General features: G+C 42.5%; 3 protein-coding genes and 1 long non-coding RNA gene across 4 annotated transcripts; 2 read left to right on the top strand and 2 right to left on the bottom strand.

Annotated features, from left to right (window-relative positions):
• Window positions 1-10,373: 10,373 nt before the first annotated feature.
• On the bottom strand, window positions 10,374-11,328 carry LOC137758779 (olfactory receptor 7G1-like). The gene is given in 2 exon segments (XM_068534781.1): window positions 10,374-10,748; window positions 10,750-11,328. Coding segments are annotated over 2 exon segments (954 nt in total).
• A 9,841-nt stretch (window positions 11,329-21,169) lies between these two features.
• On the bottom strand, window positions 21,170-22,111 carry LOC137758778 (olfactory receptor 7G1-like). Its single transcript, XM_068534780.1, has one exon. It carries the CDS (start codon window positions 22,106-22,108, stop codon window positions 21,170-21,172), a length of 939 nt encoding a protein of 312 aa, XP_068390881.1. The 5' UTR covers window positions 22,109-22,111.
• A 3,329-nt stretch (window positions 22,112-25,440) lies between these two features.
• Window positions 25,441-26,373, top strand: LOC137758777 (protein SET-like). The gene has a single exon (XM_068534779.1). The coding sequence runs from the start codon at window positions 25,441-25,443 to the stop codon at window positions 26,317-26,319; it is 879 nt and encodes a 292-aa protein (XP_068390880.1). The 3' UTR covers window positions 26,320-26,373.
• Window positions 26,374-44,928: 18,555 nt separating this feature from the next.
• LOC137758776 (uncharacterized) lies at window positions 44,929-67,279 on the top strand. Its single transcript, XR_011073033.1, has 3 exons — window positions 44,929-45,022; window positions 56,973-57,141; window positions 67,238-67,279. It is a non-coding gene; the product is annotated as an uncharacterized lncRNA (long non-coding RNA).
• Window positions 67,280-72,089: the final 4,810 nt, after the last annotated feature.

Here is a 72,089-nt window from a genome sequence, read left to right as displayed (position 1 = left end):
TACTGAGCCTGTGTGCCACAGCTACTGAAGCCCATGCGCCTAGAGCCCGTGCTCCACAACAACAGAAGCCACCGCAAAAAGTAGCTCCCGCTCGCCACAACTAGAGAAAGCCCATGCGTAGCAGCAAAGACCCAATGCAGCCAAAAATAAATTATAAATAAATAAATAAATTTATTTAAAAAATGCTATCTATAGTATGAGAAAATTTAAATGAGTTATTTTAATTTTTGTCACAATTTTTAAAGGTTATACTCCACTTACAGTTATTACAAAATATTGGCTATATTCCTCATGTTGTGCAATACCTCCCTGTAGCCTGTCTTACACCCAATAGTTTGTACCTCCCACTCCCCCACCCTTGTGTTGTCCCTCCAACACTGGTAACCACTAGTTTGTTCTCTATATCTGAGAGCCTGCTTCTTTTTTGTTATATTCACTTGTTTGTTGTACTTTTTGTATTCCACATATAAGTGATATCATATGGTATTTGTCTTTCTCTGACATATTTCACTAAGTATAATGCCCTCCAAGTCCATGGTGAAATGTTTAAATTTATCAAAAATTGCAGAGCAAACAGGGACTTCCCTGGCTTTCCAGTGGTTAAGACTCCGTGCTTCCACTGCAGGGGGCGTGGGTTCGATCCCTGTTCAGGGAACTAAGAACCCACATGCCACACAGTGTGGCAAAAAAAAAAAAAATGCTGAGAAAACAGTAAAGGTCTGAGTGCCCACCACTCAGCACCATCAAATTAAAATATGTTGTCATCTTACATTAAGTTTTTGTAAAGAAATAAAATAATACCTGTAGTTTTGAAGTCCCTCCTTCCTCCCCACTCTATTTTCTACATTCTTGATCATTTTTTCCCCACCCCAGAGGGAACCACTACACTTAACTTGATATACATCATTCCTCTGTGTTTTCAGTACATTTAGTGTGGTATTGATGGTGTTCAGGACACGCCACCCCAAAATATGGCACCTTGGCATATTGAAAATTTCAAGCTAAAAGAGTTTGAGAAAACAGCAGAAGCAAGAAGGTCACTCTTACCTTCTCTTGCCCTTTTCCCCTGAAACAAGTCATAAAACACTCATGTAAGCCCTCCCTAAATACAGAGGAAAGGAGCATCCTTATTTCTGAAGACAAAGAGACACTGAAAACAATTCTAACAAATAAGCCTTGCTAAGTTTCCCCCAGTTTACTACCTCATACTCTCTAACTATCACATTTCTACACGACTACCCACTCTTCATCAAACCTAGCATAAAAATACTCAGGTCTAACTGTTTTTTGGGGGGTCTTCATTTCCTTATGAAGGTTCCTGTGTCACATGAAACTTAAATAACTGTGTACGCTTTTCTCCTGTTAATCTGTCTTTGTCAGTTTAATTTTCAGACCCAGTCAGGGGCCCTAAGGGTCAAGGAAAACTTTTTCTTCCCCTGGAATAGTATCCACAAACAATATTATTATTCTGTGTTTTAGTTCTTTATACACTGTAAATGTCATTTTGAAACTGGTGTTTAAAAATAATACATTCCATTATGTACCACTCTTGGCACATTTTGTTAAATTTAACTATGTTATACATATTTCACTACCTTATAATTAATTTTCTCTTCACAAGTTGGGCATTTTGATTGTGGCATTATATATATATGTATGTATATGCATATGTACATGTATATAATATATACATATACACACACATACACACATATATTTATGTGTGTGTAAAAACTTTAAAATAACACCTGGAAACTGATCAAATTTAAGACTGGTTGCCTGGGAAACAAAGAAAGGGAACAGGATAGAATACAGTGTATAACATCTTTGTGTATACTATTTTTCTTTAAAAAATTCTAATGGATGTGGTACATATACAATATATATACAATGGAATACTACTCAGTCATAAAAAAGAATGTAATTTTGCCATTTGCAGCAACATGGACGGACTTGGTAGGCATTACTCTAAGTGAAATAAGTCAGACAGAGAAAGAAAAATACAGCATGATATAACATATGTGTAATCTAAAAAAATACAACAAACTAGTGAATATTACAAAAAAGAAGCAGACTCACAGATATAGAGAGCAAACTAGTGGTTACCAGTGGGGAGAGGGAAGGGGGAAGGGGTAGTATCGGGATAGGGGAGTAAGAAGTACAAACTATTAGGTATAAAATAAGCTACAAAGATATATTGTACAACAGGGGGAATATAGACAAAAATGGTCAAATGATTTGAACAGAAATTTCTCCAAAGAAGTCATACAAATGGCCAAAATGTATATAAAAAGATGCACGACATCACTAATCATAAGGAAATGCAATCAAAACCACAATGTGAAATCACCACACATGTTAAGATTGCTGTTTAAAACAAAACCAAAAAATAACAGTGTTAGCAAGGATGTGTAGAAAAGAGAAGCCTGGTTTGCAGTTGGTGGGAATGTAAATTGGTAGAGCCATTGTGGAAAACATTATTGAGGTTCTGCAAAAAATTAAAAATAGAACTACCATATGATCCTGTAACACTGCTTCTGGGTATATATCCAAGTGAATTGAAATCAAGATCTCAGAGAGATACCTGTACTCCCATGTTTATTGCAGCATTATTCACAATAGCCAATCTAAATGTTCAATAATGGACAAATGGATAAAGAAAATGTGGTGTATACGTACAATGGAGTATTGTTCAGCCTCAAAAAAAGAAGAAAATTTTGTCATTTGCAACAACATGGATGGACCTGTAGGACACTATGCTAAGCGAAATAAGCCCAGCAGAGAAAGATTAATACTGTCTGGTATCATTTATATGTGAAATCTAAGATAGTCAAACTCATAGAAGCATAGAATCAAATGGTGTTTTCCAGGGCTTAGGAAGAGGGGTGAATAGGAAGGTGATGATCAAAGGGTACAAAAGTTTCATTTATGTAAGATAAATAAGTTCTGGAAATCTAGTATACAACATAATGCTGACAGCTAACAATACTGTATTGTACACTGAAATTTTACTAAGAGGTTAGATCTTATATTAAGTGTTCCTAATAATAATATATAATAATAAAATTATAAAGGGGAAACTTTGGGGAGTAATAGATATATCTATGGTCTTTATGGTTGTGATGGTTTCATGGGTGTACACTTATCCCCAAACTTGTTGAGTTGTATACATTACTATGTACAGCTTTTTTGCCTGTCAATCATACCTAAATACAATGGTTTAATAAATAAATAAATAAATCACAAATGCACTGTAAAAATCAATCATGTAGGTTCAGATCCTCCCGCTCTCATTTTCTTGTTGGGCCCCACTAAAGCCTGAGTCAGCCCACCTTGGGCTTCTCCTAAGGATATTCAGAAGATATTCAACAGCATCAACTCCAGGACATTCCTATTTCCTGGGTTAAGATGAGATCCTTAAGAATGTTGATATTCAATCCTCCCAAACAGGGAAGACTTAATTGGCTCAGTTCTGGGTGCATTAATATATTGCTCATTATTCTTATGAACCAACGATTTAGAAAAATTCTCTAATGATATTTTAAAGGTGAACAACTCATTAAGACATCTAATGTTTAAAGATGATGTTAACGATGTTTAAAGTATAAAAACTCTGCTTCACCAGTGAGAAAATTTGATTCAAGCAAAGAGTCGTGAAACCAAGCAACTATATCAGAATTGATCACTTGGTATAAATTTGAATTCAGACGCACATGAGTTTATTCCAGTTTCCAGCACATGTTTTGGAACAAGGAGAGTCTTAAACTATGTGAGAGGGACTTCCCCGGTAGTCCAGTGGTAAAGAATCCACCTTCCAATGAAGGGGACCTGGGTTCGATCCCTGGTCGGGGAACTAAGATCGCACATGACGCAGGGCAACTATGCCCGTGCACTGCAACTGCTAAGGCTGGTGTGCCTCAACAAGAGAGCCCGCATGCCACAAACTACAGATCCCATGCGCTCTGGAGCCCACATGTCACAACTAGAGAGAGAAAACCCGCACGCCACAACTAGAAAGAAGCCCTCACAATGCAACGAAGAGCCTCTGCACTGCAGTGAAAGATTCCGCATGCCGCAGCGAAGATCCCGCATGACACAACTAAGACCAAACACAGGCAAAAAAATAAATATAAATAAATAAATAAATAAACTATGTGAGAAGTTGTCATCTTTTGCATCATGGGAACCATCGTGAAACTTTTGCATGGATGAGAAATAAATAGACAATTTCACCAAGCACAATGCTTGATGTATGAGAACTTCTTAATCTTGCTTATAGTGGTTTGTTTATGGCATAAACATGACTGAACAAACTAACATGGTTTATTATAGGGAGGGTAGTGAGGGATGGAACAAGATGAAGGAAGAGGAGAGAGATAAGGAACAATCCTAGGATGATAACTGCAAATTTCAGGGAAGAATTTATGTTCTGAAATGACCACGAAATCTTGTTTATGTATAGAAACAGAAAGAGGAGACAAATTTTAGTACATTTCATTCTGATTCATTAATTTCACTTCTTTATTCCCCTGTCTCACAACATCACAGTTTATTTATTTCTTCTTGACAGAAGGGGCATTTGCACTGTGGCACACATACACACTCACATATGTACACATGCACACACACATACTCATATGTGTGTGTAAATACAGTTTGACACAATACTAAGTGTACCAACAAATTCAAGACTGTAGTTGCCTCTGGGAATGGAAGGACAGGAATGGCAGAAAATAAAAATGGAATATTGTCTCTATGCAAACTATCTTGTTACTTTAAGAAGAGAACTGTTATAACAGATGTCAAAATTTATTAATTCTGGACACAGATACATGAGTGCCTGTCCTGATATTCTCCTTTATTTTAAAATATTTGATAGGTTACTAAAGAGATGCCAATACTGTTGATGTAGCTTTATGTAATTCTCCATCTCCTGTGCCAGAGTTCTCCAAGACAGGTGCCAGGGTCAAGACCAATGATCATCCCTACAAAGGGATATGAAGACCCAAACATGGAAGGATAAATGTAAGCTGATCATCCACCCCAACCCCCTGCCAAGAAATTAAGAAACATTTTAGAGAATTCTAGAATATTCCACAAAATTTTGCAAAGGAAAGTTTTCTCCTGAGGATGGAAGAGCCTCTAGAACTTTAGAGTCAGAGTAGATTAGAAGATTAACTAGTGTTGCAAAGGTACAAGGAAGTTTCCAAATGATGGACAGCTAGGCAGGCACTTACTAGACTAATAAGATCAGGTCATCTTTGGCATGTTCCCACTCACAGGTCCAGAGACATACATGTCTCGCTATTTGAAAAACATAGACTAGGGAATTTCAGATTACCTGGGTGCCAACCTAAGAATGACATTCAGTTCTCCCTTTGCTATGAAGGAAATAAATAGAAGCCCCGTTCTCTGGGAGCACAGAAACATAGAGTGAAGGACTGGGCTGTTGTATAAAAGTGATGGTCCCTGGGAATATGTTCAGGTGTGCTGCCTAGTGACCTAAGCAGGGCTACTGAGTAAGGTGTCTATAGGCAGAAAACTGGCAGTCTCTGTGGCCCTTGGGGGTTCAGTATCCAAGGTCTCTCATTAGTCAAATTCTTTTGCTATTAATCTCATCCCATGTCAGTGAAAATCCTTAAGAAACAAGGCCCAGAGAAGAAAGAAATTAAAACCAGTGAAGCCTCTCATCCTGGGAAGTCAAAAGTACACAATTCTCTTCCATCCCCCTATTTCTTTTCGTATCCATTTCAAGAGCCTTTCACACATGGATATAGTTCTCTTCTATAATTGGATTCTATAATAGTTTTCTTTCCTAAAGCACATTCAAAGGCATCCTTTATAGCAACAATCTAAGGAAGACAGGACATTTAGTTTCAAAACTATAGTTTATTATATGTATATATATATACATATTATATATATAATAATATATATCACCTAGAAAATGAAAGTGATAATGTATCAAATATACTCTAAAAAACAAATTCTAAGGACTAATTCTATGTATGGCTCATTACATTCTGTTTTGACATTTTATATTAAGCAAATTCTAATATGTTCCCTGTAATCAAAAGAAACTGTGCATGGAAGAATAACCTCAGCAAAATGGAAAAAATGGCAGATTAGGCAACTCAAAACTCTTGTCTCTCAAAGAAACATTGAAAAATAACAGAAACTGTCAGAACTAACTTTGTCAGATCTCCTGAAAACAGTCAAAATTTATAGCAACCAAGTGAGTGATGAAGCAAGAAAACAGCAACTTCACAATGGTAGGAACATTCTGAGACATTTTACTTGTCCTTTCCCCACCCTGCAGTATGACAGTAGTCTTAGTCTTAAGATGGTCACTGCCTGGGGTCTCAGAATGAGACTCTGGTCCATGTATTCAGAGGAGGCAGAGTTAACATTTTCTCAAATAATTCTGTATGTCTGTTCTAACTTGTCTGGGAGCTACCTGAAGGACTGACACAAGGCATTCATCGCTGGTTAACTCAGAACTCAGGCTGGAAAAGCAGTGGATATGGTTTTGAAACACCACAAACCAAAGCTCACATATGCATCTGGTAAAAGATTAAAGTCACAACATAAAATAGACTAGCTTAGACCCCAAGCAAAACAGGAGAATTTTTTCTAGGAAATTAGGACATTTAAAAGCAGCCAAGGGCTTCCCTGGTGGTGCCGTGGTTAAGAATCCACCTGCTAATGCAGGGGACATGGGTTCGAGCCCTGCTCTGGGAAGATTCCACATGCAGTGGAGCAACTAAGCCCGTGTGCCACAACTACTGAGCCTGTGCTCTAGAGCCCGTGAGCCACAACTACTGAGCCCAAGTGCCACAACTACTGAAGCCCACACACCTAGAGCCCGTGCTCTGCAACAAGAGAAGCCACCCAATGAGAAGCCCGTGCACCACAATGAAGAGTAGCCCCCACTCGCTACAACTAGAGAAAAGCCCGCTCGCAGCAACAAAGACCCAAGACAGTCAAAAATAAAATAAATAAATAAATTTATAAAAATAAATAAATAAAAGCAGCCAAGTTATGGGAGAATTCAGAAAGCCACTTACATGCCCATAGCAATACATATACTCAGAAAAGTCCAGAGAAGATCCTAAACTTTCTCATTGATCTCTAGACTCAGTGCAAACCTGAATAAGTGTTAAAAGAGTACTGCAGCACAGATCCAATCTATAAAGACTGAAAGAGGTGTGTTATCTCTTTGTTTGTATCACTCCTGGCACTCAAGGAAATCTGTCAAACCATAAGCTGAAAGAATGTAAGGAACATAGATTTCAATGACCACATACAGTAAGAATTACAGTCTTTGCAAATGTATTTTGGGAAAGTCACTAAACACATAAGACTACTACCACTTTCAACAATTATAAAGAAAAGCAAACTCTGAGGGAGATTATAATATCCAGATTATAATATTGAGTCTGAGGAGCAGAAAGAAAAAAGAATAAAGAAAAGTGAACAGACAACATTGCTAATTATTAGATGAATGCAAATCAAAACTACAATGAGGTACCACCTCACACCAGTCAGAATGGCCATGATTTAAAAGTCTACAAATAACTAACGCTGGAGAGGGTGTGCAAAAAAGGGAACCCTCCTACACTGTTGGTGGGAATGTAAGTTGGTGCAGCCACTATGGAAAACAGCATGGAGGTTCTTCAGAAAATTAAAAATAGAATTACCATACGACCCAGCAATCCCACTACTGGGCATATACCCTGAGAAAAACATGGTTTGAAAGGATGCATGTACCCCTATGTTTATAGCAGTACTAGTCACAATAGCCAACACATGGAAACAACTTAAATGTCCATTGACAGATAAATGGATAAAGAAGATGTGGTACCTATTATATATACAATGGAATACTACTCAGCCATAGAAAAAGATGAAATAATGCCATTTGCAGCAACATGAATGCAACTAGAGATTATCATACTAAGTGAAGTAAGTCAGAAAGAGAAAGACAAATACCATATGATATCACTTATATGTGGAATCTAAAATATGACACAAATGAACCTATCTATGAAGCAGACTCACAGACATAGAGAACAGACTTGTGGTTGCCAAGGTTGGGGTGGGGGAGGGATGGACTGGGAGTTTGGGGTTAGTAGATGCAAACTATTACATATAGAATAGATGGACAACAAGGTCTTACTGTATAGCCCAGGGAACTATTGATATATTTGATGTCCTGGGATAAACCGTAATGAAAAAGAATATAAAAAGAACATATATATATGTATAACTGAGTCACTTTGCTGTACAGCAGAAATTAACACAACACTGTAAATCAACTATACTTCAATAAAGAAAAATATGAAGACAGAGACATTATTTCCTTGAAAAAATTTTTCTTTTCTTACTCTTCTCTAGATGAGAATTTTGATGCTTCAAATATGCATATGTATTCTATGTTACCAGAGAGACTGTATAAATCAGAACATGTTTATCTTTAAAAACAAAAAATAAAAGCAACCCTTAAAGGACACATCAAAAAAAAAAAAAAGAAAAGAAAAAAAAGAAAAGAAAAAGAAAAGAAAATTGAGCAGACCCTTAAGGGATCAATGGGATACCATCAAGTGAAAAAAAAAAAAAAGCATTATATGAGTCCAAAAGGAAAAGAAAAAGAAAAAAAAAGGGGATGGAAAAAAATTTGAAGAAATAATGGTCAAAAACAACCCAAATATGATGAAAGATTTGAAACCACAAATCTAAGAAGCTCAAAGAACTCCAAGAATATCTATAATAAAAGATATTAACGCTAAGACATTAACATTATCATCAAACTGACAAAGCCAAAAGGAAAGAGAGAATCTTGAAAGGAGCTCATCACATATAAGAAGTAAAGAGAAAATCACTCATTACTTACAGGAGATCTTCAATAAGATTAACAGCCAATTTCTCATCAGAACCATGGAGGCCAGAGAATTGTGGGATAACATATTTAAAGTGTTGAAGGAAAAAACTGTCCACCAATAATGTTATTTCTGACAAAATTTTCCTTCCAAAAATAAGTGAGAAATAAAACACTCCCAGATGAACAAAGCCAAAAGAGTACATTACCACTACACCTGCTTTATGAAAATATCTAAAGGATTGCTTCAGGTTGAAATGAAAAGGCACTAGATAGTTCAATGTTATATGAAAAAAATAAAGATTTTTGGTAAAGTCAAGTGAATGGGAAAACATTTTTAATGTATTTTTGATTTACAACTCTTCTTACTTTAGGAAAAGTAGGAAATGATTCCTACTGGATTTAGAAAGAAAATGTAAAAAAATTTAAATCTATGCTATTGGCAATAATGTACAAACATTTAATTTGTGACACTAACATAATGGAGAAAGGACAGAGCCATATAAGAGCAGGGGCTTTGCATGCTATTGAGGTAAAAATGGCATGAATTCAAACTACATTGTTATAAATTTAGCATATTAAGTGCAATGTCCATAGTAACCACACAAAAATTATCTGGATATATTCCAAAAAGGCAATGAGAACAAAATTCAAAATGTTCACTATGAAAAATCAACTAGACAGAAAATAAAGCAGTAATGGACAAAATGAAGGACAAAAAAGTATTAGACTTACAGAAAATAAATTTTAAGTGGGAGAATTATGTATCTCCTTGTCAGTAGATACTTTAAATAAGTGAAATAAATTGTCCAATCAAAAGGTCAGAGATTGGAAGAAAGATAAAGGAAACATGATGTGAATATATGCAATTTATAAGAGACTCACTATAGATTCACAGACACAAATAGATTTAAAGGAAAGAATAGAAAAATTCTAGGCAAATAGTTACCAAAAGAGTTAATATCAGAAAAAAATAGACTTTAATTCAAAACTGTTAAAATAGACAAAAAAGGATAGATAGAAAATAGGTAGATAGATAAATAAAGATAGAGATAAAATGGTCAATAATCAAGATTATAGAACAAGTATAAACATATATACGCCAAACAACAGGACCTCAAAATATGTGAATCAAACTTGACAGAAGTGAAGTGAAAAATCCATATTTCTACAATAATGCTTACAGATTTTAATGCAAATTTTCAGCAATGGATAGTAACTCTGGTTAGACAAAGAAGACACAGAGGACCTAAAAAACAGTGTAAACTAACAAAATCTAAGAGACATATATAAACACTACACCTAACAAAAGGAGAAGAAACGTTCTTCTCCAGAGCACACAGAACTCTTTAGATAGTTCACATGTTAGACCACAAAGCAAGTGTCAATAAATTTTAAGATATTGAAATCATACAGTGTCTTTTCTGACTACAGTGGTATGAATCTAGAAATCAATAAAAGAATAACAACTAGAAAATACACAAATACATGGAAATTAAATAACATACTCTTGAAAAGCCAGTGGTATCTTACTGATGAGTTTTCTCAAGGCACCTTTCATGTCCCTGTTCCTCAGACTATAGATGAAGGGGTTCATCATTTGAGGGACAACAGTGTAAATCACCGAAGCCACTGCAGTCTTTCTGGAAGAATTAGTAAGAGCAGAACTAATATATACCCCCAAGCCTGCCCCATAGAATAAGGACACGACTGAGAGGTGAGACCCACAGGTGGAAAAAGCTTTATACTTTCCAGCCGCTGATGGCATTCTCAAAACAGAGGACACTATTTGAGTATAAGAGAAAATGACTCCACACACAGGAATACCACCAAATATGCTAGTTGCCAAATATATCAAGATATTGTTGATAAAGGGTATCAGAACATGCAAGCTTGATAACCTGAACAACTTCACAGAAAAAGAGGGGGATTTCCAGGTTTGTGCAAAAGGTCAGCTGCAACACCATCAGACTCTGGAGCAGGGCATCCACAATGCTAATAAACGGGGAAAGAAGAATCAAAAACAAACAGAGACGGGAGTTCATGATAACCGTGTACCTCAGTGGATGACAAATGGCCACATAGCGGTCATAGGCCATTACTGCAAGGAGAAAACTTTCCAAACTAGCAAACACCAGGACAAAGTAGATCTGTGTAAGGCAGCCTGTATAAGTGATGCTCTGATTCTGTGCTTGGATGTTGACCAGCATCTTTGGGATTGTGGTGGTGCTGAAACCGATGTCAGTCAAGGACAGATTGTAGAGAAAGAAATACATGGGGGTGTGGAGGTGGGGGTCAGAGATGATGGCCAGGACGATGAGCAGGTTTCCCAGGATGGTAACGAGGTATATGGACAGGAACAGAATGAAGAAGAGGGGCTGCAGTTCTGGATCCTCTGTCATTTCCATAAGAAGGAATTCTGAAACTCCTGTTTTGTTTCTGGGTCCCATGTTGTTGACAAACCTGGTGGGAAAGATGGACTGACAACACAATCAAATGTGGTTTTCTACACCAGCAGGAGGAGAATCACCAGAGGCATACACTCTCTTGGGATGGATAGACACTAACAGAGAGGAATAAGAAATGTGTCTTCTGTATACATATTATTCTGTTACTTTTTTAAAAAAACTGAAGCTGATACAGCAGAAAGTCATCGATTTTGTTAATTCCCACAAGGGTTAAGGGGTAGTCATTTCTTATATTACACTACCTATACTATTTAGATTATTTAAAACAATTGGTAATTTTATAAAGAGAAACAGACTAGAGAGGCAGCTGAATATACTGTCTGGATCCCCAGAGACCTCAGAGCCAGGCAACTGATATAAAAGTATAACAAGGACCAGGAATGGGAAGATAAGGTGAAATTTACCAAACTTCCTGCCCAACCCCACCCCCAACCACAGGTTTGCAAGTGAATATCAGATAATTGTATAACAGTCATCCTTTTTTAAGAGAAGCAGATTTCAACTCAGGAGGAAATGGTCTTTGTTATAGTAGAGAGTGAGTACGATATTAGTAAATGAGACATGTTTGAGTATTGGTGCAAAGTACAAGGAAACATGAGAAGAAGATGACAGACAGCTAGGCAGGAGGCCCAGGGGTAACTTAGTTCTAATCATCTGATGTATGTACTCTCCTCACAACCTCCCCTGGATGAATCTACAGTGAGACAACTGTCCTCTTTTCCAAACATTCACTAATGGACATTAGGTTACCTGGCTGGCATCACAGTGGAATGGTGCTTGATATCTCTGCTGAATGCTGTATCCAAATCCATACTCAGGAAGGGCAGAGGAATTGAGTGAGCCACCAGGCTCCTGGGCAAGAGGGATCATCTATGGAAGGAGGCTCAGGTGTGCTACTTCTTTTCAGGGAAAGGACCGTTGAATGAGATGGTCATAGGCAGATCACACTCTCTGTATCCCTAGAGGTTCAATTTCCAAAGATCCTCATTAGCCAAGCACTTTTATTGTCACTGTGATCCCAGGGCTCTGCAAATCCTTAAAGACCAAGGATATAATATTATAATGCTACAGTATATTATACTATCCTGTACTATACATATAATCCTATAGTATAATATACTATAAGACTTTATGTTTTATATATTATAACTAATTATAAAATATATGCTATATATTATATAAATAACATATTTTAAAATATAGCTAAGTTATTATAAAAAGCAAACATTCCAGGGTTTATCTCTCCAGGGGTCATTAAATGTTTCCTGAATCTTAATCTTCACTGTGTATATTTTATACAATTGATTGTAATATATTCTCTGTGACAATCCTGTCTCTGATCAATTCATATAGATCCCTTATTCCCTTTTTAGGTTTTCAAAACCATCTTTTCTAATTTTATCAAAATAGCTTCAATATATAGTTTTCTTCACTTTAGGGCACTATGAACTGAAGCATTAACATAAACATAAAACTTATTATTTTCTTCTACCAACATAGTGGAATACAAACCTGAAAATAATCATACAAGAAGAGAAGAAAGACAGCTTCATTTTGTCTGCATCATCCTATCACTTAAGCTGGCATTGTTCAGTACCAGGAGGGAATTTCCCAGCTAGAAAGAGTTCCTTTCACCAGGAAAGGATGAGTGGGGTGAGTAACCAGCTTCTCCAGCATTTGGGGGCACTATACACTTCCATTTCACACCAACTCAGTCTGGCAAAGCCATGACATATAGAGACAGCTAGCAATGAGAAAGAAAAGCAGGGGATACTAATAGCAGCCATGTAGCAGAACAGACTGCAGATCGCAGTGACCTGCTGTGTAGAAAAAAACAGCAGATTTTTTTCACAGAAGAAACTAATGGCCAGCACAGCTGCTGTGGGCTCCCTGCATATTTCACCAGCTTTCACCCCACAAGTATTAGCATTTGTTAATGCCAGCCACGTGAGTCCCTCATCACTCCTTCCCCTACATCCTGAGACCATAAGCCACAATAGCAGCCAGCTCAGGCCTCTGAACTACTTGAGTGCAAGACACCTCTGGCTGCCCCCCAGCACCATGTGCTCACTTGGGGCTAACTCCTCCAGATGTGAACTTATAAGTCACTGGCCTGACACCTGTCACTGACCTCCACTGCTGTGTGCATGCCCAGGGGGAGATGGTGAGCAATGGGAGAGCTTACCAACAGACAGAGCTCCATGGCTGCTTGTGGGCACAGATCAGGCCATGTCTTCTGTCACTGGCCTGCACCACTGTACTTACGTGTAGCCAGCCCCTCCAGTAAAGCACCTGAATACCACCAGACTGTCCAGCATCAGTGGGCCCCACTACCAAGATATAAAAATCAGAAATATATATGAACCGAACATCAGAACATCTAAATATATTAAGCAAATACTAACAGACTGAAGGGAGAAATAGACAATACAATAGTAGTAGGGAACTTCAATACCTCACTTTCAACAGTGAATAAATCATCCAGACAGAAATTCAATAAAAAAATTGGACTTCAACTATATGTTAGATGAAAAAGACCTAACAGACATATATAGAACATTCATCAAACAGCAGCAGAATACACAGTCTTCTCAAGTGCACATGGAACTTTCTCCAGGATAGATCACATGACAGGTCACAGAAGACTCTTAGCAAATTTAAAAAGATTGAGATCATACCAAGTATCTTTTCCAGCCACAATGCTATGAAACTAGAAACCAATAACAAGAGGAAAGCTGGAAAGCTCATAAGTATGTGGAAATTAAGCAACAAACCCGTGAACAATTAATGAGTCAAAGAAGAAATCAAAGTGGAAATTAAAAAATACCTTGAGGGCTTCGCTGGTGGCGCAGTGGTTGAGAATCTGCCTGCTAATGCAGGGGATACAGGTTCGAGCCCTGGTCTGGGAAGATCCCACATGCCGCGGAGCAACTAGGCCTGTGTGCCACAACTACTGAGCCTGCGCATCTGGAGCCTGTGCTCCGCAACAAGAGAGGCCGCGACAGTGAGAGGCCCGCGCACCGCGATGAAGAGTGGCCCCCGCTTGCCGCAACTAGAGGAAGCCCTCGCACAGAAACAAAGACCCAACACAGCCAAAAATAAATATAAAAATAAATAAATAAATAAAAGATTACTATAAAACCTTTGGTATATATGTCTAAAAATAAGGCATCTCCTTTAAAATAAAAAAAAAAACCTTGAAACAAACAAAAAAAATATGGAAGCACAATGGGAATTCCCTGGCAGTCCAGTGATTAGGACTCCATGCTTTCACTGCCGAGAGCCTGGGTTCAATCCTTGTTTGGGAAACTAAGATCTTAAAAGTCATGCAGCACAGGCAAAAACAAACAAACAAAATGGAAGCACAACATATCAAAACCTGTGGGATGCTACAAAAACAGTTCTAAGAGAGGTTTATAGTGATAAATGTCTACATTAAGAAAAAAGAAAGATCTCAAAAAATTAATCTACCTTTATACCTCAAGGAACAAGAAAAAGAACAACCTAATCCCAAATTTAGCAGAAGGAGGTAAATATAAAGATCAGAGCAGAAATAAATGAAATAAAAGCCAGAAAACAAAAGATCAACAAAGCTAAGAGCTGGTTTTTTGAAAAGGTAAACAAAATTGATGAAATTTCAGTTGGACTAAGAAAAAAGAGAAAAGACTCAAATAAAATCAGAAATGAAAGAGGAGACATTACAACTGAAACCATAGAAAGACACAAGGTCATAAGAGACTATTACGAGCCATTATACACCAACGAATTGGATAACCTAGAAGAAATGGATAAACTCCTAGAAACATACAAGATACCAAGACTAAATCGTAAAGAAATAGAAAATCTGAACAAACCAGTAACAAACAAGGAGACTGCATCAGTAATCAAAAACCTCACAAACACAGAAAAGCCCATGATGACATGATTCTATTGGTGAATTCTACCAGATATTTAAAGAACAATTAACACCAATATTTCTCAAATTCTCCCAAAATTTTCAAGAGGTGGCAACACTTCCTAAATCATCTTATGAAGCCAGCATTACCCTGACATCAAAGCCATATAAAGATATCACAGGAGGACTTCCCTGGTGGCGAAGTGGTTAAGAATCCTCCTGCCAATGCAGGGGACATGGGTTCAAGCCCTGGTCCAGGAAGATTCCACATGTCACAGAGCAGCTAAGCCCGTGCGCCACAACTACTGAGCCCAAGTGCCACAACTACTGATGCCCATGCCTCTAGAGCCCGTGCTCTGCAACAAGAGAAGCCACCGCAATGAGAAGCCCAAGCACCATAACGAAGAGTAGCCCCCACTCGCCGCAAACTAGAGAAAGCCCACGTGCAGCAATAGAGACCCAACGCAGCCGAAAATAAATTAATTTTTTTAAAAGGTATCACAAGAAAAAAAATCACAAAGCAATATCCTTGATAAATATAGATGTAAAATTCCTCTACAACATATTAACAAATTGAAACCAACACCAAATTAAAAGGATTGTTTACCATAACCAAATGTTATTCATCAAAGAACTCAAAGGTGGTTCAACATAAGAAAATCAATGTAGTACATCACATTAATAGAACAAAAGATAAAAACCGCATGATTATCTTGATTGATGAAGAAAAGGAATTTCATAAAATCCAAAATCCAATCACAACTAAAACTCTCAGAAAACTAAGGATAGTGATACAATTCTTCAACATGACAAAGGATATTTATGAAAAAACCCACAGCTAACATCATAATGGTAAAAGGCTGAAAGCTTTCTCCCTAATATCAGGAACAAGGCAAGGAAGTCTGTTTCACCACTGCTGGTCAACATTGTTCTGGATGTTCTAGCCAGAGCTATGAGTCAAGAAAATGTCATAAAATGAATCCAAATTAGAATGAAAGAAGTAAAAATATTTCTACTGATAGACGATCCTACAGATAAAAAATGGCAAAGAATCCATGAGAAAGCTACTGAGCAAACAACTCACCAAAGTTGCAGGATACATGATCAACACACCAGTCAGTTGGTTTTTTGTTTGTTTGTTTGTTTTTTTATACATCTGAAAGGAACCACTGAAAGGAATATAAGAAAGTTATCCCATTTAAAATAGCATTGAAAAGAATTAGACACCTAGGAATAAATTTAACCAAGGAAGTGAAGACTTGCACATTGAAAACTTAAAAACATAGCTGAAATAAATTGAAGATGACCTAAACAAATGGAATAATAGCCTGTGTAATGGGTAAAAAGAATTCATTATTAAGATTTTAACACTAGCCATAAAAACCTAGAGATTCAATGCAATCCCTCTTAATATTATTTTTGTGCAGAAATGGAGAATGCTTTTTGTGCAGATATGGAAAAACTGATTCTCAAACTCAAATGGAATTACAAAAGGCCCCAAATAGCCAAAGCAATCTTATAAAGAACAAACTCAGAGGACATATACTTTTTTTATGATTATGTAATGGTATTATTTATTTATTTTTCTTTTTTATTGAAGTATAGCTGATTTACAATGTTTTAATTTCTGCTGTACTGCAAAGTGACTCAGTTATACACATATATATTATACATTATTTTTAATATTCTTTTCCATTATGGTTAGTCCCAGGATATTGAATATAGTTCCCTGTGTTATACAGTAGGATCTTGTTGTTTGTATAGTCTATATTTAATAGTTTGCATCTGCTAATCCCAAACTCCCAGTCCATCCCTCCCCCACCCCACCTCCCCCTTGGTAACCACAAGTCTGTTCTCTATGTCTGTGAGTCTGTTTCTGTTTCATAGATAGCTTCATAGATAGGTGCCATATTTTAGATTGCACATATAAATGATATCATATGGTATTTGTCTTTCTATTTCTGATTTACTTCACTTAGTATGATCATCTCTAGTTGCATCCATGTTGCTGCAAATGGCGCTATTTCATTCTTTTTTATGGCTAAGTAGTATTCCATTGTATATAAGAGCACATATACTTTTAAAATACAAAACTGAATGCATTTTGGCAGTTCTTCAAAAGTTAAGCAGAGAATTACCTTAAGACCCAGCATGTTCACTCCTAGGTAGATAACCAAAGAATTTAAAACAGGGATAAAAACAGATACTTGTACATCAACGTTCATAGCAGTATTATTCACAATGGCCAAAATGTGGGAAAAAACCATGTTCATCAACAATAAATGGATAACTATACTCCAATAAAAATTAACTATAAAAGATAAAATGATATACTTCCCACACCACAAAAAAGACAATAAATGGATAAACAAAATGTGGTGTGTGTATATATATATATACAATGGAATATTATTCAGCCATAAAAAGGAATGAAGTTCTGAAACATGCTACAGCATGGCTGAACCTTAAAAACACACACAATGCTGAGTGAAATAAGCCAGACACAAAAGAACATATATTTTATGATTCCACTTATGTGAAATAGAATAGGAAAAATCATACAAACAGAAAGTAGACTAAAGGTTGTCAGGGGCTGAGGTGTGGCATTCGAATGAGGAGTTATTGCTAAATGGCTACATTTTTTCTATTTGATCATGAAGTTGTGGAAACTGATGGAGGCAATGGTTGCCCAACATTGTGAATTTGCCAACAAATTGTGCACTTAAAAATTATGAAAATTGAAAATATTATGTTATATATATTTTACCACAATAAAAAGTTAGACTAAATATGTGACACGCATTTTACTCTTTTTTAAATTAATTTTTATTAGAGTATGGTTGCTTTACAATGTTGTGTTAGCCTCCACTGCACAACAAAAGGAATCAGCCATACACATACAGATATCCCCTCCCTTTTGGACTTCCCTCACATCTAGGTTACCACAGTGCATTAGGTACAGTTCCCTGTGCTCTACAGTATGTTCCCATTAGTAGTCTATTTTATACATAGTGTCAATAATGTATATGTGACAACCCTGGTCTCCCAATTCCTCCCACCACATTTTACTCTTTTTATAAAACATTGCTATCAACTTTTCCCACTCTCAAGGTACTGGATTTGATATATTTTTCCCACATTATGGTCAATTTACTGAAATTATTGTCATTGGTTAACTATATTGTTACAGTAAACTATGAGTTAATCAGAAAAACCATCAAATTGTATTACAGTGTATTTTGTAATTGTAATTGATAAATATTGGGACTTCTTTGTTGCCACAGTAAACCTATTTTTAGCTGAAAGTTATCCTACAATAATTGAGCTATTAAATTGATACAGGGGAAAATACAAGACCTGTTGATGAGAAGATAGAGCCCATAAAAAGACCAGCACATAAAAGTTTTCATAGAAGTAAAACTAAAAGAAGAACTTCAAAGACATGATAAGTACACAATTCAGGAGAATGTTTGCCACTTGAAGGGACAGAGTGATATGAGTGGGAGACCTGTTAGATGGGTTCTACGGTGATGGCATTGCTGTATTTTTTTTTTTTTTTAAACTTTGGGTTTATTTTATTTATTTTTATTTATTTATTTTATGGCTGTGTTGGGTCTTCGTTTCTGTGCGAGGGCTTTCTCTAGTTGTGGCAAGTGGGGGCCACTCTTCATCGCGGTGCGCGGGCCTCTCACTATCGCGGCCTCTCCTGTTGCGGAGCACAGGCTCCAGACGCGCAGGCTCAGTAATTGTGGCTCACGGGCCTAGTTGCTCCGCGGCATGTGGGATCCTCCCAGACCAGGGCTCGAACCCGTGTGCCCTGCATTGGTAGGCAGATTCTCAACCACTGCGCCACCAGGGAAGCCCAGCATTGCTCTATTTTTAACCCCTGGATAGATATATGTGTTTTTATTATGTTATTCTTGCAGAACTACACATAGAGTTTAAGCACTACTTTGTATATGATACTTTAACGAGTAAAATTGAGGAAAGACCCTTCCATATTCCTAATTATAAACAAATTCTCCCATATTCTTTTAATATTGAAGTCATGCATCTTGACTTCATAGGTCATCAGAATGCCCCAAAGTACTTATTAAAAATGTTCATTTCTCACATGTCTCCATAGAGATTCAAAGTCAGTAGTTCTTGGGTGAGGTTTGGAAACCTGTCCTATGTGCAAAGGCCTCATGAGATTAAAATCTGTAAACATCAACGCAGGAAGCTCTGCACTAGATGGTACCAGAATTCCCAGGCAGGAGCTGTTTCCCAGTTGTGGTGCTGAAAATAAAACAACCACTATTAACCTCCAATGACAACCAGAAGGCTCTCCAGCAACTCCTTTGATTCTCCTTTGGGACTGTCACCTCAATACCCACAGAGATCATTCTGACTGATGACTTTACATTTTTGTGAATATGACAAATGTGATTTACCTAATATTGCTAAATTTCCTTTTTCTGTCTTACATTAAATATCTCTTTCTCACAGTAAAGTAGTCCTCCAAAGAATAACTTTCCTTATAAAGACACTTTAAAAAGTCTTGCATGAGAGCCCTAGAAGTGCGGACAATCTTCTAAGACATCAATGATACAATTAATTTTATTCAGTGGTGTTTCTCTTTGTGGACTTCCCCAGAGATGAATAAGAATCATAGCAAGATAAGATGACTCAGGACAAAAGTGAAAATTCTTATTTGTAAGAATAAGCCAATAAGAAAGTTTCAGCAAATAAGAGACCAGGAGAAGATTATGTATCTTTGCCCTGACTGCATAAACATTATTTATTTTATTGTATTACACAGATCAGAAAAAGAAGTTGATAAATACAACACGAAAGAAAACTAATCTAATTACTGAAGCAAGTGGCAAAAAATATGTGAGACTTGTAATTACAAGTTATGATTATAGGCAAGGTATGGAACACAGTGATACTAGTTAATTTTATTGAGTACTTACTAGATGTCAGACACTGTATGAGGTGTTTGTAATGCTTATGGGGGTGGAATTCCCAGCAAGAATTGCAGTGCATATAGTCAGTCTTAGGCTCTCATAATAAACATTTTCTCCACACCGAGGATGAGATTCAGATGGGGCATATGATCCTATTCATGGTGAAGAGAGTGAAGTGTATATATTTCGGATGACTCCATCTGTTGCTGCCATCTGGGTCCATGAGGGGAACCAGCGCCCAGGATAAAGATACCACATGGAGGAGTAAATGAATTTTGTTCTACATTTCCCATTTCTGAAGTCTTTGTAATGGAAGATAACATTGTTTTGGCATATTATCATCACGGTTACTTTATCTTAGTAAAAATGAAAGCTTCCTCACTGATCAAGATCAAATGTCTTGCAGTCATCTCAAACCACTGAGATAAAAACATATAGCAAATTCAGGGATCATAAAACTGAGTGTAGTGGATGCTGATGTTGCCCTGCAAAGATACAGTTTATCCATGATGGGTGTCAGGAATTACCAAATTGGAATTTGCAAGGAATTTGCAGCTCTCCCCACATCTCACAGTAGACCCTGGGGTGCAATTCACATGGCCCCAACCATGAGATCAGGCAGAATCAAGGCTCTTATGGCCACAGATTTATTTCAATCCTCTCCCTGACATAGCCAACAATTTTCACTTTTCTTCTGATGTTCGAACATTATCAGTATAACCCTTGCCTCTATCAACTTAAGGGATGCACTAAGAAAACCAAGATTAGGGAATGGAACTCATTTTGAAACATCACTGAGCAGTAAAAACAGCAAGTTAGGTTTCAACCTCAAGTTAAAATTCACGTACCCATTATATTATCTAGCCATTTTAGAATAAGCTGGTGGTACGAGTCAGATTTTCTGATTTTCAGATTTTCACTCAGCACTTTTGTCACTTTGATTCATTCTAGTAATCCCAGTACAAAGCAGAAGACACAATCACAGAAGAGAAGGAGTCCTAATGATGAGTTTCCTCAAGGCTCCTTTCATGTTCCTGTTCCTCAGGCTATAGATGAAGGGGTTCATCATTTGAGGGACAACAGTGTACATCATTGAAAGCACTGCAGTGTTTCTGGAAGAGTTAGTAAGAGCAGAACTAATGTACACTCCAAAACCTGTCCCAAAGAATAAGGACACAACTGAGAGGTGAGAGCCACAGGTGGAAAAAGCTTTATACTTGCTACCCACTGATGGCATTCTCAAAACAGAGGACATTATTTGAGTATAAGAGAAAATGATTCCACACACAGGAATACCACCAAATATGCTAGTTGCCAAATATTTCAGGATGTTATTGATGAGGGTATCAGAACATGCAAGCTTGATGACCTGAACAACTTCACAGAAGAAGAGGGAGATTTCCAGATCTGTGCAGAAGGTCAGCTGCAACAGCATCAGACTGTGAAGCAGGGCATCCACAATAAGAATGAACAGGGAGAGTAGTATTAGCAGACCACAGAGGTGGGAGTTCATGATGAGCGTGTATCTCAGTGGATGACAAATGGCCACATAGCGATCATAGGCCATTACTGCAAGAAGACAACTTTCCAAACTAACAAACACCAGGACAAAGAAGATCTGTGTAAGGCAGCTTGTGTAAGTGATGCTTTGATTCTGTGTTTGGATGTTCAGTAGCATCTTTGGGATAGTGGTTGTGCTTAAACAGATATCGTTAATAGACATATTAGAGAGAAAGAAGTACATGGGAGTGTGGAGTTGGGAGTCAGAGCTGACAGCCAGAATGATAAGCAGGTTTCCCAGGACGGTGACCAGGTACATGGAAAGGAACAGGCTGAAAAGGAGGGAACACAACTCTGGATCCTCTGTCACTTCCATAAGAAGAAAATCTGGAACACGTGTTTTATTTCTCTGTTCCATATTGTTGATGAATCTGATGGAAAAGATGGAATGACAAGACAATCAAATGTGTGTTTTCTAGACCAGAAGCAAAAACCATCTTGGGAATAAAGAAGGGGATTGAAAGAGGACAATTAAAAACATGTGCCTTGAAAGAGAAAAACAAATGTATATTAACTCATATATGTGGAATCTAGAAAAATAGTGCAGATGAACTGGTTTGCAAGGCAGAAATAGAGACACAGATGTAGAGAACAAATGTATGGACACCAAGGGGGGAAAGCGGGGGCAGAAGGGTGGTGGTGGGTTGAATTAGGAGATTGGGGTTGACATATATACACTAATATGTATAAGATAGATAACTAATAAGAACCTGCTATATAAAAAAATAAAATAAAAAATTACATTTATAAAAAAATTCCAAAGGTCAAAATAAAATAAAATAAAATAAAATAGAATAGAATAGAATAAAATAAGAAGATGGGATTTAGCGTCTGCCCAAAACTAGGGCACCTGCCGGCCACTGGTGGGGGACCCTGATGCCCAAGGAGATGGGAGGAACCCCCAAGTGAGCCAGTAGGATGTGGGGGGTCAGACAGGGGAGGAGAAGTGGAGGCCAGACAAGATCAGCACCCCAGAGGCCAGGGAGATCAGGACAGGTAGGGGGGAGGGGCCCCCTGGGAGGAGCAGGAGAGAAGGGCATTTGCCCCGCCCACTCGGGCACAGGGAGCCTGCTGAGTTCCAGGCCAGTCCCCTGCCCTCCAAGGCACACCCCGCCCCCCCGGCTGCATTGGTCCCGGGGACATAGGAAGGAGGCCAAGGGGAGAACAGGAGAGGCAGCTGGGAGGGGCCCTCCAAGGCAGGAGAAGCAGGAGAAGCAGGAGAGGTGATGAAGGCATTGGCCCCGCCCACTCGAGCCCAGGAAGCCTGCTGGGCTCCCAGATGAGGTCCCCCACCCTCTGAGAAAAGGGGTGAGGGGCACACCTGGGCCCCTTCTGTTCCTTGAGCCCAAGTCTCACCCCCTACAGCCCCCAGGCCTTTTCCAGCCCTGTGGGTCCTAAGCATAGGCCCCGCCCACCACACAAACCTCGCCCTTTCTTAGCACCTGCCCTCCACAGCCAAGGCCTTTCACCCCCTTTTTTTTCCTCTTCTTTTTTTTTTTTTCTCTCTTCCCTCCTCCTCTTTTTTACTATTGTGGTACTGTTGTACCTTCCAGTTGTTGATTCATCTATATTTTTATTTTTATATTCTTTCTAACATATCTGTTAGTTTCCTACTCTAATTTTATTTTTTACTTTGTTATTGCTCTCTCTCTCTCTCTCTTTTTTTTGGCCACCCCATGTGGTTTGCAGGATCTTGGTTCACTAGCCGGGGGTCAGGCTGAAGCTCCTGCAGTGTGAGCTCCTCAGAGAACCTCAGACCCCAGGGAAGATTCATTGGAGTGAGGTCTTATGGAGGTTCCCATCTCAGAACGAAGACCCAGCTTTACCCAACAGCCTACAAACTCCAGTGTTGGAAGCCCCAGGCCAAACAACCAGTAAGACAAGAACACAATTCCACTCATAAAAAAAAATTTTTTTAATGAGATGGCAAAACAATATGTCACAGATGAAGGAGCAAAGAAAAAACCTACATGACCAAAGAAGTGAAGAGGAAAGAGGCAATCTACCTGAAAAAGAATTCAGAGTAATGATAGTAAAGATGATCCAGAATCTCGGAAATAGAATGGAGGCACAGATTGAGAAAATACAAGAAATCTTTAACAAAGATCTAGAAGAACTAAAGAACAAACAAACAGACATGAACAACACAATAACGGAAATGAAAAATACACTAGAAGGAATCAATAACAGAATAACTGAGGCAGAAGAATGAATAAGTAAGCTGGAAGACAAAATGGTGGAAATAAATGCTGAGGAGCAGAATAAAGAAAAAAGAATGAAAAAAATTGAAGACAATCTCAGAGACCTCTGGGATAACACTAAGTGCACCAACATTTGAATTATATGGGTCCCAGAAGAAAAAGAGAAAAATAAAGGGTCTGAGAAAATATTTCAAGAGATTATAGTTGAAAACTTCCCTAACATGGGAAAGGAAATAGTCACCCAAGTCCGGGAAGCACAGAGAGTCCCACACAGGATAAACCCTAGGAAAAACACAACAAGACTCATATTAATCAAACTTACAAAAATTAAATTCAAAGAAAAAACATTAAAAGCAGCAAGGGAAAAACAAAAAATAACATATAAAGAAATTCCCATGAGGTTATCAGCTGATTTTTCAGCAGAAACTCTGCAAGCCAGAAGGGACTGGCAGGATGTACTTAAAGTGATCAAAGAGAAAAACCTACAACCAAGATCACTCTACCCAGCAAGGATCTCATTCAGATTCGATGGAGAAATCAAAAGCTTTTCAGACAAGCAAAAGCTAACAGAATTCAGCACCACCAAACCAGCTTTACAACAAATGCTAAAGACAATTCTCTAGGAGGGAAACACAAGAGAACAAAAAGACCCACAAAAGAAACCCCAAACAATTAAGAATATGGTAATAGGAACATACATATCGATAATAACCTTGAACGTAAATGGATTAAATGTCTCAACCAAAAGACACAGACTGGCTGAATGGATACACAAGCAAGACCCATATATATGCTATCTACAAGAAATCCACTACAGACCTAGGGACACATACAGACTGAAGGTGAGGGGATGGAAAAAGATATTCCATGCAAATGGAAATCAAAAGAAATCTGGAGTAGCAATACTCATATCTGATAAAATATACTTTAAAATAAAGACTATTGCAAGAGACAAAGAAGGACATTACATAATGATCAAAGGATCAATCCAAGAAGAAGATAAAACAATTATAAATGTTTATGCACCCAACATAGGCACACCTCAATACATAAGGCAAATGCTAACAACAATGAAATGAGAAATTGACAGTAACACAATAATAGTAGGGGACTTTAACATGCCACTTACACTAATGGACAGATCATCCAAACAGAAAATAAATAAGGAAACACAAGCTCTAAGCGACACAATAGACCAGGTAGATTTAACTGATATTTATAGGACATTCCACCAAAAAGTGGCAGAATACACTTTCTTCTCAAGTGCACACGGAACATTCTCCAGGATACATCACATTTTGGGTCACAGATCAAGCCTCGGAAAATTTAAGAGAATTGAAATCGTATCAAGCATCTTTTCTGACCATAACACTATGAGATTGGAAATCAATTACAGAAAAAAAAAAACTGTAAAAAACACAAATACGAGTTCTCAGAGCTCCTGGTACGAGCTTCTTCCCTCGGGTGGATTCTTGGCTTTTCTCCCAGCATGGCCCCCAAACACCAGTCTTCACTTCCACCCCAAGCAAAGAAACCGAAGAAACCGAGACGGACTCCTGCCTCCAGGCCAGAGGAAACGTCTGCTTCTCCGAACTTGCCGAAGGAAGAAAAAGAACAGCAAGAAGCAATTGAACATATTGATGAAGTACAAAATGAAATAGACAGACTTAACGAACAAGCCAATGAGGAGATTTTGAAAGTAGAACAGAAATATAACAAACTCCGCCAACCATTTTTTCAGAAGAGGTTGGAATTGATCGCCAAAATCCCAGATTTTGGGGTAACAACATTTGTTAACCATCCACAAGTGTCTGCACTGCTTGGGGAGGAGGATGAAGAGGAGCTGCATTATTTGACAAGAGTCGAAGTGACAGAATTTGAAGATATTAAATCAGGTTACAGAATAGATTTTTATTTTGATGAAAACCCTTACTTCGAAAATAAAGTTCTCTCCAAAGAATTTCATCTGAATGAGAGTGGTGATCCATCTTCAAAGTCCACTGAAATCAAATGGAAATCCGGAAAGGATTTGACCAAACGTTCAAGTCAAACGCAGAATAAAGCCAGTAGGAAGAGACAGCATGAGGAACCAGAAAGCTTCTTCACCTGGTTTACTGATCATTCTGACGCAGGTGCAGATGAGTTAGGAGAGGTCATCAAAGATGATATTTGGCCAAATCCATTACAGTACTACTTGGTTCCGGACATGGATGATGAGGAAGGGGAAGGAGAAGAAGATGAGGAGGAGGATGAAGAGGAAGAAGGATTGGAAGATATTGATGAAGAAGGGGATGAGGATGAAGGTGAAGAAGATGAAGAGGATGATGAGGGGGAGGAAGGAGAGGACGATGAAGGAGAAGATGACTAATGGAACACTGATGGATTCCAACCTTCCTTTTTTAGTTTTCTCCAGTCCCTGGGAGCAAGTTGCAGTCTTTTTTTTTTTTTTTTCCTCCTTCTCCTCTTGTGCTCAGTTGCCCTGTTTTTGAGGTCTCTATTCTCCTTTATACCACAACTTATTTTGGGGGGAAATACCTTGAGCAGAATTCAGTGGGAAAAGAATCTCTACCCCTTTCTGTTCCAAATTCATTTTTATCCCTTCCTGTCTCAACAAAAACTTTATAGAATCAACACCACCATTCTCTGTGGGAAAAAAGAAAAACCTGCTCCCTTAGCTCTGCTGGAAGCTGGAGGGTGCTAGGCTCCTGTGTAGTAGTGCATAGAATTCTAGCTTTTTTCCTCCTTTCTCTGTATATTGGGCTCAGAGATTGCACTGTGTCTCTATGTGAATATGGACAGTTAGCGTTTACCAACATGTATCTGTCTACTTTCTCTTGTTTAAAAAAAGAAAGAAAAAACTTTAAAAAATGGGGTTATAGAAGGTCAGCAAAGGGTGGGTTTGAGATGTTTGGGTGGGTTAAGTGGGCATTTTGACAACATGGCTTCTCCTTTGGCATGTTTAATTGTGATGTTTAACGGACGTCCTTGCAGTTTAAGATGACACTTTTAAAATAAAATTCTCTCCTAATGATGACTTGAGCCCTGCCACTCGATGGGAGAATCAGCAGAACCTGTAGGATCTTATTTGCAATTGACATTCTCTATTGTAATTTTGTTCCTGTTTATTTTTTTTTAATATTTATTTATTTATTTATTTATTTATTTATTTATTTATTTATGGCTGTGTTGGGTCTTCGTTTCTGTGCGAGGGCCTTCCCCAGTTGCGGCAAGTGGGGGCCACTCTTCATTGCGGTGCGCGGGCCTCTCACTATCGTGGCCTCTCTTGTTGCGGAGCACGGGCTCCAGACGCGCAGGCTCAGCAATTGTGGCTCACAGGCCCAGTTGCTCCACGGCATGTGGGATCCTCCCAGACCAGGCCTCGAACCCGTGTCCCCTGCATCGGCAGGCAGATTCTCAACCACTGCGCCACCAGGGAAGCCCTGTTCCTGTTTATTTTTAAATTTTTCTTCTTGTTTCACTGGAAAGGAAAGATGATGCTCAGTTTTAAACGTTAAAAGTGTACAAGTTGCTTTGTTACAATAAAACTAAATGTGTACACAAAGGATTTGATGCTTTTCTCTCAGAACAGATATACTTAATATGACTTTCCAAGTTTGACTTGTATAATGTTATTGTCAAACTTTGTCACCTTAACTTCGTATTTTTTGATATGCACTTTGCAGGATGACCTCAGGGCTATGTTGATTGAGTAAAGGGATTTGAACCAATGTATTAATGTCTCCATAGCTGGGAACCCATCATGGGTACAGTTTGACATCAGTTTCTGAAATTTTTCACATCATATGGGATATCAGATTGCTGAAAACTCAGTTCTGAATATGTTGTACCCTTGATTTGTATCTCAAATTGGCATTTCAAAATATGGGCTTTTATTTACCTGGATATAATAGTGCCTGCCACCACCATCAGACAGACCTGGTGCTCTACTGCTGAGTTAATACACAGGGTGATTGTTGGCATGTCTTCACTGGCACTGTAAAATGTGGCCGAGAAGACAGGCTTTCAGAGTAAGAAGTCCGTATTGGTGGTAAGAAACTCAGGTTAGGAGTACTTTTGTCTCAAAGTACCAGCTCTTTTAGCATATAGCTCTCAAATGAGACGTGTCTGTGTGAATCTGGGGGAGATGATGGACTCTGCTCTGTCTGCTAAATGCCATTGTGCATAAATCACATTTTGAGAAGCTACCTAATGCATAAGCTTTTTAATGCTGTAAAATATAGTAGCTAAAATTAAATGCTACTTAGCTTTTTCAGAGATGAATTAATGGACCGCCTGGTCAAATTCAAAGCTTTTTGATGTATAAAAACTTTATAAGTGGAACTATTCCATCAATAGGCAAAGTGTAACGAAAACCTGTCTAGATGGATAGTATGTAATTTCTGCACAGGTCTCTGTAGCAAATACATCACTGTATGCTGGTCAGGAATCTTGCTGCAATAAAGGAACATAAAGATTAAAAAAAAATACATGGAGATTAAACAGTGCACTACCAAATAACCAAGAGATCACTGAAGAAATCAAAGAAGAAATTTTAAAAATACATAGAGACAAATGACAATGAAAACATGATGACCCAAAACCTATGGGCCGCAGCAAAAGCAGTTCTAAGAGAGAAGTTTACAGCAATTCAATCTCACCTCAAGAAACTAGAAAAATCTCAAATAAACAGTCTACCTCTACACTTAAAACAACTAGAGAAAGAAGACCAAAGAAAACATAAAATCAGTAGAAGGAAAGAAATCATAACAATCAGAGCAGAAATAAATGAAATAGAAACAAAGAAAACAATAGCAAAGATCAATAAAACTAAAATCTGGTTCCTTGAGAAGATAAACAAAATTGATAAACCCTTAGCCAGACTCATCAAGAAAAAAAGGGAGAGGAGGCAAACCAATAAAATTAGAAATGAAAAAGGAGAAATCACAAATGACACCACAGAAATACAAAGGGTTATAAGAGACTACTACAAACTGTTGTATGCCAATAAAATGGTCAACCATGAAGAAATGGACAAATTCTTGGAAAGGTTCACTTTTCCAAGACTGAACCAGGAAGAATTAGAAAATATAAATAGACTATCACAAGTAATGAAATTGAAAGTGTAATTAAAAATCTTCCAACAAACAAAGTCCAGGATCAGATGGCTTCACAGGGGAATTCTATCAAACATTTAGAGAAGAGCTAACACCTATCCTTCTCAAGCTCTTCCAAAAAATTGCAGAGGGAGGAACACTCCCAAACTCATTCTATGAGGCCACCATCACCCTGATACCAAAACCAGACAAAGATATCACAATAAAAGAAAATTATAGACCAATAGCACTGATGAACATAGATGCAAAAATCCTGAACAAAATACTAGCAAACAGAATCCAACAACACATTAAAAGGATCATACACCATGATCAAGTGGGATTTATCCCAGAGATGCAAGGATTCTTCAATATACACAAATCAATCAATGTGATACACCATATTAACAAATTAAGGAATAGAAATCATATGATCATCTCAATAGATGCTGAAAAAGCTTTTGACAAAATTCAACACCCATTTATGATAAAAAAACTCTCCAGAAAGTGGGCATAGAGGGAACCTACCTCACCATAGTACAGCCTAGATATGACAAACCCACATCAAGCATCATACTCAATGGTGAAAAACTGAAAACATTTCCACTAAGATCAGGAACAAGACAAGGATATCCACTCTCATCACTCTTATTCAACATTGTTTTGGAAGTCCTAGCCACAGCAATCAGAGAAGAAAAGCAAATAAAAGGAATACAAATTGGAAAAGAAGTAAAACTGTCACTGTTTGCAGATGACATGATACTATACATAGAAAATCCTAAAGATGCCACCAGTAAACTAGTAGAACTAATCAATGAATTTGGTAACGTTGCAGGATACAAAATTAATGCACAGAAATCTGGCATTCCTATACAGCAACAACAAAAACTCAGAGAGAGAAATTAAGGAAACAATCCCATTTACCGACACAACAGAAAAAAATAAATACCTAGGAATAAACCTGCCTAAGGAGACGAAAGACTTGAACTCAGAAAACTATAAAACACTTATGAAAGAAATCAAAGATGGAGAAATCAAACAGATGGAGAAATATACCATGTTCTTGGATTGGAAGAATCAATATTGTGAAAATGACTATACTACCCAAAGGAATCTACAGATTCAATGCAATCCCTATCAAACTACCAATGGCATTCTTCACAGAATTAGAACAAAAAAAATTTACAATTTGTATGGAAATACAAAAGACCCCGAATACCCAAAGCAATCTTGAGAAAGAAAAAGGAAGTTGGAGGAATCAGGCTTCCTCACTTCAAATTATACCACAAAGCTACAGTAGTAAAGACAGTATGGTACTGGCACAAAAACAGAAATATAGACCAATGGAACAGGATAGAATGCCCAGAGATAAACCCACGCACATATGGTCACCTAATTTACGACAAGGGAGGCAAGAACATACTGTGCAGAAAGGACAGCCTCTTTAATAAGTGGTGCTGGGAAAACTGGACAGCTACATGTAAAAGAATGAAATTAGAACACTACCTAACACCATACAAAAAAATAAACTACAAATGGGTTAAAGACCTAAAGGTAAGGCCAGACACTATAAAACTCTTAGAGGAAAACATAGGCAGAACACTCTATGACATATACCACAGCAAGATCTTTTTTGATCCACCTCCTACAGTAATGGAAATAAAAACAAAAATAAGCAAATGGGGCTTAGTTAAACTTAACAGCTTTTGCACAGCAAAGGAAACCATAAACAAGACAAAAAGACAACCCTCAGAATGGGAGAAATTATTTGCAAATGAAGCAACAGACAAAGGATTAACCTCCAAAATATACAAACAGCTTATGGAGCTCAATATCAAAAAAACAAACAACCCAATCCAAAAATGGGCAGAAGACCTAAATAGACATTTCATCAAGGAAGACATACAAATGGCCAAGAGGCACATGTAAAGATGCTCAACATCACTAATTATTAGAGAAATGCAAATCAAAACTACAATGAGGTATCACCTCACGCCAGTCTGAATGGCTATTATCAAAAAATGTAGAAACAATAAATGCTGGAAAGGGTGTGGTGAAAAGGGAACCCTAATGCACTGTTGGTGGGAATGTAAATTGATACAACCACTATGGAAAACAGTATGGATGTTCCTTAAAAGCTAAAAATAGAACTACCATATGACCCAGCAATCCCTCTACTGGGCATATACCCTGAGAAAACCATAATTCAAAAGAGTCATGTACCACAATTTTCATTGCAGCACTATTTACAATAGCCAGGACATGGAAGCAACCTAAGTGTCCATCGACAGATGAATGGATAAAGAAGATGTGGCACATATATACAATGGACTATTGCTCAGCCATAAAAAGAAACGAAACTGAGTTATTTGTAGTGAGGTGGTTGTACCTAGAGTCTGTCATACAGAGGAAGTAAGTCAGAAAGAGAAAAACAAATACCATATGCGAACGCATATATATAGAATCTAAAAAAAGAACAATGGTACTGATGAACCTAGTTGCAGGCCTGGAATAAAGATTTAGACCTAGAGAATGGACTTGAGGACACAGGGTGGGAGCTGGAAGCTGGAGCGAGAGAAGTCAGACACAGAAGGACACACAGGGTGTGACCCCACTGAGGGGAAACGTCCAGAACAGGTAGATCCACAGAGTCAGAGTGGGATCCTGGTTGTCAGGGGCAAGGGAGGGGAGGGAATGATAACTAAGGGCGTGAGGGACATTTTTGGCGTGAGGGAAATGTTCCAAAACAGGGCAGTAGTGACGGCTGCACAGCTCAGTAAAGTGTCCCCACGCGCTCCGGTGCAGCCTGTGAGAGCATCGCTCTCAGGACGAAGAGCTGACCGCAGGAAAACTGAACGAGCACTGGGTCCTGGGCCCAGACGCTCAGCTGGTGACCCCCCCCCCACCCCGTGGGGAAGTTACTGGGACTTGCTGAGCCTCCACCGAGACTGGCAGCAGCCCCAGGGCCTCACAGGGCGCGGCGCTCCCGGCCCCAGAGCCTCCCCTCTGGTTCTCACCACCGCCTGTCACCAGAGTCGCAGGCAACGTGCCTTTCTTTTCCTTTGTCTTTTTTGAAGGCAACTCTTGAATACATGTATTTAACATGCAGGTAATCAGTCCTGACTCCTTGATCTGGGGCTTCCAGCCTCCAGAGTCCCGAGGACATCCACTTCCGTTACTTACGCGCCCAGTGCGTGGGGTTTGATGATGGAAGCTGACACGGAGGGCGTCGCCACGTGCGGGGTGACATCAGCGGAAGAATCCCATCGCGAGGGTCTGCCTGAGGACCACGGGAGAGCCCGGGCCCTCCCCGCCCCCTGCCTGCAGCCCCGCGCCCACACCCTCCTGGGAGTGGAGCTGGTGCATTGCTTGCCAGAACTCATGGAAGTAGGTCTCCAGCTCATCATGCTGCAACAAGGAGGGCGGGTTGGGCGTAGGCTTGGTGAAGTTGGCCACCATGGCCGCGATGGCGATCTGGCGCCTCCCATCCTGCTGCAGGCAGCCCCGCTGCAGGTCAAAGCAGGCCATGTGCCTGGACCTCCCTTCCCTGGAGAGGGACGCGGGTGAGGCCCTGCTTCCACAGAGGAGCCCCGGCCCATGGCCGACAGGTTCCCCCACACATGCACCGAGGGTAGAGGTCCAGGTAGAACTTGCCGATGGATGCCCTTGCCCGAGGCCGCGTCCTGGACCGTGTAGAGCCTCACATCTTCATGACACATGTTGGCGCCCTTCTCCAGGTCTAAGGTCAGCCCCAGCAGCTCCTGGGAGATGCCCAGCCGCCCACGTGTGACCACCTGCATGGGGAAGGACTCATTGAGCAGGTACTGGTCCACGTGGTAGCGCGTCTCCTCCCCCTGCTTCATGTAGTAGCGCAGGTCCTAGACGTTGATGGGCCCGTCAAAGTGCAGGCCCCGCCTCTGGCACTCGGCCTTCTTTAGCTCCAGGATCACGGCCGCTCCTGCTCCCCAAGGGGCTTCAGCTTCTGGGCCAGCTCATCTGCGGGCGGAGGGGAGAGGCTCGGCTATGTCCCTGTGGCAGCCCCCCAGCCGCCCCCCACCCCACGCCCCTCGAGGCAGAATGAAGGGTTGGGGAAGGCGACCCCCAAGGGCTGACACAGTGGGGTCCCAGGCAGCACCACGTCCAGTCAAGGTCCGCCTGACCCCCGTCCCCACTGGGACTCGGGGAGGTGGGGTTACCTAGGAAAGTGTTCACCAGCTGGCTGGTCTTGGCCATGTTCATCTCCAGCACGGAGTCGGCACGCGTGCTGAACCCCAGCAGGCGGGACTTCTGAGCCTGCAGCCTTACCAGCTCCCCGAGGATCGCGCAGTTCTCCTGGAACCCAGAGACGGCCAGCGCTGGGGACCGTGGGCCACGCCCTCCCCACGGGCCCCGGGCCAGGTCTCTGCGGGCGGGCAGGGCTCTCAGGCCACTGGCGGGCACAGCCAATCCCCCTCCCTCCTCCTCCTGGCCCGGATTTCTAGACACTTTGGTGCTGTGCTAACACGTGGTCTTTATGAACACAGGTCCTTTTGGAACCAGAAACGGCGTGAACCGTGATGGGCTCTAAGGCCAAGGGCAGGAAGAAATGCGGCCAGGCTCTCCAGGAGCCACCCAGGGGCCTCCCCGGGCTCAACAATACAAACTCGGCTGCCGTGCAGACAGCAGCTCCTGCCCACGGCGCCCGAACACCCAGCCCCTGGACGGCGAGACGCCTGTTGCTGCAGGTGGCCGGGGGCTGGCTGGTGAGGCCCGGCCCCAGGCATACGCCACCTTCTCTGGGGCCACCTCTCCGGCTCTGCGGTGGGGTTCTCCTGGGAGCCCCCAGTCACCACAGGACCAACGTGGCCTGTCTGCAGCCCAAGAAGGTGGGGACACAGGACTGTCCCCCGTGCCCCCCTCATCACCCGCGAGGCCAAGCAAGCACCAGTGGTGTCTGAGGGGAAGATGAAGGGCTCGTGCACAGCCCCCATCTACTGAAGATGCTGAAAGGGAGAAGCACAGACTGCAGCCACACGCGGTATGGACCAAACGCAAGTGTCCTTGCAGGACCCGATGTCTGAATGTCAAGGCCGTACCCGGGCCACAGTGAGAAGGCCCAGACCCCACGCAAGGCACAGAGAGGGGATGGGGGGAACATCTGTGAATCTGAGCTCATCGGGCATCACCCCAGAGGGAGCGGGAGAGGGAGAGGGAGAGAGCCAGAAGGAGATACGGAGGGAGAGGGAGAGAGAGGAAGGTACAGACGTCTCTCCCTTCCCTGGGGGTTCTGTAGTGCAGCCAAGGCTGAAAACCACTGCATTTCGGGAGATGGGTCCTCATGGAAAAGTTAAATAGTAGCTCATGGCATTATCGACACATATTAAAAAGGCCCCAAATGTTGGGGAGTCAGGGAGGGGAGCTGGCGGCCGCCTCGTAAACAAGGAGAGATTGGGCATCAGAGGAGGTGCCTGTGCAGCCCGCCGCCGCCGCCCAGGGCCCCGCAGACTTCATCTCCCAGCTGTGGTCCCGGGCTGGAAGGCAGCGGGGAGGTCAGGCCGTCCAAGCATCAACGTTGACTTCAGGGCTGATCTAAAAGGTGCCTGGTGTTTGTTGAAGCAGAAAATAGAGAAAGCAGTGGGGAGAGGATGGGAGGGGGAGGGAGCCCCCATCAGCCCTTCTCCCTGTCTCCCTCTCTGTCTCCCTCTCTCCCTCCCTCCCTCCCTCTACCTCCCTGCCTGTCACTCTCCCTCTCCCTCCATCTCTCCCTCTGCCTCTCTCCCTCCCTCTTTCCCTGTCCCTCTTGCCCTGTCCCTCTCTCCCTCCCTCCATCCCTGTCTCTCTTTCCCTGTCCCTCTCTCCCTCTCCCTCTCTCCCTGTCCCTCTCTGCCTCCCTCTCTCCCTCCCAACATCCCTGTCCCTCTCTGCCTCCCTCTCTCCCTCCGTCCATCCCTGTCTCTCTTTCCCTGTCCCACTGTCCCTCTCCCTCTTTCCCTCTCCCTCTCTCCCTGTCGCTCTTTCCCTGTCCCTGTTTCCCTGTTCCGCTCTTAGTCTACCTCTTTCCCTCTCCCTCTCTCCCTCCCTCTCTCCCTCTCGTGCTCCCTCTCCCTCTCCCTCCACCTCCTTAGGGAAGGAGGTGGAGGGAGAGGGACGGGGAGAGGGAGAGAGAGGGGGGAGAGGGAGAGAGGGATAGAGGGAGGGAGGGAAAGACAAAGACCGTCTCTCCCTCCCTCCCTCTATCCCTCTCTCCCTCCCTCTCTCCCTCTCCCTTGCTCCCTCTCCTCCCTCTCCCTCTCCCTCCAACTCTCCCTCTCCCTCCAGCTCTTCATCTCCCTCACTCCCTCCCAGAGATGGAGAGACGGAGGAAGAGGCAGAGACAAGGGAGAGGGAGAGAGGGAGAGGGAGAGAAGGGGGAGAGAGAGGGAGAGAGAGAGAGGTCTCTTCCTCCCTCCCTTTCCCTCTCTCCTCCTTCTCTCCCTCTCTCCCTCTTCCCTCTCCCTCTCCCTCTTTCCCCCCTCCCTCTCCCCCTCTTCCTCGTCTCTGCCTCTCCCTCCATCTCTCCCTCTCTGGGAGGGAGTGAGGGAGAGCGAGAGACGGAGGGAGAGGGAGAGACAGAGGGAGGGAGAGGGAGAGGGAGGGAGGGAGAGGGAGAGATGTAGGGAAAGGGCGAGGGAGGGAGAGGGAAAGAGGGCGAGACGTCTCTCCCTCTCCCTCTCCCTCCACCTCCCTCTCTCCATCTCCCTCCCTTCCTCTCCCTCTCCTAGAGGGAGGGAGGGAGAGGGAGAGACAGAGGAAGAGGAGAGGGAGGGAGCGAAGGAGAGGGGGAGTCGGAGAAGGAGGTAGGGAGAGGGAGAAGGAGAGAGAGAGCCTGCTTCCCTCTCTGTCTCCCTCCCTCCCGCTCCGTGTCCCTCTCTCCTCCCTCTCCCTCTGTCTCTCCCTCTCTGGGAGGGAGAGAGGGAGAGGGAGGAGGGAGGGAGAGTGAGAAGGAGGGAAAGTGATGGAGGGAGGGAGAGGGAGAGAGGGTGAGGGAGAGAGGGAGAGAAGGAGGAGAGAGGGAGAGGGAGGAAGGAAGAGACATCTCTCTCTCTCCCTCTCTTCCCCCTCCCTCTCCCTCTCCCTCTCTCCCTCTCCCTTGTCTCTGCCTCTCCCTCCGTCTCGTCTCTCCCTCTCTGGGAGGGAGTGAGGGAGATGGAGAGACGGAGGGAGAGGGAGAGTTAGAGGGAGAGGGAGAGGGAGGAGAGGGGGGAGGGAGAGAGAGAGAGAGAGAGAGGGATAGAGGGAGGAAGGGAGAGATGTCTTTCCCTCCCTCCCTCTATCCCTCTCTCCCTCTCTCCCCCCTTTCTCTCCCTCTCCCCCTCCCTCTCCTGCTCTCTCTCCCTCTCCCTCCACCTCCTTCCCTCTCCAGAGAGGGAAGGAGGTGGAGGGAGAGGGAGAGGGAGGGAGGGAGAGGGAAAGATGTAGAGGCACAGCGGAACAAGGAAACAAGGACAGGGAAACAGGCACAGGGAGAGAGGGAGGGAGGGAGAGGGAGAGAGGAGAGGGAAGAGGGAGAGGAAAGAGGGAGAGGAAAGAGGGAGAGGAAACAGGGAGAGGAAAGAGGGAGAGGAAAGAGGCAGAGGGAGAGAGGGAGAGGGAAGTGGGAGAGGGAGAGGGAAGAGGGAGAGAGCGAGAGGGAAGAGGGAGATAGAGGGAGAGAGGGAGGGAGAGAGGGAGAGACAGATGGAGAGAGAGAGAGGGAGAGAGAGAGAGGGAGAGGGAAAGAGGTAGAGGGAGAGCGGAACAGGGAAAGAGGGACAGGGAGAAAGGGAGGGAGAGAGGGAGGAGAGGAAGCAGGGAGAAAAGAGAGAAAGAACACACCATCTACATTTCTGTCAAATGACACCGGGGATCCTTACACAACCAGGAGAAAATAACACAGGGAGGCTCTTTCTCAGCTGGAACTGGAACTGCAGACAGGGCCAAACACCACCAGGCTGGCCACACATGTCCAGCCGCCGCTCCAGCCCCGTCAGCCGTGAGTCCGATCACCAGGGCTCTGAGTGTCTGCTCCAGGGAGCTGGGGTTCACCCTCTCACCCGGGAGGCCGGGCCAAGACAGCAGGGCCCCAGGCTGGACACATAGGGGGCAAAGCATCCCCACAGGACAGCTTGTGCGAGCAGATTCAGCTGCCAGATTCTAGAGGCCCGGGACCACCCTGTGGCCCGTGAAACCCAGGAGCCACGAGGGTCTTGCATCGTGATTCCTGTCCCTTGGACTGTAAAGTTTATGTAGGGAATCTTGGAAACAGTGGTAACAAGGCTGAATTGGAATGAGCTTTAGGCTATTATGGACCACTCTGAAGTGTGTGGGTTGCTAAAAACCCTCCCGGCTTCACTCTTGTTGAACGTGAAGATCCCCGAGATGCAGCCGATGCTGTCCGAGAACTGGATGGGAGAACACTATGTGGCTGCCGAGTAAGAGTGGACCTGTCGAATGGGGAAAAGAGAAGTCGAAATCGTGACCGCCTCCTTCTTGGGGTCGTCGCCCTCAAGATGATTATCGGAGGAGGAGTCCTGCACCTCCCACACATCTCCGAGATGGAGAGCCTTCTCCGTCAGCCAGAGCAGGTCCCTTTCTAGATATAGGAGAAGAGAGAGATCCCTGTCCCAGGAGAGAAATCACAAGCCGTCCCGATCTTTCTCTACGTCTCCTAGCCGATCTAGGCCAAATGAAAGGAAATAGAAGACCACTTTGCAAGAGGAGTGGTGTACGGGGAATAACTTCATTTGGCAGGAGTATGTACAGAAAATTCAAGTTTTGTTTGAGACTTCCGAAGCTTGGTGCACTTTTTAAATGTTTTAGTTGTTCACATTTGTTTGTCTCTTGACCCAGTGACACATAAAGGTGTCAATCTCTACAGTTTGAAATGGGTTATATGAGGCATGTAATATGAAGAATTGTTACCTTACAGTGTTCCCTTAAGCAAAATTGAATTTGCTTTGAATTTTTGGTCTTGCCTAGGCTGATAATAAAACTCTAACTCCTGCCCACCTAAAGTGTGATGTTTACTATTATGGAAACATTGAAAAGACTTTCTGTAGCTGGGATATGGTATGCAGCTGTAGTTAAGCAAGCAGTCTTTAAAAGGTGCTGTGAACACAAGTCAGCAGGTAAAAATGAAAGCCGCACCCTTACCCTAGATTAGAGGTTTAAAAATTCCACTAGTCTTCACACCGGACAAGAGGTTGTCCAGGGAGTTTAGAATCTAAGAAGTTTCAAGGAAGTTGGTTTACCTTTGAGTTAGGTCATAAGTCCCCTCTGTGATTGCTGTACATGAATACATAGCTCTTTGTAATATTTTTTGGAAATTTGAGGTTATCAAGATACCAATGTCCTGCCAGATTAAGAGTATATTGTAGAGCTGACCTTTGAGTTACTGTGCAATTTTTTTTTCATGCTGTCATTTGTAATATGTTTTGTGAGAATCCTTGGGATTAAAGTGTTGGTTGCAAAGGAAAAAAAGAAAAGAAAAGAATCTGCCTGCCAATGCAGGGGACACAGGTTCAAGCCCTGGTCCGGGAAGATCCCAGGTGCCGCAGATCAACTAAGCCCGTGGGCCACAACTACTGAGCCTGTGCTCTAGATCCTGGGAGCCAGAACTACTGAGCCCCCGTGCCACAACTACAGAAGTCCGCACGCAACGAAGACCCAACGCAGCAAAAAAAAAAAAAAAAAAACAAAAACAAGACGATACTGGCCAGGTGATCAAGGGTAAAATCGTTTGTCATAAGTCCCGTTGATGGTGTGTATCCTTGATGTGACCTGAGGAGAATGGCATTTTTATCTTTGTCTGGATCTTCCGCCCCAAACCTCATAACTCCAGACCAACCATAAGAAAAACATCAGAAAACAAACAGACAAACAAATTGAGGGACAAAATACCTGACCAGTCCTCCTCAAAACTTTCAAGGTATCAAAACCCAGGGACGTCTGAGAAATGTCACAGCCCAGAGGAGACTGGGACAGAAAAAGGATGTTAGGGGAAAACTAGGGAAATTCTAATCAAGTGTGGACTTTAGTTAATAACAATGTATCCATCTTGGTTCCTTAGTTGGATAAACATGTCGTACTAACGTACTAACGTGTTGGAAATAGGGATACTGGGTTAGGGTCCACGGCACTCTGTACACTCTGTACAGATCTTTGCAACTTTTTTGTAACTCTAAGCTATTCTAAAATTAAGCGAGTACTGAACAGAGATAAGAATGTTATTTCCCTGATTTGAACATGCCTGAGTTTCTTCTCATGGTCACATTTTTGCTATCTGGATGTGTCTTGGAATCAGTAGCAAAGGAGAGTTGCCAGCCCCTGGGAAGATGTGGGTGGTTTGCAGGTGGCTTGCTCTGGAGCTGAAGACCACGGTGGGAAGTCTGCAGCCTCGGGCTGCACTTAGAAGCATGGGAGGGGATGGGCCAGCTCAGTTCGGGATGGAACCTATAAATAAAACTTTTTTCTTTTCCATTATGGCTTATCACAGGATATTGAATATAGTTCCCTGTGCTAGACAGTAGGACGTTGTAGTTTATCCATCCTATATTTAATAGTTTGCATCTGCTAACCCCAAACTCCCAATCCAACCCTCCCTCACTGTTTCTCCCCCTTGGCAACCACAAGTCTGTTCTCTATGTCTGTGAGTCTGTTTTTGTTTCATAGACGAGTTCATTTGTGTCATATTTTAGATTTCACATATAAGTGAGATCATATGATATTTGTCTTTCTCTTCTGACTTACTTCACTTAGTATGATAATCTCTAGGTCCATCCACGTTGCTGCAAATAGCATTATTTCATTCTTTTTATGGCTGAATAATATTCCACTGTATATATGTACCACATCTTCTTTATCCATTCATCCATCAGTGGACATTTAGGCAACTTCCATGTCTTGGCTATTGTAAATAGTGCTGCAATGAACATTGGGGTGCATGTATCTTTTCTTTCTTTCTTTCTTTCTTCCTTTCTTTCTTTCTCTCTCTCTCTTTCTCTCTTTCTTTCTTTGTCTCTCTCTGTTTCTCTGTTTCTCTCTTTCTTTTTTCTTTCTTCTTTTATTGTCACACGGCATGTGAGATCTTAGTTCCCTGACCAGAGATGGAACCCATGCCCCCTGCACTGGAAGCACGGAGTCTTAACCACTGGACCACCAGGGAAATCCCAGGGGTGTATGTATAGTTTTGAATTAGAGTTTTCTCCGGATCTATGCCCAGGAGTGGAATTGCGGGACCCTATGGCAGCTGTATCTGTTCCTGCACGTCTCACATCAACCACCTGCACTCCAATCCTTGCTCTCAACGTCATCTTCGGGGAACCCAACCTGCGACAGGGACCTTGACAAGAAGAAATGGCTCAGGGAAAAGCTACCTGCACAGGGAGGAGATAGAGGCCATCGCCCCTGGGGTGCGGCGGGGAGAGTGGGCACAGAGATTTGTCATTTCACCCCCGATACTCATCTCAGCCCTCCTGGCTGCCCCACTCTAGGTCACCTCGGGATACAGAGGTGACCCGGTTAGAGTCCCTGCCTGTGCAGGAAGCTGGGGGCACCAGCGGGTCTGAATCATATTAGTGCAGGGCCTCCCCCGCGGCACTGGGGTTATTCGGGGCGGGTCACCCTCTGCTGAGGGCCCCTCCTGGGCACTGTGTGGGGTTTAGCAGCATCCCTGGCCGCACCCATTTGATTCCAAGGGCCCCTCCCCCCCAAGTTGTGACAACCACAGATTTTCCCCACACATCACGGAAGAACTGGGTGAGGCGGGGGGCAGGATGGCCCTGGGCGAGGACAGCTGTGTTGAAGCAACCAGCCTGGCCCAGGGCAAGGTCTGCCCCAATCCCGTCAGCGCCTGCATTTAGAACTGCCCCTTTCCTCTCCCACCTCCCCTGCCCTGCAGTGGTCTCCGAGACTCCTCTCTCATCCCCATGTAATAAATCACACCTTCTCAGTTTACTGTTTGCTGCCCTCGCTAGAACGTGAGCTCTTTGAGGACAGGGATGCGGTTATGTCCCCAGCACCTAGAAGAGTGTCTGCTGTGTAGTAGATGCTTCCTAAATACTTGCTGAATAAAGGAGCTGAATAAAGGGATGAGTGGATGAATGAATGAAGGTTACAATGGAAGGAGGGGGGAGATTCCCTTTCTAGCTCTCGGGGGTTGGGAGATCAAGTGAAAGATCCGTCCTAAATAGGCTGACCAGCCTTCTGGGGTTCCCCGCGACTGAGGGTTTCCCCACAGTTCCAGCGCTCAAACCTGAGCGGTCCTGGGCAAACTGGGGGCGGGTGTTGGTCACCCTATCTAAACACAGTAACAATTCCAGCTGCAGTAGCAATGGCCAATGACCTCTACGGTCTTATTGACCATGCACAGTTCTTTACCTGGCGGGGAAGGGTGGGCCGGGATTGGAATTCTGGTGATCCAGGGCGGGTGAGGGCACACCCCGGGCTTGTGTAGGGGAGTCCAGGAAGGTTCTGGAGGAAGTGACAGTGACACAGGAGGGAGGGAGGAGTCGAAGGAAGAACGTCCCACATGACAACGTGTGCCAATGGCCCTGGGCCCAAGGTCACACCTGACCAGGGCTTGCTTTTTTTTTTTTCTAATTTACTTTTTCCCACATGGATATGCAATTGTCCTAATGCCATTTATTGAAAACTCCTTAATTTCCCCACTTTCTGTCATATCAAGTTCTCATATATCTGTTTCTGGACCTTTATTCTATACCATAGAGCTATACGTCCCATCCTTGCACCACTAGGGCTGTTTCATCACTATAACTTTATTTTTTATTCATTTATTTTTTTTGGCCGGGCCATGCGGCATGTGGGATCTTATTTCCCTGACCAGGGATCGAACCCGCGCCCCCAGCAGTGGAAGCTCGGAGTCTTAATCACTGGACCTCCAGGGAAGTCCCCAGGGCTTGCTTTGACATCCATCGAATGGTGGCAGGTGGGCGCGGGGAGCAGCTTTCTGTGAGCCATCCTGTGTAGAAATGCAGGGTGGAGGGGAGGACAGATGGAGCGGGAGGCGAAGAAGCGGAGGAGGGAGGGAGGGCGGGCGAGAGATAGAGAGTTTCCGGAGACAATAGCTCTGGCTGTGTCCTAGGGCATGAAAGCTGAAAATAGCTCCTAGTGCCGGGAGCCTTGGAGCCGGAGCCTGGGAGCCAGGGTGACTGGCTCTCCTCCCTGGTGTGTGTGTGTTGGGGGGTGGTGGCTCTGGGCTTCTCAGGCTGGGAATGGGGTGCACAGAGCAGCGACGGAGCAGGGACCCTTCTCTCTGGGACCTCGTGGGCCATCCTCAGCTCACAAAGCTGAGCCACTCCTGGCCCTACGAGTGGGGGGCTTATCCTCTCTGTCCCCTGGATCACACCCCCTCACACACAACTTCCCCGTGTGTGTTCCCAGCAACCAAGAGAATCTGTTTTTAAAAGGTTTGGGGGAGGGGGGTAAACATACAAACAAGAGCAGAATGGATACTTTTTCAGAATGTGAATGGCTCTGTGTAAGCCCACCCCCAGGGTAACCACAGTCCTGACCTCTAACACCCTTGACGAGTCAGCCGTGGTCTGGGCTTGCGGACCCACGGAAGCTTCCTCATCCCCTCCTTCAGATCCCGTCGCTCCCTCGGCGTCTTTGTGAGAAGCACCCGGGGAAGTGGGACTGCTAGGCTGTACTGCTGCTAGAACTCCACCTGGGCTCCACCAGGCTCCAGCCCCCCGCCCTGTGCACCTCTCTGACCCTGAGGCACCTCAACTGGTAAGAGCCGCATCACCTTCCCTCCCGGGACTTGTGACACTTAAGGCAGACACCGAAAGGACAAGCCTTTGGCTCCCTGCCTGGCAAAGAGCAGCTACTCAATTGTCATAAGTGTCCGTATCAGTGAGGGTTCTCCAGACAAACAGAATCCATAGGGGGTGTGTGCGTATATACACACACACGTACATATGTACACGCATACAAAAATATACAGCTGTGTATATATGCAGTATGCGTACACACATATACACATATAGTATATACAATACACACGTACATATATACACACATATAAAATGCATAGTTTGTATATATACAGTATGTATACACACATATACACATAATAGATACAATACACACAGACATATACACTATACATACACACATATAAAATGCATAGTTTGTATATATACAGTATGTACACATACGTATAACACATGCAATATACACAGCTAGGTACATATATATCATACATATATACACACATACAAAGATATTTAGGTGTGTATATAGACAGTATACATACATACACATATAATATATGCAATACATACATGTACATACATATAGACACACATATACACCTACATATAAAAGCATATAGCATAAAAATATATATGTACTGTATATATAAATTCATCGTATATATACATACATATATCATATATATAAGATATAGACACATACATATATACAATGTATACACACACATACACACCTATATGTAAATATGCGCATGTACATACACATATAAATACATACGCAAGTGTGTATATAATAGTATATACATATATATATAATACCTAGAAACATATACACATACAGGTATACAACATATATACAACCTATATATAAATATACACTGTATACATACATACATACAGTGTACATATACTGTATATATACACACCCATATATTAATATATGGGTGTGTGTATATATACAGCATGTTCACATTTATAATATGTATACTATATATATACACATACATACATGTACACAATATATACACACAAATATATAGGCTTGTATGTATACTGTATATAGTACTTACACATATACCACAAATGCACGCACATATAAACATATATGTATACATATATATAATATGTATACACACATATACAAATTAATAGGCTTGTATATATTCAGTATTTTTACATATATAGTTTTGTTTTAAGGAGTTGACTCATGTGACCGTGAGGCAGGCAAGTCAGGGCAGGACTCTGGGCTGGAGACACAGGGAAGAGGTGATGTCCCAAGGCCATTGGAGGAACAGTTCCCTCTTTCTACGGAACCTCATTTTTCTCTCCAGTCCTTCAACTGATTGACGAGGCCCATCCACGCCGTGGCATTGACAATCTCCTTTACGCAAAGTGGACCAATTTCAGTGTTCATCTCTTCTGAAAAATACCTTCCTGGCCACATCTGGAATAATGTTTGTGGTTGCCGGGGCCCCACGCAGTGCGCACGTGAGATTAACCATCCCCGTGGCGATGATGACACTTTATTTTCTCCCTTGACCATTGTCACTACTATTCCAATTAAAATGGCAGCGCCATGAGGGCAGGGCATTTCCTTTTTTGCCAGTACTGAGCGTCCAGGGTCTGGTGCCTAGCATAGGCTAAATACACGGCATTTTTGTGAACAGAAGCCGGGATTCCAGCTGTCATATTTAATGAGGAATTATAGTCTTATTATTGGTGGTGGTGGGGGGGGTTGTCATGGTACGTCAAGGGCGGGAGTCGAACCCGCCACCCCAGGCCCCGAGGGATCTCCCCGGGTCCCCACTTCGGGCCGGTGGGGGTGGCCGGGGGCAGCCGAAGACGTGCGTGCGTGCGTGCGTGAGAGGGGGCGTGTCCACGGGGCGGGCGGTGCTCGCCACGAGTGAGTGGTTCAGTTCGGCCCCGGCTCATTGTGCTCGCCTCACGCCGGCCCGAGTTGGCAGCAGCGCTGGAGGCCCCGGGCCGGTGACCACAAAGAGGGAGCCGGGGGCCGGACGGGAGCGCGGCGGCGGCGGCGGCGGCTGAGGCCCAGGCTAGGCCCCCTCCCCTCAGCCTCCCGCCCGCCTGCCCCGCCCCCGCCGGCGGCGCCCCGCCCCTCCCCTAACCGCCAGACTAGCCTGGTGGGGGGGCCGCGCGCGAAGACATGGGGGAGAAGTTGGAGCTGAGGCTGGAGTCGCCCGTGGGGGCCGAGCCCGCCGTCTACCCGTGGCCGCTGCCGGTCTGCGTGAGTGCCGCCCACCCCCTCTTCCCGGACCCCCGCCCCTCTCCCCCCACGGCGCGCGCTGAGCCCACCGAGAAACGGAGCGACTCGAGTCGCCAGACCCTCTTTGGAGCCCCCCTTCCCGCCCCGCCGTGGTTCTCCGCGGCCGTTTCCAGCCCCCGCGCGCAGGGTGGGCAGAGGGGAGCCGGGGCCGGCCAGGGGCGCAGACTCGGCCGCGGGGACCCCGTGCTTCCGAGGGGCGCCCGAGCCGGGCTGCCGTTGGCTCTGTAGGGCTGGGGACCCCGGTCCTCCTGGGCCTGGACTGCCGGCGGGCTTGCCCTTCCGTACTTTATGATCTGACACGTCGGGTTTCTTTTTCCTGACCAGCTTTACCAGACTTTACCTGACCAGCTTTACCAGCGTCCCCTGATAATGTGTTAGATATTTAAGTTTTAGGGCCCGGTCCCAGCCCTATGGAATCAGCAACTCTGGTGGGGCTCAGTGATCACTGTTATAACAGGCCCTCCAGATGATTTTTATTCACCTTAAAGTTTGAAAATATCTGCATTGTCAGCTGGCCAAAGCGTCCACCAGCAGGTGAAGGGGAGTGGCGCCTGCAAAAGATAGGGACTAGCCAAGGCAAGTACAGCAACATTTGCCGTGGTAGTAATGGAGAATGCCTTTTCTCCACTGGTTGGCACAGACTGGTATCTGGGAGCAGTGGCAGGGTTATTTAGGATGCTTTACATTTCAGTGTAGAGTGACCGCTGTCGTGGTTTGCCAGGGACTTCCCCTGTGTGAGCACTTAAAATCTCATCCTGGCAAACCCCTTAGCCCTGGGTTTGAAAAACTTAGGGAATAACGTGAAATTTAGGGGAAACAAGATGTAGGTTTTGGGCAAGTCACAAGTGCTAATTAAAGCTAAGCAAGTATGGACAACATCTAGCCTTCTTTACCCCTTTGCGGGGAGGTAAATCTGATTGGGTGAAAGGACTTATTGTTAAGAGATCTTTGTAGAAACATCCCCTTCTGCTTAGTCCGCTGGTTCTCAGTTCTGGCTAGACATTGGCATCGTCTGAGGAGATTTTAAATGATTTTATTGGTCTAGGATGACCAACCGTCGGTGTGAGGGTTTTTAAAAAGTGCTTCAGATGATTCTAATGTGCAGCCAAATTTAGGTGCCACTGCTTAAGCGTTTGAACCGCTGCTACATATTTTCACCTCATCTTCCTACGAGAATATCCAACTGTAGTTGAGGTTTGTTATTTTTCTTTTTCTTTTTTTAACTGTCTTATTATAAGATTTACTGTCTTAAATAAGATTGAATGTACAGAAAATCCTGCTAGTCCATCTGGTGTAGCTGGATACCCAGAATAATATCGTTAAGATATGTACCATTTAAGTATTGTGACTGGCCTTTTTAAAATTAACATATGCATTAAATTAGTGTTGATAGTACAGATCTCTTTCGAAGTTGTCATGTTGGGGAGCTATACCTCTAATCTGCTGCCATTGCTAAATATCTGGACACCTCTTATTAGGAATTGCTTTTAAAAATCTTTAGGGATTAAAACCAAGTTTGCTGTATTATTTGTACTGGGACCACAAAAACCTCACAAAGTTCCCCCGCTGTACCTTCTACCCCCATCTCTAACCGTTGGCAACTTCTAATCTGTTCTCCATCTCCACAGTTTTGTTATTTTAAGAATAATATGTAAACATAATCATGAATTACTTCATCTTCGGAGACTGGCTTTTTAAAATTTTTCCCTCGGCATCATTCCCTTGAAGTTCATTTCAATTTTTGCATATATTAATAATTTGTTCCTTTTTGTTGCTCGGTAGTATTCTATCATAAGATTTTATCACAATTTGTTTCAACATTCACCCATTGAAAGACATTTGGGTAGTTGCCAGTTTTTGGCTATTATAAATAAAACTGCTATGAACATTTATGTGTAAGTTTCTGTGGGAACTTCATTAAGTTTTTGTTTCTTTTGGATAAATGCTCAAGAGGACAATTACTGCATTGTAGGGTGAATCTACTTTTAGGATTAAAAGAGACTGTCAAGCTGTTTCTCAGAGTGGCTAAACCATTTTATATTCCCACCAGTGATGTGATATAATTTTTCTACGTACTCGCCAGCATTTGATGTTGTCACTATACTTTAATTTTAGTTATTCTCTGATATCTCATTATGGTCTTAATTTGCATTTCCCTAATGGCTAACGACGTTGAACATCTTTTCATGTGCTTCTTTGCCATGTGTATATTCTCTTCCATGAAATGTCTGTTCCTGTCTTCTGCCTATTTTCTAGTTGGATTTTTTTAAGTTGTTTGGAGAGTTCTTTGTATATTATAGATACAAGTCATTTGTCTCATATGGGATTTTCAAATATGTTTTCCCACTGTGTAATTTGAGTTTTCATCCACTTAAAAGGATCTTCTATGAAGCATTTTTAACTCATTTTGATGAGATCCAATTTATCAGTTTTTGCTTTTATTGATCATACTTTCGGTGTCAAGTCTAAGAATTATTCACCTAGTTCTAGATGCCAAAGGTTTTCTCCTATTTTTTTTTTTCTAAAAATGTCCTGCTTTTACATTTAAGATTATGATCCACTTTGATTTAATTTTTGTGTAAGGTGTGTAAGGTTTAGGTTAAGGTTCATTTTTTGTTTGTTTTTGTCGAGGGATGTCCAACTGTTTCAGTACCATTTTTTGAAAAGTCTATTCTTCCTTGATAGCTTTTGCACTGCTGTCAAAAACAAGTTAAATGTATTTATGTCAGTCTCTTTCTGGGTTCTCTGTTCCATTCCATTGATCTATGTATCTACCCTCCATCATTACTGCAAAATCTTGAAATTGGGTAGATTAATTCCTCCCATTTTAATCTTCCTTTACAAATTGTTTTAGCTATTCTTCAGCCTCTTCTTACCATATAAATCTTAGAATAAGCCTGTCTATAGCCACAAAAACCTTGAGGGCATTTTAAGAGTAATTGTGTTAAGCCTCTTAACTTGGGGAGAATTGACATCTTTATTATGTTGTGTTTTCTAATCCATGAACAAGGTATGTCTCCCTATTTGTTTGGGACTTTTAAAATTTTCTTCATCAGCATTTTGTCATTTTCAGTATAGAGGTCCTATAAATGTCTTATTGGGCTTATATTTAAGTATTTATTTAGGTCAGTTGTAAATGGCACCACATATTTTTATTTAAGCTTCTACACATTTGTTATTAATACATAATTTGATAAAATTGTGTTGCTCTTGTACTCTAAAACATTTACAAACTAATATTATTTCTCAAGCTTTTTGTGGATTCCTTGGTATTTTCTCCATTTAGATTGTCATCTCATCTTCAGAGGTAGACAGTTTTACTTTTCCTTATTCAATATAATAGGATATATTACTATTCAACATTCAGTAGGATATATTCCTTCCTATTCAACATAGTAGGAATAGTCCTTTTATCTTTTAAATAAACTTTTTAAAAACTTAACTTTTGAATTTATGTATTTCTTTATTTTTGCTTTATTTTCTTATTAGAACCTCCAGTAATATATTTAATAAAAGTGGTGAGGGCAGATATCGGTGCCTTGTTTCTGATCTTACAGAGAAAGCATTCAGTCTTTCACAGTTAAATATAATGTCGGTATAGGTTGTAGATCATCTTTATGAGTTTCAGTATGTTCCTTTTCTAGTCCTAGTTTGCTTGGAGTTTTCTTTCTTCTTTTTTTAAAATCATGAATGGGATTGGATTTTGTCAAATGCTTTCTCTGCATTAATGGATAGGATTACATGACTTTTCCCCCTTAATCTATTGGATATGGTGGATTACATTGTTTGATTTTCAAATATTTAACCAACTTTGCATAACTGGAATAAATGCCACTTGGTCATGGTATATTATTCTTTTTATATATTTCTGGATTTAATTTGCTAATATTTGGTTGAGGATTTTTACAGCCAATTTCATAAAAAATATTGGTCTGTAGTTTTCTTCTTTCTATACTATCCCTGTCTGGTTTTGGTATCAAGGTAATACTGGCTTCATAAAATTAATTAGGAACTGTTCCCTCTACTTCTATTTCTTATCAAGTCATGTGAAATTGGTGTTAATTCTTTAAGTCTTGGGTAAAAGTGAAACATCTAAGCCTGAATATTTCTTTTGGGAGTTTTTAAATGAAAAATCAGTGTTTCTAATGGTTACAGGAAAATTGAGATTATCTGTTTCATCTTGGCTGAGTTTTGGTAGTTTTGGGTGTAGAAGCATGGGTCCATTTCATCTACATTTTTGAATTTATAGCGTAGACTTGTTCATAATAACTTGTCCCTTATTAACCTGCAGGATATGTCATGGTATCCCCGGTTGCATTTCTGATATCTGTGATTTGTGCCATCTCTCTTTTTATCTTTATCAGTCTTGCTACATCTTTGTTGATTAGATTGTTTATTTCAAAGAACCAGCCTTTTGTTTCATTGATTTCCCCCCCCTATTTTCCTGTTTTCAGTTTCATGGATTTTTGTTTCATCTTTATTATTTCCTTCTTTCTGCTTGTTTAGTGTTTTGTTTTTTTTTTTTTAAAGAAATTCGCATTCTTATTGATTGATTGATTGATTGATTGATTGCTGTGTTGGGTCTTCGTTTCTGTGCGAGGGCTCCCTCCAGCCGTGGCAAGCGGGGACCACTCTTCATCGCGTTGCGCGGGCCTCTCACTATCGCGGCCCCTCCTGCTGCGGAGCACAGGCTCCAGACGCGCAGGCTCAGCAATCGTGGCTCACGGGGCCCAGTTGCTCCGCGGCATGTGGGATCTTCCCAGACCAGGGCTCAAACCCGTGTCCCCTGCATTAGCAGGCAGGCTCTCAACCACTGCGCCACCAGGGAAGCCCCCCTTGTTTAGTGTTTTTTCCTCTTCCGTTTTTACTATGTTAATATAGAAAATTAGATTATTGCTTTGTAATATTTACTTTCCCAATTTAGTGCTATAAACTTCCCTTTCAGCATTGCTTTCACTTCATTCCACAAACTTGGATCTGTTGTATCTCCATTTTCTTTTATTCTATGCATTTAAAAATTTTTTCCTTGACTTTTTACCCATGAGTTATTTGGAACTGTGATGTTTAGTTTTCATGTGATTGAAGATTTTCCTGTTGTCTTTCTGTTATTGACTTCTAGTCTGATTCCATTATGGCTAGAGAACATACTCTCTATGATTTTAATTCTTTTAAATCTGCTAATGTTTTTTTATCACCCAGTATATGGTATATGAGTGAATGTTCCATGGACACTTGAATATGTATTGTGCTTTTATTGGGTGTGTTCTTTAAATGTCAGTTATATCCTGTTGATTGATGATGTTTTCAGTTCTTCCATATCCTTGCTGATTTTTCTCTCTGGTAGTTCTATAAATTGCTGTGTTGAAGTCTCAAATAATAATTGTGGATTTAGAAGTTTCTCCTTTTACCTTTTTCAGTGTTTGCTTCATGTGTTTTGAAGTTCTGTTGTTTGGTGCACACACATTTAGTATCACTAGGTCATCTAGGTGGATTATTCCTGTTATCTTTATGTAATGACCCTCTTTGCCCCTAATAATTGCCTTTGCTCTGAAATCTACTTTATCTGATATTAATATAGCCATTCCTGCTTTTTCTGATTAATGTTCATATGATATATCTTTTTCATCCTTTTACTTTGAACTACCTATATCATGATGTTTAAAGTAAGCTTCTTATAGAGAGTATATAGTTGGATCATGCTTGTGACTTTTTCATCTACTCTTCCAATCTCGGTCTTTGACTTGGTTATTTAGATCATTTACAGTTAATGTAGTTATTGCTATGTTAAAGATTAGGTCTACCATTTTATTTTTTGTTTTGTCTTTTACCTTAGTTTCTCAATCCTGTGTTTCTCTTATTTTGCCTTCTTGTGGGTTACTTAAACATTTTTTAATAAGTCCATTTTAATCTAATTTACTTATAATCATTTGTGTATACTGTTTGTATAGTTTGTTAGTGGTTGCTTTTGGCATTACACTATACATATATGACTTATCATAGCCTACTGGAATCAGTGTTTTATTACTTCAAGTGAAGTTTCAAAATTTTACTTCCATTTAGGTCTCTTAATAGTCCCCAGTTTTAAAGTATGATTTTCTGTAGTATTTCCTTTAGATACATTGAGAACCACATCAGATGGTGTCATAATTTTTACTTTGACCATCATATAGAATTTAAGAAACTCATGAAGCTAATGATAGTCTCTTATATTTACCCCATTTGTTTTCACCCATTCCATTGTTCCCCTTTTCTTTCTGAAGTTCCCAGTCTTCCGTTATTGTTTTTTTATGTTTTCATAACAGTAGGTGATATCTGGGCTTTCCAGTGCCATTGGATATGAGTTTCAGGAAACACTGAGCCTGGCTCACTTAATGCTGCTGAGTTGGAGGGTTTGTATATGTTGGGCCTGTTGGCACAGCAGATGCTAGCAGATTAGACTAATGTTGATGGGAGTAGTGCCACAGGAGGATGCATTCCCATTCAGGCTATGCTGCTGCTACAGTAGATCAAATCCCCCTCTACCCCAAGTGTGGGGCAGTGACCTGCTGCCGTCACTGCTTCTTTATTAGGCTGCTTTTGCCTCAGGTGTGTGGTGGGATCCCTTGGAAGCTGCTGCTGCTGTCAGTCACAAGGTTAAATTCATTTTAGAATACTTAAATATAAATATGTAGCCTGGCTCTTGTAGGACCTCTGTATTTGTTTTTTATTGCTTTCATACGAATTACCACAAATTGAGTGACTCAAAACAACGTAAATTTATTACCTTACAAGTCTGACATTGGTCTCAATTGAGTCAAGTAAAAGTGTTGGCAGGATCGACAGATGAATGGATAAAGATGTGGCACATATATACAATGGGATATTACTCAGCCAGAAATGAAATTGAGTTATTTGTAGTGAGGTGGATTGACCTAGAGACTGTCATACAGAGTGAAGTAAGTCAGAAAGAGAAAAACAAATACCATATGCTAACACATATAAATGGAATCTAAAAAAAAAGAAAAAATGGTTATGAAGAACCTAGGGGCAGGACAGGAATAAAGACTCAGCCATAAAGAATGGACTTGAGGACACAGGGAGGGGGAAGGGTCATCTGGGATGAAGTGAGAGAGTGGCATGGACATATATACACTACCAAATGTAAAATGGATAGCTAGTGGGAAGCAGCCACAAAGCACAGGGAGATAAGCTCTGTGCTTTGTGTCCACCTAGAGGGGTGGGTTAGGGAAGGGAGGGTGGTAGGGAGACGCAAGAGGGAGGAGATATGGGGATATATGAATATGTATAGCTGATTCACTTTGTTATGAAGCAGAAAGTAACACACCATTGTAAAGTAATTATACTCCAATAAAGATGGTTAAAAAAAAAAGTGTTGGCAGAGCTACATTCTTTTCTGGAGGCTCTTAGGGGTGTTTCTGTTCCCTGGACTTTATCAGCTTCCAGCGGTCACATGTAGTCCTTGACTCAGAGTCCCCTTTCTCCACCTACAAAACCCAAAATGTTGCATCTCTCTGATTCTGCTTCTATTAGGACATCTCTCTCTCTCTCTTTCTACAGTTGGGAATGGTTTTCTGCTTTTACGGACTCATGCAATTAGATTTGTTCCATGAGGTAATCAAGGATAATCTTTCTATCTCAAGGTCTATAGCTTCAGTCATATCTGCAAAGTCCTCTTTACCATGTAAGGTAACATATTAATAGGTTCTAGGGATTAGGGTGAAGGCATTTTTAGGAGCCATTATGCTGCCTACCACACCCTTAACAAGTGACCTTGAGAAAATTACTGAGATTTTTAAAGCCTTACTTTCCTCAAACATAAAATGGAAAGAAAGATATCTAGTTAATATCATGAAAGTGAAACAGTATATATGAAATCAACTAATTCAAAAAGTAAGATTTCTTCTTTTTCTTTATGATTTACATGATTCTCAGAGTTCAGGTACTTGAAGAGTTACTTTTTTTAAAACAGAGCTAAGGAATTTCAGGGTTCAGGTGCTGTAAGATTGTCTGAATTATCTGAGTAACAATTAGCTAAGCACAGGTGTAAAGCATTTGATTTACTCCCTGGTGTTCTTTATCTTCTCATCCCACTAAATCCATATCGCTTGTCTAGCTCCAGCCAGTAGAGTCAGAGCTTGTTTTACTGTTTAACTAAAGTTCAATTTAAATTCTCTCTACATCTCCAGATTCTCAGCCCTGGTTGCATATTACAATCACCTGGGAAGATTTCAAAAAGTACTGATGCCGAATTTCTACCTGTCATGGATATTTGAGGAGGGACCTGGCATGAAGTGCTCTAGCTTATGGTTTGTGGAGCCAAATCATAGTCTACACTGAGCCAAATCATTTGCGATATCACCTCTAAAAAGGAGTTTATCTGTGGTGACTAATGCTCTTCCTTTGTCAGTATGCTTGATTTGTCCCTCTTTGGGGGAAAAAAAGAGGGGGAAAAAAACCCCAGCAGTTTGGCTCCCTGAATTACAACCTGATGCTGTGGAATTAGTGTTGGCTCAGAGCGCACATCTTCGGATACCCATTCTCTCTCCTGCTCCCTTGTGTGAACTTATATCCTCGGGCAGTTTTTCATCCACCACCCTCTTTTGCTTCTAATCTTAGCAAGTAAAGTCTCCCCTTAATGAAACAGCATTTCATGAGACTTGCTGGGAGCATCGGTCTGTTCCAGACCTATCATATGTTAGCTAAAGCAGATATAAGTTATGTGTTTTTGGCATTCATCCTTGTGGGTTGGAGAGAGAAGACAGCATTTTATCCTTTTAGGTGTCATCTGACTGGGCAAATGGGCTCTCTCCCTCTGCTGCCTACCATGTCAAAAACTGAGGGTGTTACCTCTAGAAGGTATCTTCTAGGTATCAAAATAGTTCAGATAAGTCAAATTTCTCAGTAAAAGATGGCAAAACTGTGGCTTAGGTGGTTAATTTTACATGTCAATTTGTCTGGGCCACCATGCCCAGTTATTTGGTGAAATATTTTTCTGGATATTTCTGTGATGGTGTTCTTGTGTTTTCTAAAATTTTTATTTTTATTTATTTATTTATGCTTTTGGCTGCATTGGGTCTTTGTTGCTGCACGTGGGCTTTCTCTATTTGCAGCAAGCGAGGGCTACTCTTTGTTGTGGTGTGCGGGCTTCTCATTGCGGTGGCTTCTCTTGTTGCGGAGCATGGGCTCTAGGTGCACGGTCTCAGTAGCTGTGGTGCACGGGCTTAGTTGCTCCACGGCATGTTGGATCTTCCCAGACCAGGGCTCGAACCCATGTCCCCTGTATTAGCAGGCAGACTCTCAACCACTGCGCTACCAGGAAAGCCCAGGTTACTTTTGAACTGCAATCTCCACACTTGTAAAATGACATGAAAAACCACTCTTTCTGTGGGTTCTTAGAATTAATTAAGCAGGTTATGTGTGTAAAGTATCCTGGCACTTGAATGAGTTGTCAGAACCAAGCGCTGCTGGAGACGATGCTTATGCCCTAGGTCATCTCCCCTTCTACTGGGCGGCAAGTAAACACAAGCACAGTAGTCAGTGCTCTGGAAGAAGTGAGTTCTGGTGCTGCAGAGCACAGAATCTTTTTTTTTTAATTTAATTTTTATTTTATATTGGAGGATAGTTGATTTACAATATTGTGTTAGTTTCAGGTGTACAGCAAAGTGATTCAAAGTGATTCAGTTATACATGTATCCATTCTGTTTCAGATTCTTTTCCCATACAGGTTGTTACAGGATATGGAGTAGAGTTCCCTGTGCTATGCAGTAGGTCCTTGTTGATTATCTATTTTATATAGAGTCGTGTGTATATGTTAATCCCAAACTCCTAATGTATCCCTCCCCCCCCACCTTTCCCCTTTGCAGAGCACAGAATCTTGGAAGGGAAAGTTCAGGGTAGGCTTCTTGGAGGAGGCGCCATCCTTTCTAAGGATATGTAGAAGCTCCTGGGGTGGCAGGAGGGAGCAGTGTGTGTCAAAGTTTGAGAAATATAAGAAAATATGGCAAAACTAAGGTACACGAGTGGAACTCCGGTTTTGGGAAAGAAATGAGAGTTGATACTGGAAACCTACTGGGGCCAAACAGAAAAGGGCCTTCTTTGTCCTGTCAGAAGTTTGGATGTTTATCCTGAAGGCTGTGGGAAACGCTAAACAACAGTGAGATGGACTTCTGGTTTAGAGACTCACTCGGACCTCCATGTGGAAAGCACTTGATTGGGTGCAGGGTGAATTGTAATCTAAGGGTCCCACTTAAGTTGTAGAAGGTTGGACTGGATTTCGGAGATCCGAGAGGGAATGGGTGGGGCCTGGTGACCAGTTAGAAAAGGGAGGGCAGCAAGCGTGGGTGACAGTTTACAGCTGCATCTTTTTGTGAGATACAGAGCACAGTAGGAAGGGATTGGGGCTGGGGAGAGGATCTTACTTCATCTTCAGTGCTTTAGAGGGGCCTGGTAGACAGGTCTGGGCCCAAGGTACAGATCTGGGCTTTTTGGGAGGACAGGTGTTTGACGGCATGGGAGAGACTTAGGTTACCCACAAGAAGATCCAAAGAGTCATAGGTGTGAGAGCTTTTTCAGTGGGTATATTGAGGATGCTTATAAGCTGAAAGAAAGTAGCCAGCAGAGGAAGGGTGTGAAGATCTAGGAGAGGAAATGATTGTTCATTTGTTTTCAAAAAGCTGAATACTTATTGTGTGCCTGGCCCTGTTCTAGGATCTGGGGTTCACACCGTGTGTTACCTCTTCTGCAAGGACAGTTCAACTCATCCCCTGGTGAAGAGAAGTCAGATTATTCTTTGCATCCCATTCAGGTGTAGGAACTGTTCTGTCCCTCTGAAAGGACTTTACTTAACCAGAGTAATAAGTTAGAAATCAAAAGAAATTAGAGTTGGAAAGGACCTTAAAGGCCACTGTACTTAATGTTGCCTAATATTTTACCTTGATTGTAAGAAAAATTTATTGCAGAGCCCATTCTCTTCAGAGTTCCTTCACTGAACTTTCTTTATGTCGTTCATCCAGTGGGTCTAGCTTGTAGATTTTGGCCTCCTCGTAAATTTGCTTCTTCATCCACATTACATTTTGCCCGGACTATGGCAGAAGCTCCTGGGTGGTTTCGCAGCCCCTGGACTCAGTTCCTCTAAGTTCATCTGCCTACTCGGGTTGAGTGATCTTCTAACATGAAAAGATACGCCTAAAATAATGCTGCTAATGACTTGCCCACACAGAGCTAGTGCATACTAGCCGCCCAGCGTGTGCTCTGCCCAGAAGCGTGTAGTCTGAACTGTGCTCGGCCAAGCCTCCTGGGGCTCTTTGGCCCTGAGGAAGGGGAGCTTTCTGTGATCACTCCCTTTATCTAATCGGTCCTTCAGCAGCGGGGCGCCTTTTTCTAATCAGCGGAGGCACCCTTACTCAGCCAGTGGTAGCCCCAGGGCTCATCACCTGTGGGATACAAGCCATGCTCTCTCCCAGGCTTGATTCGACCAACATCTCTATTTTCTGTCCCTTCTCACACTTGGACCCCTGGCGTTTAGTCATCCCCACCTGCAGTATTTACAGTGCCCAGCAGGTGTCAGGCTTGAGTGTCTTTGCACAGGTGCTCCCTCTGCAGTTACTGCACCTCCTCCTCCACCTCTGCAGACCCTCAGCTTTCTCGATTGTACTTCAGGGTTATCATGAAGCGGTCACTTAGATATAACTTTTTGCCTCCATAGGAACCTCTGTGCATAAAGGTTATGGTTCTTTATCTCACGTGATTGAAATTTTGACTTTATACATGTCCCTCCTTAATGAGGCTTTAAGGGCAGGAGTCGTTTCTAATCCTTAGCACAGAGCAGATGCTTTGTTTTCTTTTTAGATGCTTTTTAATGATGATAAAATGTACGGTTTAAATCACTCATTTTACAATAATTTTGCTATAGGTTGTGACAGAAAGTTTCCAGAAGTTGTGTTCCTGCAATAAGAAATAAAGATGTGACCTTCCAGTTGTGTAAAGCTCATGAATGCTGTGTAAGTGCGTCGGGTGCAATAAGGAACCTGGAGCTAAATGGGCTAGTTCTGAGAGAGAGAGACTTAACTACGTTAACAAAGGTAAGCCTTCATTGTGTCCTGCCAACGTTTGATAGTTGCTTTTGGGGCAAACTAAACGGGTAAAATTTTAAACTGTTCCTCCCCATTAAAGGGATTGAATAAGTAGGCCACTTTGGTGCACCTGTGTCTTGCTAATTGTCCAATTGGAGATGGAGGTTTAGAAAGTGAGTTTCAGTCTTGTTTAAGTCTCTTCCCATCAGACTGGTCTCGTGATTTCCTACACACCATGTTACTTCCTGTCTACCTTTCCTTGGTGTTGTTCATGCCTGGATTGTCTCCTGTACCTGCTCAAACCTTGGTCCGTTCTCATTTGTACCATGGAAGTTTGTCATGCTGGATGCTGTCAGAACGAATTTTACTTAAGTTTGTGTTAAGCCGCAAAGCACACATTTTGTGTATTTTCTGTTTTTTGCGTTTGTTTATATTTTTATGGTTTCTCTTCAAGAAATATTATGAGAAGGGAAATAGCAAGATGTAAAGAGCAAAAAAGTCATCATTCTCTTTAAATTGTTAGAACGTGTATCTGCAATCATAATTATAATGCACTGTGGTATGTGTTAAAATAGGAAATATATGTAATGTCCCGTAGGAGCAGCAAAGTCAGTGGTGTTAGTGGGGGTGTGTCACGGAAGTAATCACAAAGCAGGTGACTGTTGGTTGGGGTCCTGAAACATTAGTGTGTGTTCCCTGTGTCCAGTAGTGGTCTGGAGGGGTCAGGAAGCCTGCTTTTCAATTTGAGGGAACAGAGGGTTTGAGGTCCTCTCTCTTCTATTGCTCCAGTATACTGCATAGCAGCTAATAAAATACTGGGTTTATAATTGACATTTAAATCGCTGATTGATCATCAAGATTGGGATGTATCATTGGAAATGAAAATAGGAGGAGTCTTATGCTTTTTAGGTTTTTCTTTTTTTTTTCTATGTCTCAAAAGGCTCTTTGACGGGAGACTTTTTATTCTCCCGTACAATTCCATGAATACTTTTACCCTGGCACTTATTTTAATGGCATTTTCAATTTATAAATGTCTTTGAAACACATATTGTAAACTGTTTGAGGGTAATGACCATGGCCATTGGTGGCACATCTTAAATGTGCATCGTGTTAAGGTTTTTTTTTTAAATTTTATTTATTTATTTATTTATTTATGGCTGTGTTGGGTCTTCGTTTCTGTGTGAGGGCTTTCTCTAGTTGTGGCAAGCGGGGGCCACTCTTCATCGCGGTGCGCGGGCCTCTCACTATCGCGGCCTCTCTTGTTGCGGAGCACAGGCTCCAGACGCGCAGGCTCAGTAATTGTGGCTCACGGGCTCATTTGCTCCGCGGCATGTGGGATCTTCCCAGACCAGGGCTCGAACCCGTGTCCCCTGCATTGGCAGGCAGATTCTCAACCACTGCGCCACCAGGGAAGCCCCATCGTGTTAAGTTTTGAGTGTCATGTGGTCTACCATCAGTGCTTCCCTCTTTCACCCAGTTTTCTTCCTCATTTCCTTCTCCAAATTTGTCTGATTTTTCTACTTTCCCTTTTGCTTCTCTATTCTTGCTTTCTCTTTCCCATTGCATCTGTCATTCTTCTTCTCCTTCTCCTTCTGACTTCATTATGGCCAACCGAAGCCTTTTCTAGTATGTTCTCTATCTTCCTTGCCTCTTTATTGCCATCCACAAACTCTTACAGAATATTCTTGGTTGACTCCCTTACTTCCTAGCATACCCATGTACTTCATGGTAACTTTAGAACATTGAAAAGGGTTGGAATTATTAAAAATAGGTAATTCTAATCAGTCTTCTTTCGCCTCTGGTATAAGACTCTTCTTCCTCAATCTGACCATTCTCAAATCTAGAAGTACTCCAGCTCATTGGTCCTCCTTACCCCCATGATTAGGCCAAAGAACTTGTGAAACCTTAGCCCTGTTTAATACTTGAATTTATCAAAACATAAGAGAGCTAATTCTGCCTAAGGGCACCAAAGAAGAATAAAGATGCCACAGATAAACGTTTAGTCCAGATTTATAATGGACTCTAAGTGCCTAGTTGAGTGCTGACCATTAACTCACTTGAACAACAGGGAGCTCATGACAGAAACTAACATGTTAATTGTATAGACACTTCACCATTCCTCAGTGTAGCTGATAAACTGCATCCAGTTAGCTTAAATAACATGAATGATGAATTTCCCTGTGTATATAAATTGGGAGTTTGTAAAGTTATCTTTTTCCCTTTGTACAACTACTGACTACCACCTCGCTTCGTCATGGCAATAGAAAATGATGACTAAGAAACACATTGTCTCTGGGCTTCCCTGGTGGCGCAGTGGTTGAGAATCTGCCTGCTAATGCAGGGGACACGGGTTCAAGCCCTGGTCTGGGAAGATCCCACATGCCGCGGAGCAACTGGGCCCGTGAGCCGCAACTGCTGAGCCTGCGCGTCTGGAGCCTGTGCTCCGCAGCGAGAGAGGCCGCGATAGTGAGAGGCCCGTGCACCGCGATGAAGAGTGGCCCCCGCTTGCCACAACTAGAGAAAGCCCTCGCACAGAAACGAAGACCCAACGCAGCCAAAAATAAATTAATTAATAAAAAAACAAACAAACAACAAAACACATTGTCTCAGTATCAGTGGACATAATGTCTTAGTAGTCTACAAAAATCTCTAAATTCTTAATCTAAAAGATATATCTGCCAATATCTTATATCCTTATCCTTTGTTAATATAAATATCCAATCTATGAACGTCTCAGTTTCCTTACTTAAAATATGAGGTGGATAGATTTGCTAATATCTAGGGACCTTTCCAATTTTAATATTCCCTGGTTATAAGGGCTGAGCCAAATACAGTGGCTCCTGAATCATTAACCTCGCTCACGATGAAAGTTATCGGCAAGATCTACACGTAAGAGATCAAATATTCGTATCCATATATATTGTAGCACATTGACTTTTACAGAACTCAAAGTAACACAACATAGTTACATTCATAGACTTAAGGTCACTGTGGTATACTTTACAATTTTTCTTTTCCCTAGGAAGGAAATGTAGATCCCTGGGAAGGGATTTCTTTCTCTGCCTTTTAGTAATGTAAGCCTTTCATTATCTCTTGGATCCTAAAAATGGGGAGGGTTTTGGCAGGTGGAGCTTAGGAGTGACCCATCAGGTGGCAGGGACAACATGAGAAAGGGCAAAAGGAAGAATGGATTTTGAGAAGGACCTGATATCTTACATGATGAGAGCAGCGTTTCACAATGTCTGTCCTGCAGAACACTGGTTTTAGATGATGTTGATGTAGTTACAAGACAGAAGCATATGGGAAGAGCCGTACTCTACATCCCGACATGAAATTCAGGTTTCACTTTGTTACATTACGTACTCTGAAAAGTTTTGGAGGAAGGAATTGATTTCATTTTTTTAATTCAGTCTTACTCACAGTTACTTGAGAAACCTATATTCAGCTGATGGAACTGTATTTTGTGAAAGGCCAATCGAGAAATGCTGAGATGGAGCTTAAGATATTTCTGTGTGGGGACAGGCATGTGATTATTTTTCTTATAATTCTTTACTGTTTGTCCTAACAGTTGTTACTTTGCAGGGTTTTTTTTTTTTTTTACATCTTTATTGGAGTATAATTGCTTTACAGTGTTGTGTTAGTTTCTGCTGTATAACAAAGTGTATCGGCTGTATGTATACATATATCCCCAGGTTTCAGTTTTAAGCCTTCTGTTTTCACCTGAGTCATTGGGCCTGTTAGAAAGCTCAACAATTCTGGGGTCTTCATCTCTTATGTAGTTTCCAGAAGCTCCTGGCACTTACCAGTATTTCCTCTTGATTCTTTTCCTCCGACTTCAAACTTCTTACGATTATGAGCTGATTGTTTTCTCAGCCTCTAGTGTCAAAACCAGCCACCTCGCTCATCTTCATTGTCTCAGTTACAAGGTGCAATATTTCCCACGTTTATGTGTGTCAAAATATAAGTCAGGGATTGATACATAGCATATGCTTAATAACAATTGTATTTCCTTTTTTTCTTTGTTCAAAGGTATCCAAACACTGGCCAAGTTCTTAAATTGAAAGTAGAGTGATCTAATTTATTCAGCTCATCCAACCATCAATATTGAATATTTGTCTTTTTTCTTACACATATTTCTTGTATTCCAGTCGTGACATTCTAGAGCACAGTGAGCACATGTATAACTTATTACTGCATTACTACCTTGGCTATTCCTTGACCAAATTTTACTTCATACAACTGACAGCCTAATTAACCTACTAGAGTTTTTTTTTAATGTATGCATACAAACAATAAACACCAGTTGCATTGCTAATAACTGAATCTTTACATCTCTATGCACCCATGTATCCAACACCAGGTCAAGATATTATAAAATATTTGTAACACCCTACAAGGTTCTCTGTTACTTCTTTCTGTTCCATACTCCCCCAGGGCAACACCCAAGCTGACCTCTGTCACCATATATGACATACATGGAATCACACAGTGTGTATTCTTTGGTATCTGGCCTTTGGTTACATATCATTATATCAGTAGTTTATTCTTTTATTGTGTTTTCTTGATTTTTTAAACCTAGACATTCATACAGTGTCAAAGTACCACTGATTTCTTAATATTATTATGCTGACCTCCATCTTCAGAGGCTTTCCACAGTCTTCCATCTGTCTTTCCACCTACTTTCTCTTCCGTCTAATGATGTTTCATTTAAGCAACCTCAGTCAGCCTTTCCCCCATATTCCCCAACACGTAGCACTCCTGTGTTGAGCCAGTTTTGTTCCCTATTCCATAAGCCCTCTGTGCCATTGCTGACACTGTGCCTGTTCCCTGCCCGGAAGGCCTGTTCCCTACCCTCTATATACTTGTTCAAGACTCAGTTTAAATGCTGCCTGTTCTAAGAAGTCTTCTCAGAAGAAGCCAGTGCTTTTTGGAATCCTTCTTTAATGAAAGCCCATAGCAAGTGTCATCTGTCCTCCCTGATCTGGTAATTAATTATCCATTGTTCCTATCATATAGTGTTTGTTTTTCTTATGTGCTGTTATTATTTATTGAAGCAGATTATAGTGACTTGAACCAGGAACTGGGTCATTTTCCTCTTCATTTTAGTGCAAGTTTCTGTGATATGAAGTTAAACTCCTTTTCCCTCCCTTCCCATTCACCCTCAGCACTTGTTAAACATAAAGTACAAGTGAAACTTATTGGTTAACAGGTTTTTGTGGTCCTTGGTTCTGGTCCCTAGGTCTAAGCTGCACTTCTGTAGTGCTAATTTGACTGATTTCTTATTGTCACATAACTCAGGAATTAACTAAATCATTACGAATTGAGATACATATAAGATATTATAAGAAAACCAGTGGATGTCACAAGTTTAGGCCTGGGGGAGAGTGTTGTATGAGTCCTAGTTTGGTGGGGCTCACACTGCATGATCGCGCCTTCCAGTATTCCATTGTAAGTAAGAAAGAGGTATGCAAATATATGCTTAACATTTAACAGTGTTGATAAAAAAGAGAGGAGAGAAAGGGATGACAGGTACTTTGAGGGCTTTTTGGAATTCATGAACAATTATGATTGGATGGGGAAAAAGAAAAACCGAGGGCTAACCTCCCGCAGGTGAGCTCAGGAAAGAGAGAAGGGCTCATCTGGTATGCAGGTAGAGAGGTTTGACCTACAGAATCTTAGAAAACCTCAACAATCTGAGCAGTGATGGCAAGAGGCAAACTAAAGGGATAACAAAAGTCTGCAAACGTCTCACACCAAGAGCTTTGGCATGGTGTTCATCATCTAGCTAATCCTAACATGCATACATTTATAAGAGTAAAGTCAGGTCTTTGCCAGAGTGGGTTCCTTATTTGGGCAACTGGGTCAAATGAAGAAAGGCAAATGTAGGCTGCCAGAGTAAATAAGGAGAGGAAAAACAAAACGAACGAGACCTATCATTCATCAGTGGTTTCCCCCCAATATCCTTAGCCTCCACCTTATCTCCATCTTACTGGTAACACAGGAACTAGACTGAACAATCAGGTAAAATGTCTCTACAGAAACTGAGGTAATATAGAAAATAAGAAAATAAAACATGAAATTGTAGATTTTCTTCCTAGGGGTAATTGAGATGACAGTTGAATAATAACATAAGATCAGGTGAAGTCTAAAGACATTTTAGAAAAGCTGGATAAAGTAAGAAAACATCTGTTCGCTGGCATCTGAATGTTAGAGAGACACCAAGACATGTGGGCCAAGTTCTGGAGAGAAGGGAAACACAGACGCAAGCTTGACATTTGGTGCAGCTTTCTCCTTGGGGCATTTGCTGATTCAAATCTTACAGCCTAGGAGCTGAAAAGCCAAGGAGTTCAAAAGACTCTAACCACAGAAGCCAAACGGCAAGTGCTCAAGCTAAAGGCAACAACTAATGGAATGAGAAGCTAAGTGTATCTTTAGTCTCACAGGGCTGCGGAAACCATTACATTTAAAGCCTAACAAATACATGGGTAGTTGGGAATAGGGAGAATCCAAACGCTCATATGGTAATCCCAAAGGGCAACACCGTAGAGGAAGGACAAGACAGAAATAGAGCAACCTTCACACAGACTGAAAAACAGCTTTGAATGAGCTCAAACTGAGAATGGACTAAGGTTTCCAGTCCCTATAGTAACTGTCTGCCATTGGCAAAAGGAAATCTTTTCAAGAGAACGATAACGACATCCAGAATGTGGAGGTATCTTTATAGTTTCCTAAAATAAGTTAAGCCCAATTTTAATATAAAAATAATTTGATATACCAGGAAAAAGACTAAATGATCAAAAGCTCAAAAAAAAAAAAAACAAACAGAACAAGAAAGAAAGAAAGAAGACAATATAAATAGACAAAGGAGGACAAGAGTTACCAGGTATTGGTTAAAAAAAAACAAAACAACTATGATTAAACAAAGAAAATAGACACATGGCAAATAAGCATATGAAAAGATGCTACACATTCCATGTCATCAGGGAATTTTAAATTAGAACAATAATGAGATACCACTACACACCTATTCAAATGGCTAAAATCCAAATACTGAAATACCAAAGTTGTTGACGATGCAGAACAACTGGAATTCTCATTTGTTGCTAGCAGGATACTTGGCAGTTTCTTACAGAACTAAACATACTTTTACCATACAGTGATCTAGTAATCATGCTCTTTGGTATTTACCCATAGGAACTGAAAAGTTATGTCCACATAAAAACCTGCACATGGATGTTTATAACAGTTTCTTTCATAATTGCCAAAACTTGAAATCAACCAAGATGTTTTTCAATAGGTGAATGGATAAACAAGCTATTGTGTATCCGTACAAAGGAATAGCATTCAGCAATAAAAAGAAAAGGCTATGAAGCCATGAAAAGACATGGAAGAAGCTTAAATGCATATTGCTAAGTGAAAAAAAGCCAATCTGCAAAGGCTACATGCATATTATATGATTGCAGCTATATGAAATTTAGGAAAAGGCAAAAGTGTGGAGACAATCAAAAGATCAGTGGTTGCCAGAGGTTGTGGGGAGGGAGAAAAGGATGGGTGAAGCCCGGAATTGTAAAGGCAGAGAAACTCCTGTGTATGGTTCTGTAATGGTGGATACAGGTTATTGCACATTTGTCAAAAATCATATAATGTACAAAACAAAGAGTGAAGTGTAAAGTAAAGCATGGACATTAGTTAGTAATAATGTATCAATATTGGTTCATTAACTATAACAAATATATTATGCTAATGTAAGATGTTAATAATAGGGGAAACTGGGTTGAGAGGTAAGGAAGTATGAGAACTCTGTCCTTTCTGCTTAATTTTTCTGTAAGCCAGAAACAGCTCCAAAATAGTCTATTAATTTAAAAAACAAATGTAGACCTGCATACAAAACTTGCACGTAAATCCAACCACAGCAGCATTATTCATAAGAGCCCCAAAGAGGAAATAACCCAAATGGCCATTTACTGTGAATGATCAATGAAACACAGTAATATCCACACCATGGAATATTATTCAGCCATAAAAAGAAATCAAGTACTGATACATGCTGCAACATAGATGAACCTTGAAAACATGCTAAGTAATTGTATGATTCCACTTGTATGCAATGTCCAGACTAGGCAAATCTGTAGAGACAAAGTATATTAGTGGCTGCCTAGGGTTCGGAGAAGTGGGGGAGTGAGTGATTTATAGTAGATTATTTTTGGGGGTGGGGGGGGTGGATGAAAGTTTTACAATTGATTGTGGTGGTAGATGCATAACACATTAAATTGTACACTTTAAATAATATGGAAAGTAAATTATATCTCAATGAAACTATTATTTAAAATTATGATTTTACAGAAATTCAGTCCTTAACTATTATGTATCTATCTGTCTGTCTATCTATCTATGTATCTATCTCTCTATCTGTCTATCTATCCATCTATCTGTCTATCCATCTATCTATCTATCTATCTCTCTGTCTATCTGTCTGTCTATCTATCTGTGTGTCTATCTCTCTCTCTCTCTATCTCTCTATCTCTATCTATGTCTCTATCTATCTATCTCTCTCTCTCTTCTCTATCTGCCTATCTCTCTCTCTCTCTCTCTATCTCTCTATCTGTCTCTATCTGTCTCTCTATCTATCTCTCTATGTATCTATCTATCTATCTGTCTGTCTATATATCTCTATCTCTCTATCATCTATCTATCTGTCATCTCTCTATCTATGTATGTATCTATCTATGTATCTATCTATCTATATCTCCCTGTCTACCCATCTATCCTTATGTATAGAACAGTAACAATGGCTTATAAGTCACTTCCCTACATTATTTTATCCTTCCAAAACTCTTGAGAGGTCAGTAGGCCATAGGAAAAGCACTGAGTTCACTGGAACACTTGAAGGTTGAATTAACTGTTTGTGATCACTCAATCAGTAAATGGTGATGCAGGGAATTCCACACACATCTTCTCTGTCCTCCTTTCCTCCTTCCCTCCCTCCTACCTGCTGACTCTATTCCAGCCACATTATTTACTAATTCTTCCCTGAGGACACTGGCATCCTTCCTCTGGGCCTTGCAGAGGTTATTCCCATGATCTGGAATGCTCAGACGTCTGCCTCCCTCTAGACTGTTCAAATTCCACCTTCCCAGTAAGACTTATCCTGTCTACCGTTTAAGTTGAAAGCCTTGCTCCTCTCTGCCCACAATCTCACCTCACCATATACTGCTTAATCTCCATAGCATTTATTCCTGGCGAACCTACCAGATAATGTACATGGGTTTCTGTTCTCCCCTCCAACTGGAAGATAGGCTGCACAGACTCAGGAATCTTGCCATTATTAAACCTAGTGGAGGCCCAGTAGAACTCTAAGGGCACAATTATAACTCTCGTGATTTGATATTTTAGTGGGTTAGCTCAGAGCCAAGCCAGTTATTAAAGAGGATCTTTTCTGCTATTTTAAGCAACATGGTACATTTGAGGTCAACTTAAGTTTTCAATAATTACAGAGCAGGTATGAACTCTTCCTTTGTTTCTCCAGACACATGAACCTGGATGCCAAATCCATCCTCTCTGGGTGTAGTGGGAAGGTATGAAGATGACTGGCCTAAGTCTCAATTGAATAAAAAGATGCCCCAAAAGACATTTCAGCATTTTCGAAAAGTTCAGTCATAAAGTGTGGTTCCTTATCACACATCAGAGATTATCTAGCCTCCAGTGTGGTTTTTGTTTTTTGCAGTAAAAATGTGTCATTTTATATTTTAAACTTGCATTATGAAAATAAGTCTGTACACGAAGTAATACATATTTAATGAATATGAATCATGTAAATTTGGTCATGGTATTTAAAGTTGGCTTTGGCTTTGAAGTATTTTTAAATTCATAGAAAATATTGAACTTCTAATAAAACATTGTAATAATTGATATTAATAATCAACTTCAAAATTTCTTTGTCTGCATTTTCTGTTTAATTTTAAAAGAGAAGTCACTTTCAGTAGTGTTCCAAAGTGAGTGATTACACCTTCTATGATGTGAAAAAAGATCCGATTGCCATTAGCTGTTCTTAAGTGCTGAACATAACTGAGAGAAATTGTAACAAGACACTCTCTGTCACTGGCAGGAAATCCATCTCCGTCCTTTGCGGGGGCAGTCCCGAGCTCATGTTTTAACGGACGCGAATGCAAACCGTGGTTCTCACGTGACTTTCTGAAGAGCCCCCGCAGCAGGCCCAGGTACCTTGAGTGGACTAAGTCTCACTTTATGGCAATGGCATCAGATGGTGGCTACAGAAGGTTGCCGACGTCCCTGTGTGCTCTGACAGGCTCTGCAGACCGGGGGACGAAAGGACCAAGGAACTCTGACCGCCCTCGGGAATCCCAAGTGACTGGAGGGACAGCGCGTCAGGGCCCCAGGCAGTGTCGCCCACTGTTCCGGAGGCGGGCGGAGGCTCCGCAGCCTCATTTCGTCCCGCCCCTTCCAGTATTTAAAATTATTGTCAAGATGCTGGGTTAACTCAGGCAGGTCTCCAAAGGCGTCCCAAGCAGCAAACATGTCTGTGATGAAATAGCCAATGAAAGAGATTTGGGATTTGGGGATGCTGCAGGTATTTCTGTCAAAAACTGCCATCACCACAGGCAAGTCCTGTCGCTTCTCTTCATCAGTCTGAGAAAAACATTCTTCTGAGATACGTGCGGCCCACTCAATGCACTGCTCCAGGGGTCGGCAGGGATTGGACACATCAGCACACTTAGTCAGGGTGAGTCACCCCAACTCTCCCTCCTCTGGACCTTAGTTCCTCCTGATTGTCACTCGTTACACTGAAAACAGATTTCAGGAGTCAGCACGTGCAGCCATAATGTGTGCCTAATTCCACATCCCAGTCACTGGGACACAAAATTTTGGTGTCTTAAGTCAGGCTCCCACATCACCACTCACATATGTCAGTTCTTCCTCTACAGCTGAGTCAGTGAGTAAAGACACATAAACAGAAGCAGATTAATACGAACAAGGTTTTATTGACATATATATATATGTACATAAAGCTGGGAAAGAGAAAGGCCCATTGAGGCAAATGCATAGGGGGAGAGGTAGCATCTGAAAACAGCAGTGGGCATCCTGCCAGTTCCAAGTCTAGGGAAAACTTGGGTCCGCCAAGTTAACAGTCAAGCCAGGGATGGCACAGTGGATGATACAGGCAGCTGTCTTCCATTCTCCTAACTGGAGCTTCTCAAGTCTGGTGTAGTTCTGAAGTGGGCTCATATACTCCTCACCCTCCAGCACACACACACACACACACACGCACACACACACACACTAGCACACCCCTGAGGTGTGGTCCTCCGGCTTGCTGTAGGAAGAGAGGAGGTGAAGTTTCACTTCAAGGGGCTGAGCCACTTTCCAGTGAGGCAAAGTCCATTCATGGTGACACACAGTTTGCAGAATAAGATCTGCTCTTCATTTGTTGCGTTTCTTCATAGAAGAAAGGAATTCGCTGGTGGCTCCTATGAAGCCCTGGGCAGGTTATGCGGCTGCCAGACTCCTGTGAGCACAGGCACAGCTGCCCTGACCAGGGGCCTGCAAACACAATGCTGGCTCGTCTAAGTCAGAGGGGTGTCCTGACTTGGGGACCCCAGTGTTCTTACTGAGAGTGGAGGTTCCTCTCTAAATATGGATGCTGCTATCCCCCATGGCACCACCTGGGTTTTGACCAGGAGGGGCCTCAGGTGCTTTGTATGAATGTGGCACCAGAAGTGTATCCAGTCACAGCAGGTGTGGTGCTGTCCCCCATGCCCCCCCCCCCGGTTCTCTGCACAGATGGGTTCCAAGTCTGATGGCTGTTATTGACACAGGGCCTCTCAGCACCGGTGAGATGTTGTGCCCTCCATCCGCACCACCTGTGTGTTGGCCAGGTGGGTCCCAGTTGTAAGCGGGAATAGCAGGTCCTCCAATCATGGGCATGATGTTGTTCCCTCCTAGACGACCACCACCTAGATTGTGGGCAGGTGGGCCCCTTGTGCTTGGAAATAAGGTAGAACTAGAAGTGTGTTGAAACCCACGGGTGATAACCACACTTGCACCTGCAACAGATGTGGTGTGCTCTGTTAGAAGGTGGAAACTGACATGTCCCTTGACACAGATTTCTTCTCCTTGGTGATGGAACTTTTAAATGTAGATTTTCTACGTCCAGATGGGCCCTGTGTGCAGTGACGGCAAGTGGAAACTCTAGGGCCTCCCATCGTGGGGATGGTGTTGTCCCCTGCCATCACCGTACCACCTGTATTCAGCCCAGGTGGGCCCCAGGTATTTGGATTTAAGGTGGAATCAGGTATGTTCCCAGATGCTGGGATGGTGCCTGCCCCTCCTACTGCAGCAGCCTTGCCGTGGTCAGGTAGATGGCAGGTTGTCTGGCCCGAAGTAGGAACAGAAGCGGTGCTGGGTGCCCCACTTAGTCCTGCCCCGAAGTTAAGTGGTCTGGATGCCTGTGAGTGAGTGAGGCCTGGGGCTGACACACCGACCCCAAGGCTCCCACCAGCCGTAGGGGCTGCAGGTCCCATGAACAGTGGGCCCGGTGTGGTGTCGGCAAAGAGTGAGCCACTGTCCCCAGTACTGGGCATCCTGGTGGCAAGTCCAAAGCCAGTAGCAATGGACACAGCCCTGGGGAGAATGCCTGGGTTGTCGCCAAAGGCCGGCTGCGTGTTGCTGGTGGTGGCAAATAGGGAAGCTGGCGAAGCTGCCGGTATGATGCTGACTCGCGGTGGCTAGGCTGCAGGGGCGACTAGGACTTTATCTTGTGCTGAAGCTGCTGGGTTTCCCAACAGAAAATTATCGTTAGGCCTCTGCCCATCGTTGGCCCCCAATGTGGCCTGAGACGGGAGACCTGGGTCCAAGGAAGCTTGAAGTGTTGGTCTATCTGTTGGCCGGCGTTGCAGGTAAATGAGTCGAGTCATGGGCTGAGGCATTGCTACCACTGGGTGGTGTGTTCCCAGAAATAGGAACAGCCCTGTGAAATGTCTATTGGTTTGGCCTGGAGACAGGGGCAGACTGGAAAATGACAGCCTGGGAAGGAGGTGTGGTGTCCATAGGGACAGTGCCAGAGCTGCTGCCTGCTGAAGCATTGGTGACGGCCGAAGCCGTAACTGGGGGGCTGGGGAAAACAGGAGCCGAATGGAAAATGACAGCCTGGGAAGGAGGTGTGGTGTCCATAGGGACAGTGCCAGAGCTGCTGCCTGCTGAAGCATTGGTGACGGCCGAAGCCGTAACTGGGGGGCTGGGGAAAACAGGAGCCGAATGGAAAATGACAGCCTGGGAAGGAGGTGTGGTGTCCATAGGTACAGTGTCAGAGCTGCTGCCTGCTGAAGCACCGGTGACGGCCGAAGTCGTAAATGGGGGGCTGGGGAAAGCAGGACCCGAATGGAAAATGACAGCCTGGGAAGGAGGTGTAGTGTCCATAGGTACAGTGTCAGAGCTGCTGCCTGCTGAAGCATTGGTGACGGCCGAAGTCGTAAATGGGGGGCTGGGGAAAGCAGGAGCCGAATGGAAAATGGCAGCCTGGGAAGGAGGTGTGGTGTCCATAGGTACAGTGTCAGAGGTGCTGCCTGCTGAAGCACCGATGCTGGCCGAAGCTGTAAATGGGGGGCTGGAGAAAACAGGAGCCGAATGGAAAATGACAGCTCCGGAAGGGGCAGCAGTGTCCATGTAGACGCTAGGCTGCAAGGTCACACTTCCAGATGCCGTGACCATGCTGGTGGAAGGGATTGCCACAGAAGTCCTGGGCTGCCCAGTTACAATAGAGGGATTGATGGTAGGGGCTGGAAGAGGGGTAGGTGAGTATAAAGGAGGGGTAGGAGCTACACAGATGGGTGTTGGGGGTTCTTTTTCATGGGACGGTGGCTGGACCTTCCTTACATTCTTGGGGATCTTTTTCCAGCGACACTGAATGTTCTTCTCCAAGGTGCCTGGGTGTTTGGCAGCAGCTAAGCACGGAAGCTTAGGAGGAGGGGGCAGCTCACCTCGATCCCACGTCAGTGCCTCGTTCCCCGACGGGGGCGACCTCAGCCCTGGCAGTGACAGAAAAAGCGGCAGGGGAATCTTCCGCTTCCAGGGCCTACTGCTGGTAGATAGCAGGGAAGAGGAGCTTCTTGTTGGGATGCGTGAAGACTCTTCATGCTGCAGCTCCTTCCCAGACGTCAGTGAGCCTGGTGATTTGGGATGGTGGTCTTCACCCAGCACTTTTTTTGTTGGCCTCTGCAGCAGCAGGGAGCAGCATGCGGTTGGGGCAGAGGACAGCACGGCATGGGATGGGGCCTTCACCTCCCTTTTCTCACCTCCTTCCCGGGCTGTCATTTTCCATTCTGCCCCTGTTTTCCCCAGCCCCCGTCTCCTCAGTGGGAGGTGACTGGATGGTACCGGCTTCCTGACGTTGACTCCCTGCTCAGGGCAGAAGGCAGGCGCTGGAGCAGCAGGGTGGTCCCGGTCAGACGTGGCAGCCTCCCAGGAGGGCAAAAGCAGCGGGTGAAAGCCCACCGGGGCCCCACGGCGGGGCGGGCGGCGGGGCCGGCGGCGGGGCCGGCGGCGGTGGCGGAGCCAGGTACGAAATTTGCATAGTAAATTGCCAATGTAGGACCGGTTGTGCGCCAAGCGATCCGAGAACAGAGTGTGAAACTGGGAGAGCTTCTCCTTCGCTTCACCTCCTCTCAAGGTCTAGCACGCACTGGACACTGGATGGCTCAGCCTGGCACTTGTGACATGTCCATTGTACCTGTCACAGAGAAAGGGCGGGCGGGGCAGGACGGGGGGCGCATGCAAGCCCAGCCCCTGGAGAAACCCCGGCCCAAGGGCAAAGGGCGGGGCCCCAGAGCCCGACCCCTTCTGGACTTTCTAGTGGCTGGGACTTCTCGCTGTGGGTGGCAGGTGTTTGGCACCGGATGGACCACCATGCGGAGACTGTTGGGGACTGTGGAAGCCTTCTCCTG

This window comes from Eschrichtius robustus, chromosome 2, assembly GCF_028021215.1.
Source record: "Eschrichtius robustus isolate mEscRob2 chromosome 2, mEscRob2.pri, whole genome shotgun sequence".
Classification (NCBI taxonomy): Eukaryota; Metazoa; Chordata; class Mammalia; order Artiodactyla; family Eschrichtiidae; genus Eschrichtius; species Eschrichtius robustus.
Note: the sequence above shows the minus strand (reverse complement) of the source record. Positions and strands in the feature narration are given on the sequence as shown.

Excerpts from the sequence above, each read along its gene's own strand:
- LOC137758778 (XM_068534780.1), bottom strand. The coding sequence starts at position 22,108 with ATGGAACAGAGAAATAAAACACGTGTTCCAGATTTTCTTCTTATGGAA.
- LOC137758777 (XM_068534779.1), top strand. The coding sequence starts at position 25,441 with ATGGCCCCCAAACACCAGTCTTCACTTCCACCCCAAGCAAAGAAACCG.